We start from the raw sequence: 64,063 nt of genomic DNA, 5'->3' as shown, positions 1-64,063 counted from the left end.
GCCCAGGTCCCTCCCTCTCCACTCCCCTCCTCCAAGGACACTAGGGGAATGATTAAGAACTGGTTCAGAGGCAAGCAATAGCGCCCTGAACCTACCCCAGAGAAGAGAAAGCGCGAGACCCAGCAGAACAGTACCGGCAATTTGCCACAATATATACACTACATTACATAGAAGCACATGAACCTTAAAGGAATGCTGTGTAATTTACCCAAAATTCTGTGGGCATGAACAGCTTTCACCCTTTGACCTTCAGCTCTCTTGCTACCTATAAGAGGCCTGATTCTCCTCTTTCTACACCAGTTTTACAGCAATTTAACACTACTGGTCTAAGTGAAAGGAGAAAAGCTCAATGGACTCCATATCACCAATGTGTTTATGTTCCAAAATTCATCTTTTAGTAGCTGATGTCAATATTGTGCAAAGTACATACACCATAATCAGGGCCAGCTCTAGCCATTTTGCCGCCCCAAGCACGGCGGCACGCCACGGGGGGCGCTCTGCCGCTCGCCGGTCCCACAGCTCTGGTGGACCTCCCACAGACGTGCCTGCAGATACTCCACCAGAGCAGTGGGACCAGCGGACCCTCTGCAAGCACACCTGCTGGAGATCCACCGGAGCTGCCTGCCGCCCTCCCGGCAACCAGCAGAGTGCCCCCTGTGGCATGCCGCCCCAAGCACGCGCTTGGTGTGTTGGGGCCTGGAGTCGGCCCTGGTCATAATCCCATCCATTTTTTCCACTTAGAATAGCACAAGTCCATGGCCCTTCAAAACATCAGGAGAAGGGGAGGGAAGCAGCGATGATTTATATACCAGTCATCTTGCTAAATGCTACTTCACAGGGGTGAAGAACGGAAAGAGAGATCACAGCTCTGATGTTCCCTGCAAGCAGAGAGAGATTTCTACACTAGCACTTTTGTCGATAAAACTTCAGTTGGTCAGGGGTGTGAAAAACTCACCCCACACCGACAAAAGTACCAGTGTGGACAGCTCTATGTCGGGGGAAGAGCATTTCCTGCTGACATAGCTACTGCTACTCGTTGGAGGTGGTTTAATTATGCTGGCAGGAGAACTCTCCCACCAGCATAGAGAGGCTAAACAGGAAACCTTACAGCAACACAGCTGCAGCAACATGCTGTGCTGCTGTAAGGTCTGTAGTGTAGACATAGATTGGGGAGTGGGGGAGGTCCTAGTGGTCAATTTCACTATAGGGCTCAGTCTTGCAAGGTACTCAACACTCTGGGTCCCATTCTAGCAAAGTACTTTAGCACATGCTTAACTTTAAAGAGATCAGTAATCCATTTGATGTCAATGAGACTCTGCACACCAGAGTGCTTGACAACTTGCAGGATCAAGCCCATCATGGCTAGCTGCAACTTAAACGACCTGTCCTTGAGAAATGAGGGCACTCAAGCTTAAGTAGCAAGACTAAGAAGATCAGCTTCTCCCTGATCTTCTTGTTAACAAAGGGTTTTTTAAAAGGGATTTATTCAGAGATTTGGCCATTGTCAGCCCACTGTGCAAACCCCAGACATTGGCATACATGGTCTGTTTGGGGTACATTATTATTATGATTATGCCGTTAGTGTGACTGGAGCTATACAGGCAAAAAAGACTTGTCCCTGTCCTGAAGAGCTTACTTAAAACAAAAATGGCAAGAGGAGGGAATAAAACTAAATAAAAAATAAAATGGCAAGAGGAGGGAACGTAAAGTCGGGGACAACAAGAACAACATCATATAGTAGATTAGATGAGTAATATGCTTGTCCTGAGGGGCTTGTGATTCCTTCCCTCCCCCCCCCCGTGTAATTTTTTAAAACCCTGTCTTTTTTAAAAAGTCTGTGTGCAGGACAATTCTGAAGTAGAAGGGGTAAGAAAGTAGTAGGAATCTGACCAAGTCATGGTGCATAATGATGGTGCATTTGTATGCTACCCTTCTTCCTCTACCATCCTATGCAATTTTTGGGGGGTCTATTTCGTTTTTACAGATACTTTTGTTCTTTATAATTTAGTACAAAAGGTAAATTATACTAATACTACAGGTAGAACATATTTCCTTCATTTAAACCATGAATAATTCATTTCATGTTCTCAGACAGCCACTGTGAGCATCTGTGACCTTGTGATGGAAAAAGCAACCCATATGGCTGTCTGAGTACTTCTTTATGAGCTAAATTCATTTGCCCAGTCAATCTTTATTTTTCTTTAGTTTCTTATCTAAATACACTCTTCTAGCTTAGATATATAAAGGCTTTCTTCTTTTTTTTATGGAATTTTAGCAAAGGAAAGTGTTAACGAGCCACTCCATCTTGAATGGTCCCTTGAAATATGTGTTAGCACAAGTAGTTAACCAATCTGTTCCACCTTGTATTTAGCAGTGTTGCTGAGGCTACATCTAAATATACTACAGCACTTGCAGCAGCACAGCTGCACGGATGCAGCTTCACTGCTGTAGGGCTTGCGGCGGAGATGCTCTAAGCCAGTGGTCCCGAATGCGGTGCCTGCGGGCACTATGGCACCTGCCAGGGCATTCACGTGCGCCCACCTAGTGCCCAGCAGGGGAGAGAAGCCACGGCCCCGCACTTATACCGGGGACTGAGAACTCCAGGGCTGCAGGCTGCGGGTACCGGCGTTCTCTGTCCCTGGCAGGGGCGGGGCCATGGCTTCTCTCTGGCTTCAAAGCTGGAGAGAAGCCACGGCCCCGCCCCTGCCAGGGACAGGGAACTCTGGGGCTGCAGGCTTCATTCTATGTTAAAGTAAGAATAATAAATATATTTGGACCAGCAGTTCAACAATGTTTTACTTTTTAAAAAAAAATAAGATGAAAACTGTTTATGATATTTATTTTGTAAAAACTCCCTAATTTTTCTTCCAGGTAGATAAAAAAGAGCAAATTCACATGGTAAGGTGAAAGAGTAATTGCCAAATAATTTAATTAATACCTTTTACATGTAAAATTACTCTTTATCTTATGGATTCATATATTATGTAATATTAAATATTATGTTTTTCGTATTATGTAATGTACAAATACAAAATAAGCCTTGAAAAATTGTTGGCGCCCGCCACACTCTTCTGAAAACATGAATGTGCTACTGGCCACAAAAAGGTTGGGGCCTACTGCTCTAAGCCAACAGGAAAGCTCTCCTGTCAGTTTAATTACTCCATCTCCCACATTTGGCGGTAGCTACTGTATATCAGCAGGAGAAGCTCTCCCGCCAACATAGTGCTATCCACACTGGGGCTTAGGTCAGTATAACTTATGTCACACAGGGGGTGTGAATTATTCACATCCCCTCAGTCACATAAGTAAGTTGTACTGTAGACAAGGTCTGAGTTAGTTTCCCTGACCTGAAGAAGAGCTCTGTGTAAGCTCAAAAGCTTGTCTCTCCTCAACAGAATTTGGTCCAATAAAAGATATTATCCAACTTGTCTATCTAATAACAGCAGCTATAGCTAAGCATTACGTAATAAGGCCCTATAAGTTAGTGATCCTTATGCAATCAGCTGCCTCAAAATCTTTCCAGTAAATTGTGACTTACAACATCCTTACTTCTGCCTTTACTAGGTAGTCTGACAGCCATGATGAATTATGCCAAATGATATAGTTTTCTCATGATGGGAACAAAAGTCTGCTCAACATCAGACAAAAATCATTTTCATGTGTGACTTAAGCCAAACTTGAACCAGGGTATCCAGAATAAAAAGGTAACGTACCTGTTAGCCTCAATTCCGTTTAACCTCATTTTTCTTTTTCTACTGCCTGCATTGGGTGGAACTCCACTGTGGGCTGTCATATGCACAGTCAAGAGTTTGGATCCCCTAACCACATATCAAATACTGTTGTTTAATATTTGTAATATGTTAGCATCGAGGAGCCTCAATACAGGTCCCATTGTGGTAGCCACTGTACAAGCGCATAGTAAGAGGCAGCTCCAGACCTAAAGAATTCACAATCTCAAACAAAAGGCAGATAAAGCGCTTGCCTTAAGCCATTTTTCTCTACACTTATACCTTTTTGCACTGGTTATTTTTGGAGTAAAAGTACATCATTTGCCATTGCATATGAAGACTAAGACAGACAGTGCATGAGGTTAGAAATCCATTAGTTAGGGCTATGGCTCACTGCCTTCTGAATTTAGGGAGCTAATCCATTGTGTTACAGCTATCAGTGGTGCAAGACAGGGAGTCTTAGATGAGAAGGGTTGCTACTTGGTAAATGAACACTAGAGCTGCCAGCACATGGCCGGAAGTGGAGAGAGTGGCAGTTAGGACAGGGGTACAAGATCAAAAACTGGAATGCAATTGAAGAGGGTTGATGAAGAGAGAAGGAGCAAATATGCTAATAGTAGGGCTGTCAAGTGAGTAAATAAATTAATCATGACTAATCACACTGTTAAACAATAATAGAATACCTTTTATTTAAATATTTTTGGATATTTTCTACATTTTCTAATATATTGATTTCAGTTACAACACAGAATACAAAGTGTACAGTGCTCATTTTCTATTTATTTTTAATACAAATATTTGCACTGTAAGAAACAAAAGAAACAGTATTTTTCAATTCACCTAACACAAATACTGTAGTGCAATCTTTTTTTCATGAAAGTTGAACTTACGAATGTCAAATTATGTACAAAAAATAACTGCATTCAAAAATAAAACAATGCAAAACTTTAGATCTTACAAGTCCACTGAGTCCTACTTAAGCCAAAAGAACAAGGAGTACTTGTGGCACCTTAAAGACTAAAACTCTGAAACCTACTTCAGCCAGTTGTTCAAACAAACAAGTTTGGTTATATTTCCAGGAGATAATGATGCCTGCTTCTTGTTTACAATGTCCCTGAAAGTGAGAACAGGCGTTTGCGTGGCACTGTTGTAACCGGTAAAGATATTTATGTGCAAGATGTGCTAAAGATTCATATGTCCCTTCATGCTTCAACCACCATTCCAGAGGACATGCAACCATGCTGATGATGGGTTCTGCTTGATAACGATCCAAAGCAGAGCAGACCAATGCATGTTCATTTTCATCATCTGAGTCAGATGCCACCAGCAGAAGGTTGCTTTTTTTTTTTTATTTGGTGGTTCGGGTTCTGTAATTTCTGCTTTGGAGTCTTGCTCTTTTAAGACTTCTGAAAGCATGCTCCACACGTCGTCCCTCTCAGATTTTGGATGGCATGTCAGATTCTTAAACCTTGGGTCGAGTGCTGTTGCTATTTTTAGAAATCTCATATCGATACCTTCTTTGCGTTTTGTCAAATCTGCAGTGACCATGTTCATAAATCAAACAAGATGTGCTGGGTCATCATCCGAGACTGCTATAACATGAAATATATGGCAGAATGCGTGTAAAATAGAGCAGGGAACATACAATTCTCCCCAAGGAGTTCAGTCACAACTTTAATTAACAGATTATTTTTTTAACAAACATCATTAGTATGGAAGTATGTCCTCCAGAAGGGTGGCTGAAGCATGAAGAGGCACACAAATGTTTAGCATATCTGGCATGTAAGTACCTTGCAACGCCATCTACAAAAGTGCCATGCGAATGTCTGTTCTCACTTTCAGATGACATTGTAAATAAGAAGTAGGCAGCAATATCTCCCGTAAACATAAACAAACTTGTTTGTCTTAGCGATTGGCTGAACGAGAAGAAGGACTGAGTGGACTTGTAGGCTCTAAAGTTTTTGAGTGCAGTTATGTAACAAAAAAAAAATCTACATTTGTAAATTACAGTTTCATGATAGAGATTGCACTACAGTATTTGTATAAGTGATTGAAAAATATGATTTCTTATCATTTTTACAGTGCAAATATTTGTAATAAAAAATATTATAAAGTGAGCACTGTACACTTTGTATTCTGTGTTGTAATAAAAATCAATATATTTGAAAATGTAGAAAAACATGCAAAAAATTAATAAATTTCAATTGGTATTCTATTGTTTAACAATGCAATTAATCACGATTAATTTTTTTAATCACAGTTAAATTTTTTTAGTTGATCACATGAGTTAACTGCAATTAAATCAACAGCCCTAGGTAATGGGAAGTAAAGAAGTAAGGGGGAAAGATAACGGCAGAAAAGAACAAATGGAAGTAATTATTTAAAGGGCCAGACTTTGGAAACTAGGATCCAGAGGTAATTGTGAAATATTAATAACTGTTTGCGCTTATATGAGCCTTCCATCTGAGGGTCTTAAGTGCTTCAAACGTTAATCCTTACCTGACTCCATGTGACTGGTAGGTAGGCGGGAGTGAGGGAAAGAGGAGAGAGAAAACTATGCAAGATTCCTCTGTACTGAAGAGTTTTATGGGTTGTTGTTTTTTCTTATTTACAGTAGAAAATTGTACCGCTTTGACTACGTCAGTTTTAGTTACATTGCTGAAGTCCCCTTGTGTGACACTCTTATTTTGGTTTCAGAATACCTTGCCTCAGTTTACTTTAACTGATTTAACTAAATGAGTTTCTAAACTCATTTAATTCCAGCACCACAATTTTCTCCCGTAGATAAGGCCTCAGTCACGAGAAAAGCTTTGTCCCTGTGTAATGTACTGTGGGTGTGGGTGTGAGTGAAATTGGATCAGCCATTAGATCAGGGGTCTCAAACACATGGCCAGGAGCCTGCTCTGGCCCCAATGTGCGCTGCTGCCACCCTGGAGCTGCTCTAGGTAAGCGGCACTGGGCCGGAGCTCACAACCCGCACCCCTCCTGCACCCCAACTCCCTGCCCTGAGCCCCCTGCCACACCCCACACTCCTCCTGCACTCCTCGCCCTGAGCCACCTGCTGCACCCTCCACCCCGACCCCCTGCTGCACCCCTCATCCCTTTTGCACCCCACACACCAACTCCCTGCCCTGAGCCCCCTGCTGCACCCTGCACACCTCCTGTACCTCAACTCACGGCTCTCAGCACCTGCCACACTCTGCACCCCTCCTGCACCCTCTGGTGACAGGGAAGGGGCAGCATGGGGGTGGAGACTTTGGGGAAGGGGATGGAAAGGGGCAGGGAAGGGGTGGGAAGAGGCGGGGCAGGGGCAGAGTGGGGATGGGGACAGTGAGGGTGGGAGTGTCAGTGATGCGGCCCTCGGGCCAATGCACTAGACCACCTCAGGAGCGTTGATGGGGGGGAGCAGGGAGAGCAATCGCTCCCCCACTGAGCACATTACCCAAAAGTGGAGACTTTTTAATTTTTACACTCGCACGGGGACGACTTTGCAGGGTGAGACCTTGGAAGCACCTCTTTGCTTGCTGCTGTCAGCTTGCGGCGCAGAGGAAGCGCCTGTCCCTTTAAACCGGGCAGAAGGGGGCGTTTCCATGGTGCCTAGCAGTGGACGGCTTGGATTTTAAATCCTCGCAACCAATGGGGAGCGTGCTGGGGGCTCGTAATGCTCTGGCTCGAGGTTTGAATGTCAGAGCGGCTGGCGGCGAGAGCGGGGCCTGGAGCCAGCAGGGAGCAGTGCAGGGTAAGGTCAGCGCAGGGCCGGGCAGGAGCCGTGCGGGGAGCAGGGCAGGGTTCGGGAGCCACAGGCAGGGGCAGGATGATGAGCGTGGTGGCTCGGAAGGGGGTGAAGAGGCTGGGCACGGCGGAGCCCGGAAAGGCGGCCAGGGTCAGGGCCGGGGCTGGGGCGGCAGCCAAGGAGACCCTGAAGGTGCTGGTGGATCCCCACACCCACCAGAGCTGCATGTGCGGGCAGGGCCGGTGCAACCACTTAGGCAAACTAGGCAGCCGTATAGGGCGCCTAGTGGTTAAGGGCGCCTAAAAGCCCGCTCAGGCGAGGAGGTGGAGTGGAGGAGAGCTGGGGCGGGCTCCCCGGGTGGGGTTAGCTGCCATGGAGGGGAGGCTTGCACGGGGGGGTAGCTGCTGCAAGGGGGGGGGGCTCCCGGGGTGGGGGTTAACTGTCACGGCAGGGGGGGTTAGCTGCCACGGGGGGGGGGCTTCAGGTGGGAGGGGTGGGTGGCCATGGTTAGCTGCCACGGGAGGGCAGTGGGGGGGGTTAGCTGGGGGGGTGGCGGTACAAGGTTGAAGTTTCGCCTAGGGCGCCAAACTTCCTTGCACCAGCCCTGTGTGTGGGTGGGTGGGAGGCTGAGCCCCGACTCTGTGAGCGCTTGGCTGAGTCCGTCCTGCTCCTGTTCTCGGGGGGAGGGAGATGGTGGCTCTGTGGGCCTCTGCAGGCTCAAACCTGCCCAGGGCGCTGCTGAGTCCCTGTCCTGTGAAGGTTGGTGAATAGCCTTAGCGAACTTGGGGTTGTTTTTGTTCAGAAACAGTTGAATGTTTCTTGTTGTGAGGAGTTGTTTATTTTCTTTATTGAAAAAGAATAATTGGAATCTGACCAGATTTATGATCTCTGTGGAGGCAAAGTCATGTCTGGTACAGACAAATGTGAATCTTGCCTGTTTGACCATAAGCCTCTGTTATTCATGGAGGAGCTACAGGTGCTTGGGGAGCTCTGAGCTGTGACTTGCAGACCTGATCCGTGTCCTGCCAGGCTGGTACGATCAAGTAGAGAAGTAGTGAATCTGTTTTTTTAGGAGATTGTCAATCCCTTCCTTTGGTTGGCTCTTGTTGAAGAAACCTTGATTCTCAGAATTCAGCCCATTGTCTTCTGTCTCTAATCTCCCTTTTCTTGGGAATATAATTGGAAAGGTTATGTGGAAAGGACAACTCCAGACAAATCCAGAGTCCAAAGATTTCCTTGGTCACTGTCAATTTGTTTTAAAGCTTGGATGTGACACACAGGCTACATTGGTGTGAATGTTTGATGTCCTTCTAAGAATGGCTTAAAATAATGGGCCAAATACTCATCTGGTGTAAATCAGTGTAGCTACACTGAAGTCAATAGAGCTACACCAATTCACATCATCTGAGGATCTGGCCTCAGATGCCCATTCTAATTCTTTTATCTATGTTACCGGCTTTAGACACCATTTGCTGACAGTTGAGGACCAGAGCAGGGACATAAGGAGTGTCTCTGGAGTAGCTCCACTCTAGCCTGTCAAAGAGACAGCTTTGGGGCAAACATTCATCTACACTGAAGGAATTCTTATGCTGGGTACGAGGTGATTCTATTCTCTCACCCCTCTAGTTCAATGTATATATCACCATTAGTGGGCTGCTGAGCCTTTTATATGCAGATGATACACAGTTCTGCATCTCCATTTTATGTGACTTATGCAGTACATGAGGTGAGCCTTCTCAGTCTCTAACAGAGATGGGTACTTAGATGTGATTTAGCTGTCTTATTCTTAATTTGAATAAGAAATAATAGTGGTAGTCTGGGGGAATCAACCAGAAGAAGCGGCGAGATTTACAGCAGTTCTTTTACTCGAAGCACTATGCCTATCTTTTGTTACTCATGTTTACAACTTGGGGATCTTGATCTAGATATTTAGATAGCAGCAGTGGCCAAGAATAATGTTAATCTCTGTTTAGAAAGGAGGTTGTTAACTTTTTTGCCAGTTACATATCTTGACATGGTCCATGCCTGATGGGAGTCTTACAATGCACTGTGGTGGCTCAGTCACACAGAGAGACTGTGGTACATGATGGTAGATACAGTATAGCAGGGCCGCCTGGGGGGGGGCAAGTGGGGCAATTTGCCCCAGGCCCCGGGTTCCGCAGGGGCCCCCAAGAGAACGGACGAGGCTCCCGCCTCCGTCCCTTTCCTGGAGCCTCAGCGCATCCAGAAGCTTTGCTCGACAGCAGCAGCGTGGCTCCGGCGGGGCCCCTGAGCTTTGCCCCACTCAGAGCCGTGTGGTAAGGGAGCGGGGCTGCGAGCTCCAGGCTGAGCGTAGGGAGCTCAGGCTCCACTGGAGCTCGCAGCCCCGCCCCCAGACCACGCAGCTCTGAGCAGGGCGGAGCTCAGGAGGCCCACTGGAGACATGCTGCAGCTGTTCAGGGACGCGCTGAGTTCTGGGTGAGGAGGGATCCGGGGGCAAGAGGCTGGGGTCAGGGGGGTTGGCTAAGGGGCAGGGAGTCTTGGGGACAGTCAAGACACAGGGAAGGGGCAGAGGTTGGGGAGGGGCAGTCAGGGGACAGGGAATGGGGGGTTGGATTATGGGTGTTCTGGGGGTCTGTCAGGACTCAGTGGCGGGGTGGATAGGGGTCAGAGCTGTCGGGGACAGGGAGCAGGGGTGGGGTACTGGGGTGGTGCTTGGGTGGGGTCTCTGGGGGACAGTGAGGGGACAAGGAGCAGGATGGGTTGGGGATTCTGAGGGGCGGCAGTCAGAGGGCAGGAAGTGGGTGGGGGTTGGATAGGGGGCAGGGCCAGGCTGTTTGGGAGGCACAGTCTTCCCTACCCTAAAGCTCATTCAGCAGTTTGAGGTTTGCAGAAGAGCCAAGCTGTTAGTTTTTCCATTAGGGCTGCCATCCCTTTCACTTCTCAAATGCAAAATTATAGTCTTTATTTAATTTCAGTGCCATAGGGAGATCATGCAGGGGGGGTAGCTTCACTTAATTAGCCACTGGGGGAGGGATCACAATGAGAAGAGCAATATCCTTCCAACCCTACTATTGGGAGACCACACACACTCCGCCCCCAATGCATGCCCTGATTGCTTCAAGAGGGGTTAATTCAGTGGTTTCTACTCAAACTTTTGTCCTGGTGACCCGTTCACATAGCAAACCTCTGAGCAGGTGACCCCTCCCTCCTTATACAAAAAGGTTTTCAATTTATACATTTAACACTATTATAAATCTGGAGGCAAAGGGGGTCAGAAGGTGGAGGCTGACAGCTCGCCGACCTCCAGTAATACCTCGTGACCCCCTGAGGAGTCCCGACCTAAACAGTTTGAGACCCCTGCGGTTTAATTTAATTTTTAGCAACCCTGTATCCATTCACATGCATGTGCTAGTTTTGAGCATTTCAGTTCACAACCATAGGCTCATCCCAGATTTCTGGAACAAGCTTCAAAATGCGTCAGTTTGTGAAGTATGTACATAAGCTATACTAAAGACAAACCTACAGTAACTGTCTTAGTTTGTAACGTCCCCATGGAGCCAGTCTCTAGAACAGATAAATGCATGAGGTTAGTCCATTTAATGGCTTTTGGCCAGGATGGTGTAAGAAAGGTGTGCCCAGCCTTCTGTTTGTCAGAGAGTGGGGTGGATGCGCAGGAGAGAGACATAACTTGATCATCACCTGTTAGGTTCCACTCCCTCTGGACTCGGCATTGGGCATTGTCCGTAGACAGATAATTGGCTGGATGAACCTTTGGTTGACGCGCAATATGGCTGTTCTATGTTCCTAACCAGGGGCAGGCAAACCTATTGCAACGTGTGGACGAGTGGCACGTAGCTGATTTTCAGTTGGCCACTCAGCCTGCCTGGTCCTGGCGCACTTGGTCTGAGGGCTCTGCCATTTAATTTAATTTTAAATGAAACTTCTTAAAATTTTAAAAACCTTATTTACTTTAATACAACAATAGTTTATTATATATTCTCAGACTTTAGAATAAGACCTTCTAAAAAGGTTAAAATGTAATTACTGGCATGCGAAACCTTAAATCTAGGAGGAATAAATGAAGACTTGCACACCACTTCTGCAAACGGTTGCCGCCCCTGTCTAACCTAAGTGAAACCCAAAGTTATGAAGACAGATATGAGACAAGGAAGCAGCAGAGTATAGAAACCTGGAAAATCTCTGACTGAATGCGGCTCAGGGCGTTTGGTCACAAACTTGACTGGTTCAAAAGTTTTTGGATTTTTTTTTAAGCAGAATTTTTTTTTTTGTTTCTTTAAACAATCAAACACAGCAAGCAGCAAATATTTGGACACACATTTCTGAAACCTCAAACCATGTTCAGGTTTTGGGAGACTAATTTCAGCTTTTCAATTTAAAAAAACACAACAAATTTTGATGGAAAGCGGACATTGTCCATGATTTTTTTCTGCTTTTTAAAAACCCCTAGTTTTTGATCCAAAAAAAGTTTTGATGGAAAATATTTGTCCAACCCTTTTAATGAGCTTTAGTGCCTTTTAGTACTAGATGATGCTGAGAACCAGTGATACCTTGTAAAGAAGTTTTCTCAAAACTGGGTTTGTGCTGAGATGCGGAAGGTTTATTTTTCCCAGGGCAGCCCGTGGGGGGAGCAAGTGGGGCAATTTGCCCTGGGCCCCACAGGGGCCCCCACGAGAATATAGTATTGCAATTTTTTTTTAATGGAAGGGGCCCCCGAAATTGCTTTGCCCCAGACACCTTGAATCCTCTGGGCAGTCCTGCAGTGTAGCTACGGAATAAGGCACGTAAAGGAGAAAGGCAGCGTGAGGGAACTGGAATTATAACTTCCTTGAGGCGCGATGGCTCCTCAGTTGGACACACAGATCAATGTTGACTGAAAATAAAATATTTCATTTTGACTACACAAACCAAAATTAAATGTTTCTGTTCAATGAAAAGAGGCCCAAGCAAAATATTGGGATGTTTCTGAATAGAGATTTTTTGGGGAATTTATTTTTCTATTAAGAATTTCACCTGGAGCTGGTGAAAATTTCAAAATTTCCAGAAATTCTGACATTTTGAATTTTGTTTTCAAAAAGGCCATGGCTGCCGTGTGGACAGTTTTTTTAATTAATCACATCCGGGGCATTTTATCCTTCCAAAATGGGTGGCACTTTTTTTATGCTCCCCCTGATGTTAGAACGTGGCTACGCCACTGCTGGCCCTTGTGGTCATTTGAATTTGAGACCCCTGCACCAGAGAGAGTGGCATAGATATGAGAAGGGACCCACTTAAGGGACACCTTTTAAAATCTTTCAATTCTATGTCCAAGTTTATAAATGGCTGGTGTATGCCGACTTTGGCTACACAGAGTTCTGGACTGCAGAAGCTACTCTATGGAGATCATGCAGGGGGGAAAACACAGTTGGGTAATTCCTTCTTAAAATTTGGTTGCTGCTGCTTTCTGCTATCGTGTGGCATCACTTTCAGTGAAAGATGGGTACCAGGAAACTTAACAAGGAGTCAGGTTTCAGAGTGGTAGCCATGTTAGTCTGTATCAACAAAAACAACAAGAAGTTCTTGTGGCACCTTAGAGACTAACAAATTTATTTGGGCATAAGCTTTGGTGGGCTAGAATCCACTTGATCAGATGCTTCTGATTAGATGCTTCTGTTTTAGCCCACAAAAGCTTATGCCCAAATACATTTGTTAGTCCCTAAGGTGCCACAAGGACTCCTCGTTTTAACAAGGAGTGTTCCTGCTAGTCCTCACCACTACTGTGCAGATTGCCTGAGAACTCTGATTTACACACATGCATGCACACACACACATTGATATCTGAACATCCATAGGCCCCGATCCTTTTAACTGTGATCATGTGTTAATACTGATGTAAAGTAAAAGATGGGTATTATTATTAGTGAAGGTCTCACACTCTCTCTCTCTTTTGTTATATCCGTCTAATTTTGGCTTGCCAAATCAGGAGACAGAAAATTAAATTTTCTGAAAGCTAACAGTTTTCATAGTGGCGCTGTAGATTTTTTCCATCCTTCTGGCAAAATTCCATCATTTTAACTGGAATAAGTGTGTCTATCTTGGTTTTAAGTGGGTACCTTAACAAAACCTGGAGGAGAAGCTAGATGCTTCCTAGATAGGTGATCCTATAAAGAATTATTTTTCCAAGAATTTTTTATTTTTATTATTATTAGGAGGATGGCAGGTCACGGAATGAAATTATCTGAGTGAATAAAATGTTGCTTTTCCTGTGGCCCACGTAATTTATTATATATTATCTTTAATTATCAGACATTGAATTTGTGATATTTCTCTAACATAAATTATCTGACAATACACATATGCTCCACCACCTTCAATTATGCTCCTTCTCAGTTAGTCTGTCAGAGTGTGAATACTAGCCAAAAACAAAACAAAAGACAAACAGAGGTTCAGCTGCTGAGAACTTGGGAGAGTCAGACCCAGGGCATGACTTGATGGGAAATCATCTACCAATCAACATCTGATAGCTGACTGAGGAGTTGTGGAAGCAGAGAAAAGGGGCAGCTAGAGGCAGTGTGGGAGCTAGAGGCAGTGTTTAACTTGTAATGAAAGAGGTGCCAGGGTTCAAGCAATGATTTAATTTTAAATGTTAAACTTGTTATGACTTTGAATGTGCAGCAGTATTATTGTCATTACTTAAGATTCTGTCACGGGTATTTTTAGTAAAAGTCAGGAACAGGTCACAGGCAATAAACAAAAATTCAGGCAAGCCCACAACCTGTCCCTGACTTTTACTAAAAATACCCTAGGGGGAGGGACAAACAGAGCTCTGCTGGGGCTTACAACTGTTCCAGGGGCTGCTGCTCCAGGGCTGGCCACTGGCTCCAGCAGCCCTGGGGCTGACTGCCAGTCATCTGTTCCCTGGCTTGGAGCTGGTTGCTGATCAGCTGTTTTGGCAGCCACTGCTCCCTCAGCCCAAGGGCTGACAGCTACTCCCGCCCTGCCCCAGAAGAAATCCTGGAGGTCCCAGAAAGTCAAGGAACCTGTGACTACCATGACAGAATCGTATCCTTAGTTGTTACCAATTACTATAATACTGCTGCACATTCAGTCCTAACGAGTTTATTTTAAAAGAGTAGCCTATTGTACGTACAGTTGTACGTACTTAATGTACATACCAGTGATATTTACAACCACGTATTCTATATCATTTATATAGTAGTAATTTGTGTAGAAAAATAAATTTAGAGCAACTGCAGCAAAAAATTTAAAAATATATGTCTGAATATATTCTCTAGCTGCAGACCTATCCACCTTTGCTCTGGCTTTCTCCCAAGTGTTATTATAGAATATTATTCTCACACCTCCCTCATTCCCTGCCCTCCTGTAACATGCCTCCCCCAACACACACACACATTCTCTACAACCATTCTTAGTTTCAGTCAAAATAACAATAACTGCAGTATTATATTGTACTAATACTTAGCAACGAGGTATGGCACATTGCAATAACAACTTTTAAATAAAGCAATAAAAGTCATTAATTATGTCTACTTTGTCTTCTATATTATTAAGGAACGCTGTTAATAGAAATCAACAAATTATATTTTAGTATGAAATGAACAAATGTAACGAAACTTTGAAGAAAAAGATGTTTCCTTACCCTAATCCTGCAGTGATTGGGAGACGTACTGAATACAGCTCTGTGGTTTACATCTCCAGAAAAGTCCATTAAATAGTCATATTTCACTGGCTATCCTCCTATTTTCTCTCCTTGCTTCTTGTGTTGTCAACTCCTTTGCACCCTTTGTGTCATCCAGGCACCCAGCTCTGAAGGCAGTGCAGAAGGAATGGTGCCACGGTATGGCTCTGGGGCTGGAGCAACCATTGTGAAAAATTAGTGGGTGCTCTGAACCCACTTGCAGCCAAGCTCCCGTCACCCCCTGCCCCATGTCCTTCCCCCCACCCCCGAGCCCACCACATCCCCGCTTCTCCGCCTCCCTCCCAGTGCTTCCCCCCAGCTGGGGGGTTGGGAGGAGCAGGAACGTGATGTGCTCAGAGGAGGAGGTGGGGAAAAAGCAGGGCCGGGATTTGGGGAAGGGGTTGGAAAAGGGGGAGGGAGGGGGCAGAGTTGGGGCAGGGACTTTGGGGAAGTGGTTGGAATTCATCACCTATGTTGCCACCCTTACTTCTATGCTGCTGCTGGCAGTGGCACTGCCTTCAAAACTGGGTGGCTGGAAAATGGCAGCTGCTGGATGGGTGCCAACAGCAGTGCAGAAGTAAGGGTGGTATGGTAACGGGACCCGCAGGACAACAGGGAGTTACTTTTTACCCTATTGTATATGAACTCTGGTTACTAGAGATGGGACCTGAGCTGAAATCCCACATCCAAAGACCGAACAGAACAGGATCAGCCCTTTACAACAGGGGTTCTCAACCTTCTTCTTTCTGAGCCCCCCACAAATGTGGCCAGTAACTCGGCCACCCGTGAAGCCTAATCCCCAGCCCCTCCCCTTGGGCCTGAGGCCTCTCCCCTCCCCCTCTTCTGCCTCCCCCTCCTCCACAGGAGCCAAAAGCACTCCCACCACAGTGGGAGTGCCAGCTGGCCAGGGGCAGATGGGTGAGGCCCCAGCAGTCCTGGTGCTCTGCAGCCTCAGAGCCCCCAGCCTGGGGGCTCTGGGTGTCTGGGCAGCACGGTTGCACAACCTCCAGCCCTAGAGCTCTGAGCAGGCAGCACAGCCCAGCACTAGCCATCCTGGTGGCCTCAAGTCCCTGTAGGAGGCATGCTGGCCTGAGGGCATGGCCACAGTAGGCTGTTTGGGGAGACACACAGCCTCCCCTTGCCTATGACAGCAGCTGCCCATGGGTCCCCCAACATGTTATAAAAACTCCACGTGCCTCCTTTGTCATAATAGTGGGTTTTCTGCATATAAAAGCTGGGGCCAGCATTAGGAAGTAGCAAGCAGGGCAGTTGCCTGGGGCATCATGCCACAGGAGCCCCCGCAATGCTACATTGCTCAGGCTTCAGCTTCAGCCTTGGGTGGCAGGGCACAGAGCACGAGCTTCAACCCCATGCGACAGGGCTTTGGCTTTCTGCCCTGGGCCACAGTGAGTCTAATGCTGGCCCTGCTTGGTGGCCCCCTTGAAACCTGCTCATAGCCCCCCAGCGGGCCTCAGATCCTTGATTGAGAATCATCACTTTACAATACACCACATAGATCCAAATCTTGCTGCACAGACCTATCTCTGTGCCTTTTTATGTGTGTGTGTGTTAGCATCTCTTATGTTACATGGAGAGTCCCGATCTGTGCACTGTGCACTCACTGTAACTTTGTGAGGTGCCACCATATCAGGAATGCACACTGCTTACAAATAGATGTTGGAAGAAGAAACCCCAGCAGCGTGTAGCCTGAGCATAGATGCACTGCAGCTCTGACAAACGCTTGAGGGTTCTGGCTTTAAAAAAAACCAAACACTTTCACAACACTTGTATAGCTTGTCATGCCAACAAAGTCTCATTGAAATGAATCATTGACTGTTGATCTAGAAGTAGCAGTTTTTCAGGATAGTTGGCCGGTACATTTGATGATTGAGCCTGGATAGAAAGAAAGGGAGAAGCTGGAGGCAACTGAAGAGAGGGGGCAGCATGTGCCTGTGTGTGTGGTGGGAGGGGAGAGGAGGGCAGTGCATGTGTGGTGGAGAAGAGAGGAGTGTGTAGCTGGGAAGTGGGAAGGGGCTGTTTGTGTGTGGCAGAAGAAGAGGGCAATGTGGAGAAAGGAGTGGACAAAGGCATTGTGTGTATGGGAGGGGAGAGGACAGGAAGGCAAGGCAAGGGGAAGCAGTGGGAGGGCTGTTGTGTGTCTGTAATGGGGGAGACTGATGGGGTATGGAGGGCAAGGCAGTGGGGGCAGCAATGGGAAGGTGTACAGGGTGTGTGAGGCGGGGAGGACAATGTGAGGGAAGCAGTGGGAAGGGGCAATGTGTGTATGGGATGGAAGGGGAAGGGCAGTGTGAGGGAAGCAGAGGGAAGGGGCAGTGTGTGTATGGGCTGGAAGGGGAAGGGCGGGCAGGGCAGTGTGAGGGAAGCAGAGGGAAGGGGCTGTGTGTGTAGGGGATGGAAGGGAAAGGGCAGTGTGAGGGAAGCAGAGGGAAGGGGTTGTATATGTATGGGCTGGGAAGGGCGGGCAGGACAGTGTGAGGGAAGGGGGCTATGTGTGTATGTGTAGCAGGGGAGGGGGTGTACGTGGAAGGGCGCAGGGCAGTAAGGAACAATGTGAAGAGGGGTAGGGTGTGTGTGTGTGTGTGTGTGTGTGTGTGGGCAAAGCCCCGCCCCTTTTGGGCCCCGGCGCTGGCTGTTCCCGGGCGCGGGCCGCGGGACGTGCAGTTGCTCGGGCGGCCATGGAGGAAGCGCGGCGATGGCTGGCGCTGTGCTGGGCGCTGGCGCTGGCGGGGCCCGGGGCGGCCCAGGAGCAGGCGCGCGCGGAGGAAAAGTGCCATTACTACGCGGGGGGCCAGGTCTACCCCGGGGAGGCGGCGCGCGTGCCCGTGTCCGACCACTCCCTGCACCTCAGCCAGGCCAAGAGTAGGTAGCGGCGCGGGCGGGTGAGGGATGTTGCTGAACAATTTCCCGTCTCCCCACCGCAGCCCCGTCCCCTCCCGCTGCAGGGCTGCAATCAGTGGCGCTCAGTGCCCGCCCCTCCTGCCCTGTCCCCCCTTACCCCGCCGTCCTCCCGGGTGCAGGGTGACTGTGGCCACAGGCTAACACCGCTCCCCAGTAAAAGGGTCCAGAGAGTGGGGTTCCTGTGTGGGCTCGTCAGGAGCAGAGGAGATCCCAGCTGTGGGGCCGGGTGTCTCTGCTGCTTCCCCTCGGCCTCAGTTTCCCCCCACTTGTGCAGTGGAGGCGGCGATCCCTCCATCGCAAGGCAGGTAGCATCCAGCTGCATGAACGCTTGTAAAGGGGGTTGTCTGGCGCCCCCCAGCACAGGCCTTTGCGCAGCATCTCATCAAAGCGGCCTTCCAGGGAGCCCTTTTTGCGATGAGGATAAAAGTGGCCCAGGCGGCCTAACCCACAGCTATTGCTTATAGTGCACCTTGTTTGGGTTAGTGGCAGCCTGTGTGTGCAGAAGGGGAGGGAGGATTATTGCAGTCTTAAACTGTGGTCACTTCATTTTGCTCCCACTGTTTGCTGTTCTGAGCCAGATGCACAGTTCACTGCTGCTGGGGGAGAAGGCCACGTCAGACAAATCCTGTTGGTTTAAAGTGTGCAGAGAGCCCTAAGCAGCTCCCTCACTGCCAAGTTTAAATAATCTGAAAATCAGAATTTATCCTCCTTGAGGATTTTCTTGGGGTTGGGGGAGGTATTTAGTACCATGGCCCAAGTTTCTGCCTTTTCTCCTCGTTGTAAATATAACAGTCATAAGTTAACATTTCTTCCAAAATATAGTTTGTCAAAGCCTGTTTAGAGAATCAAAAACCATGCCAATGGACAGCTACTAGCAATGAGGAATATGCCACTCCTTAACCCCCCTCTATAGAACTAGATAGTGTACACCCGATTAAACTCCTTTTTTAAAATAAAGGGAGGTTCTCTAAATAGGAGTAAATTACAGTTTTAGTCCTAGATTCCAATATGTTGGAATCCTTCTGGATATTTTGGTTACTCGTGATGCACATTAGACTATTGGAATTTGTGCCTACCCCAGGTTGTGTTATGGAAGTTCTAAACCTCTGCTTCTGTAGCTTGCTGTGTGCAGCTACACTCTTATAGTCACACACAGACTAAATGAACTCACTGGAGCTCCACAGCAGCCACCCTATCCAAAGCCAGTGGCATCATTGGAGTGCAACTCTAGATCACTTTTCAATTTATCACTGAATAAATAGAAAAGTATATTTACTCAGTTACTTATTTTGTTACAGACTCAGTTTTGTTCAGAGGAGGTACTTCAGTTATCAAGCAATACGATGGATGAACATACACAGATTTCTGTCTAATGGAGGGCCTCTGCAGAACAAAACTTAATAGGGTTTTAAACTGGGTCAGACATGCTGTTTTTCAAGATTTAATTTTGAACTTTGTATAGTGTTTTGTTAGATAATTGTGAATATTAAATAAAAATCTTCATCTGTTTTTGCATTTCTCCCCCTCCTTCCCCAATGAAAGTCTCTTCAGTTTGTGGTAACAATCATTTGTCATGGTTGTCATTTGTACTACCATGGAGAGCTTGGGAAGGGAATCAGTAGCAGAGTAACAGATGAACTCTTTAACAAAAGGTGCTGTTTTCATTGAAGGGATAGTAGTAAAGAATGAGGGAAGAGAAGTAATGTAAATAATATACAGAATACTTTGGGGTTCTAATTAAGATTTAAAATATTTTATGAACTAAAAGGTCACACTGACTAGTGACCTACATGCACTACTTTGGCTTCTGTAAGTGTTCTGTGTACAAAAGAATGGTAGGATATGACCAAAAAGTTAGCTGCAGCAAAAGTCTTCTGAAATTAGGCGTAACAGTCTTGTTTGTGAGTCTGATTTTTTTTTCTTTTTCGTTAGCTACGTTCAGAGAGCTCTAATGTGAATTGATTACATTGGAGATTCAGGGGCAGATAATTTTAATTGTTACAGTTAAGGGGTTTTCTGACCCTGTTTAAAATGGTCACCTGTTCTTAGAAATTGTCAACAGTTTTGTAGTCAAGTGAGATTCCCAGTTACATTAACCTACAGTAGAACACTGGGCAGGAAAGGTTTTTCTGTTCCACAAAAATTTGAGATTGCCATTTTTTCCATGCTAACTCTGGATAAAAAGTTAATCTCAAAAGTTCATAAATAAGGAATCAAAAAACTTTTAATTTGATCAATCAAAGCCTTGTGTTTAGATTTCAACCTTTAACTTTTGGAATAAGTTAACAAAAAATTCATATAGTCATTTCAAACTGAAATTTCTTTCTGGAAGCATCAAAAATTTCTAAGTTTTCAGAAAAAAAATTGAATCAGGAGATTTACTGAAACCAACCCTTTCCCACAGACAGTTTTGTTTTCCACAAATCAGCATTTTGACAAAAAATGTTTTGTCAGAAAATTCCCAGCCAGCTCTAAATAGAAACATAGAGCTTGCCCACACTTGGAAATAGATAGTCTTCCCTCTTATCTCCAGAGATTCAGTAGAAGAATATTACTGAGAAGTCTCAAGGTTTCATAGTGAAGAATTTTACAAAATACTGACAGCAAAGTGCTACCGTAAATAAAATAAACTAGACTTGTCAAATGAAACATCTTGTGATGGTTGGTGTGTATGGGTAATTTTTAAAAAATTGTACAGTATAAGTTACTAGAGAAAGACTTCGGTATGTGTACCAAAATTTGTGGGCTGTGCTAATAAAAATAAAAAGACAATGCAAGTTTTTAATGCCATTATTCATGTACTTATCTTGGTATCTTGTAACTAGGCTAGTAAGGATTTGATTTTTAATTGGTAAATGTCGGTAAAAGTCAATTTCACCATACACACAAACTGACAAAAATTTCTATCAATAATTATCAAAATTTAGATAAGCAGAGTAAGAAGAATGCTGCTTGAGAACTTAGGGTTTGATTTAAGGATATTAACTTAGTATATTTTGATCTGATGTTGACAAAAGCTTTAACTTTTTGAATTTCAACATCTGCTGTCAAATAGTTCTGTGACATCCTCACCCATAATTTCCTGTAACTGTGAAAGTTTAAAATCAATTAAAAAAATCTAAAAATATGCTTAAGCAGATATCAAAATTATAAACAATAAAAATCAAACTCTGCCAAGCCTACTTATTAGCAAAACAAGGTGGATGAGGTAGTATCTTTTATTGGACCAACTTCTTTTGGTGAGAGAGACAAGCTTTTGAGCTTGCACAGAGCTCTTCAGGACTGGGAAACTAACTCTGTGTCCCTGAGGACAAGGTGGAACAGATTAACTACTTATGCTAAACACACTTTTCAAGGGACCACTCAAGGTGAAGTGGCTCGTTACCACCTCTCCAGTCAGAGGGAGGAAATGAGGACATGGAGAAAGCAGCTAGGGGGATTGTAAGTGCTTATAGATTATTGTAATGAGCTATAAATCCAGGGTCTGTATTCAGTCCATGTCTAGCAAAGTTATGAATTTAAGGTCCCAGGCTCATCTTTTGAAAGTGTTGTGCAGGTTTCCTTTGTGGATGAGGACTGATAGGTCAGCAGTCACTCTATCAGTCCTCATCCTCCAAGGAAAACCGCACAACATTTCAAAAGACAAGCCTGGGACCTTAAATTCCTAAAACTTTGCCAGACAAGCTTGGTCTACACTGCAGAGTTAGTTCGAGATAAGGCAGCTTACATCAACCTAATTACAACAGTGTCTACGCTACAGTCTTGCTCCCACAATGTAAGTGCTCTACTACACTGACCTAACTCCACTTCCATGAGAGGTGTGGGGTTTATGTTGGTGTATTTAGGGTGATGCAGTGACCCTGTAGACATTGCGGGTTACTTACGTTGGCTGCCATTCTTGTCAATTTCATGACTCCATGCTCTCAGCCCCGCTCATTGCCCCTCTTAAGTTGGTGGAAGCACTCCTGGTGAGGACATGCACCACCAACAGAAGCAGTGGTTAATGTCCACACTACCCTCCAATAATTATTGCAGTGGTTGTAAGTCAACCTATATTAGGTCAACTTAAGTTTGTAGTGTAGACATGCCTAAAACTCATGGACTGAATATAGACACTGGATTTATGGCTCATTACAACATTCTCTCCCTCCCCCTTGTATTTAGCAGTGACACTTGGAGGCTTGGTATTCACTACATACATACTTGAATATAACTACATCCCCTGAGGTGTGAAAAATCCACACCCCTGAGCAATGTTGTTATACTGACCTTAACCGTATGTAGCAGTGGTGGGTAACCTGCGGCTTGTCAGGGTAATCCACTGGCAGGCCACCAGACAGTTTGTGTACATTTGGGGCTGCCCGCAGCTCCCGTTGTCTGCAGTTCAACGTTCCCAGCCAATGGGAGCTGTGGGAAGTGGCACAAGCCGCAGGGACATGCTGGCTGCTGCTTCCCGCAGCTTCTATTGGCCAGGAACAGCGAACAGCAGCCACTGGAAGCTCCAGGCAGCCATGCAAATGTAAACAAACTGGTGGCTTGCCAGTGGATTACCTTGATGGACCGCAGGTTGCCCACCACTGCCATGTAGACAGCTTTTTGTTGGCAGGAGAGCTCTCTCCCATCCTCTTAGAGCACGGGTTTCAAACTCAAAATGACCATGAGGGCCACATGAGGACTAGTACATTGGCCCAAGGGCCGCATGACTGACACCTCCCCCCTCACTCCACTCCTTCCATGAGGCCCCGCCTTTTCCCACCCCTTCCCTGCCTCCATTCCAACCCCTTCCCCGAAATCCCCCCCAACTCCACCCCCCCCACCCCCAGGGGGTGCAGGAGGGGTGTGGCAGGGGCTCAGGGCATGGAGTTGGGGTGTGGGGTGCAGGAGGGGTGTGGCAGGAGGTCAGGTACAGGGTGCAGCAGACAGTTCAAGGAAGGGGTTTGGGGTGCAGGAGAGGTGCGGGGTGCGGCAGGGGGCTCAGGGCAGTGGGTTGGGGTGCAGGAGGGGTGTGGCAGGGGTGCAGGGTGCGGCAAGGGGCTCAGGGCAGGGGGTTCGACTGCAGGAGGAATTGGGGGGGCAGGCTCTGGCCCAGTGCACATTGGGGGCAGGGCAGGCTCCCTGCCTGCCTGTCCTGCCCCCGCGCTGCTCTGGGAAGTGGCTGGATGCTTCAGGCACCGCCCCCAGCATCTCCCTTTGGCCAGGAACGAGGAACTGCGGCCAATGGGAGCTGCTGGGGGCGGTGCCTGAAGCAACAGTCACACAGACCCCTGCGCCTCTCCTCCCCCACGTTCCAGCCGCTTCCCGGAGCGGTGCGGGGGCAGGACAGGCAGGGAGCCTACCCTGCCCCCGGTGCGCATCGAGCTGGAGCCTCTCTAGGTAAACTCTGGGGGAGGGAAGGGGGGGCCATGCGGCCCGCGTGTTTGAGACCCCTGTCTTACAGCATCTTTCTGAGATGTGCGGCATTGGTGCAGCTGCACTAATGTAAATTTGTAGCGTAGACCTGCCCTGAGTTAGTTTCCCAGACCTGAAGAAGAGCTCTGTGTAAGATCTAAAGCTTGTCTTCCAACAGAAGTTTGTCCAGTAAAACATATTACCTCACCCACTTTGTTTCTCTAATATCCTGGGATCACAACACGGCTACAACACTGCATGTAAGCCTATTTATAACAGATTCTGTGCTGTTGACAATAATTGTCTAATATTAATCAGCATGCTATCATTCTCCTTTAAATCAGTTCCAAACATTGCTTTGAGCAGCACAGTAATTTACTCAGCAATGTACGCTTGACATTTCAGTCATGTTTAAATCCCTTCAGTTTGATACTGGATCACCAACACACTGCCCTTAGGCATGGAATGCTCAGCGTTATGTGCTTTGATATTGAGAAATGTTACCTCACTGTACTTACAATTTGAAAACCTCCAGCATTCCAGATTAGTCTGTGGTAGAGTAGTAAGTGTTATATCTCCTGTAAGCATGTCCATAGTGCAATTCACTAATGTTGTTTTAGGCCCTGTCTAGACTATCAAGTTTACATCAGCGCAGCTGTGCTGCTGTAAGATCACTTGTGTAGCTGCTCTATGCTGATGGAAGAGAGCTCTCCCATCAACATAACTAAATCATCTCAAATGAGCGGTGGTAGCTATGCCATCAGGTGAGTCTTTCCCCAGACATAGTGCTGTCCTCACTGGCGTTTCTGTTGGTATAACTTGTATCGCTCTCAGAGGAGTTTTTTTTTCACACCCCTGAGCAACATAAGTTATACCGACAAAAGTGCTTCTGTAGACATATCCTTAATCTTTTTCTGCTGCGTAGTCCAAATATTTTTGTGCAGTAACCACTGAGTTAGTTTATAAATGGGTTGCAGTAACAGACAACCTACGTATTTTAAGCATTTGTGCCCTGAACACATCTTCTGTCATGTGTTTCCTGCAGAATTAAATTTTAGAAAATGTTTTTTGCTAAGGAGTAAACATAATGTGAAATTGAACCACTCTTTACTTGTGACACGTAAATTATTTATAGCAAAATATAATTTACTGAAATCTATAACTCAGTAGCCATACATCATTCAGTGCAAATCAGCATCCTAATTTATGAGCTGTCATCAGCCAGTAGTAATCTTGTAATGTGTTAAGGGGGTCCAAGTAAGTGTGTGCAGCATTTTCTCTCATGCAGCCTTATCCTTGGCAATATTTCAAATGGTTCAGAAATTTGTTAACACAAATCTATTGAGTTATGTATGCATCTTGAAATGTACTTTTTTTTTTAAACATAGCATGACCCCAACGTGTGGTGTGCTTTCCTCCTGTGAAAGGTTAAAATTAATAAAGTTTGATTGTGTAAGTCATGCGTCCTACAAAGTGTTTTTTTACTTTAAGGAACCACAGACATCCATCCAGAGAGGAAAATTGGCCTTGGACATACGTTACCTGCTGAACAGCCTTGTTTATGTACACATGCTTCACTTTATTCTTATACTTCAATTTGGATCTGTATTTTATGTTTCTAGTTTCCAAGCCGGCACCTTATTGGGAAGGAACAGCAGTAATCAATGGAGAGTTTAAAGAGCTGAAATTAACAGACTATCAAGGAAGATATCTTGTCTTCTTCTTCTACCCCCTTGACTTGTAAGTAAAACTGATGCAGACATACCAGAATATATACTCCCCTCCTCCCCCCCTCCACCTTCCGAATTTGAAATTTGGAAGCATGTTTAGAGTCAAAGAACAGTTAAGATGTTGATTGCAACTGCACTTGACATTTTGTAATTCTGTAGCATCTTACTGGGGAATGTTTACATTCCTTGCTACCATACAACTCATTGCTGCAAATGGAAAATGCATACAGGAAAAAGTATCTCTTATCTCTTCACTTCATATGCTCTGGAAGACATTTTTCGGGAGACTGATTTCCTCATACAGCATTTCAAGGATGTTATGGGATACATTTAACTTAAATTATTGGATGGACTTTCCTTTCATTACACTATTGTAACTCCGCTGCAGTCAATGGAGTTACTCCTGATACATACCAATGTAATGAGAGGAGAATCAAGCCCTGTGTTTTCCTGAAATGAACAAAACAGACAATAAACTAGTAATATTAATAATATTCATGTAGCACTTTCACTAGTAGAACTCAAAGCACTTTACAAAGAACGGGTAAGTAGTAGAGACAGTTAGCTGCTCTGATAGTGAAAATAACTGGAATCATAGCTTATTTTCCTCCTAGCCTCAAAGCTTGAACAATTGTGATCTAAAGTTTAATTTTGTGCCTAGAAGAAGCAGGAAGAGGTCAAATGCAAAATAGCTACAACTTGCATCGCTATTTTCCAGGAAATCATGACATCTGTTTCTCTACAATTTGGTGTATCATACTTTAATCCAGTAATTCCTATACAGTTTTAAAATCAGTGAATAATTGTGCGTGTAGCTAAACTGTAAGTTGTAATATTACTAAGTCAACGCAGATTGCATTTTCAATCTTATTATTCACAAACCACTTGCACAGGGTTTGACGATAGGTAATCCATCTGTGAATGTGTTTATTAATGCTGTTAGGAACGCAGTTACTTGTAAAATGTAAATTATTTTAAATTGTGTATATTGGATTCCATCTAAATAAAAATAATAGTTGTGCTAAGTAATTCACAATTTATCTATTTTATATACTGCAAACAATATTTATCTTCTCTGTAGAAACTAATTTAGCTATGTATTGAGCTGACTGAGAAGTCACTCCTGGATATTCTGAGAATTCTGAATTTATTTTGTTTTCAATTTTTTAGCACATTTGTGTGTCCAACTGAAATTATCGCCTTCAGTGACAGAATTGAAGAATTCAGAGCAATAAACACTGAAGTGGTAGCATGTTCTGTTGACTCACAGTTCACTCACTTAGCATGGTATGTAGCCTACCCATGTGTCTTTTATAGGAAAGTATTGGATACATACGAGATTATGGGTTGCTTCTCCAAATTCACATACTCCATCTGATGCACTACTATAGTCAAGTAAATATTGAATGATAAGGTATGAGGCGTGTTGCTATGTTGCATAAAAATTAGTAAGTAATAAAACTAACGGTAAGATTCAAAAATTAAGTTTATTGTTGAAGGTGTCAAAGTAAAAGTGATGACTTTAGTGTTACCATTAGAATAAATTGTTCATTACAAATTATTCATCAAACTGTCTATGGTGGATTAATGCCAAAAAAATCTTCACTGGGGTTTTGTTGTTGTTTTTAATTGTGGAGTTTGAAAGAAAGACAATAGTTTGCAGGTGGATAAAAATCAATGATAAAAAAAATTTAAATCAGATTTTTTTGACAAAATGCTTTGAGGAAAAAAACTTATCTAAAAGATAGTTTCAATTAAGATACATTATAGCTCAAAGATATCTCATCATGAAATAGGGATTATAACTTCTAATTCTATAGTATGAGACAGTATATTCATGTAATGTTTAAGAAAGGTTTTGTACATGAGTTCCAATAGTTCATGGATTAGAGATCCAATTTTATGGGGTTCCACAGGCTTCTGTATAGATTTAGATTAATCTTTCTATCTACCCAATGGGATGCAGTGCTCAGTCTAGAAGATACCATCAGAGATGCTTAGTTTTGCAGTTCTCAAACTATGGATTTGTGTCTCCAGAGGCAATATGCTTGTTAACAGCAAAAATGTTTTTAAAATAAATAAATAATATATAGAGGTGAGAAACAACAGACCTCAACTCTATTGTCCCTCTGCAAATTTGTACACACAGAGTCAATCCCTTACCTCTCTCTAAAAGTGCAAAGTTTCAAAAAGTTCAGTGAATAGAAGATTGTTGGGGGTGGAATAGATCTGGACAAGGAGAAGTCTAGAGATAAATGTGAGAAGGGAGGGACATATGCTTGTTTTGTTAAAATATTGTATGTTTGCTCTTGAAGAAAAAAATCCAGAATACTTAACGTTGTTGTTTTAGTTAAATAAAACAATTTAAATGTCTGTCTGGTGATGTTCTCCTTCTAATGCAGCATGTCAAGAAAACCCTCCAATTATTAATGATTAACCTGTTGAATTGGAGATAGTTCACCTCCCAATGACTTCATAAATATCGGCTTCAATTACGTTTGGTAAATGAAATAACCAAACAATCGTTCGTTTTCTGATATAGCTGTAAAAACTAATCTGAAAAGTTTTCAAAATAAGTCACTATTTAAAAATGTATAGTGTATACCTTCTAAAAGTGAAACCTACATCTGTCTCTGAGTTGTAAAGAATATGTATTAAGGTTATAACAACCACCAAGAATGCACTTTTATGTAGAAAACCCATGATTAAATTGTGTCTTCCTGACTAGTGATTTATTTAAATCAATTTGATTTAAATCAAATCCACCCTGGTAATTTGGCCATACAGAGAGAAGGGGGATGTTTCAAATGTAAATTAAGCATGGAAGGAGGCACGAAGAGGAGATTAAGGCAACTGTAAATGGACACATTGAAGGAGTGTAGGAAGCGGGTTGGAGCAAATGTGTAGGAAAAAGAAAAACAGAAATATAAATATTCCTTCTGCAAAAAAGCTACATGCAAAAGTTAACTTGTATGTGCAATAAAAATCTCTCGGAAGAATAAATGTGTATCTCTTTTGTTTGTCAAAGGATTAATACTCCACGAAAACAAGGAGGACTTGGACCAATGAAGATCCCACTTCTGTCAGATTTGACACACCAGATTTCAAAGGATTATGGTGTATATCTAGAGGACCAAGGGCACACACTTAGGTACTACAAACCATTATGGTGCATTTTATCTTGTTATAGCAGTGCATTCTACCAGTTCCATTTAAAGGGACACTCGGTATTGGCACTTTTCTCTTATACCATTGAAGTTATATACTATGTTCATCTCAGTAGTTAATATCTGAACATATACTGGGTCTATTTACATGGATAAATATAGGCATTTTTTCCACCGACTGTTGATAACTTAGCTGAAATTGTATATTAAAGCTCTTAGTCCACAAGGAAATGTTTCTTAATTTAAAAAAAAAAAAATTCAGAAATTAACTCACAATGATCTATTGTATGCAAAACTCAGAGGTTTAAAGGTGAACGGAAATCCTTTATCCTGCCAGAATCTGAATTCCCAGTTCTGGCCTTTTCTTTCATTACCTACAGTGTTTTATTAGGAGAAATTGACCCATGAACTCAAGATCTGGCAAAGAACTGTCAGATGTTTTGTATTGACCATCTTGCTGCTGACCTTGTGTAAATCTTGTCTAGTGGTAGTTGTGGCATTGTTTGATAGAGTAGTATTTCTTGCCCATTCATTTTCAGTGTTCTTTGTTAATACTACAGATACTCATACTTGAAACAGATCTGTCTCCCTTACACTGCAGTTACCTGAGCCTGTAGTGAAAACATGTTTTGTGACATTAGATCTCCTATCTGGACAATGTTGCAAATTCAGAATTTCATCTTTGCTGCAGTAAATAGGTACAGAAGGTGGACTTGGAAGGAACAGGGTCCTACTTAAATATTTATATCTGATTAGCTAATGCATAGAACATGGATGTGCTAGCTGCTGCTTCCCACAGCTCCCATTAGCTGGGAACAGCAAATCATGGGTACAGGGAGCTCCGGGGGGCCATGCCTGCAGATGGATAAAGTACACAAAATGTCTTGTGGCCCGCTAATGGATTACCCTGACAGGCCACGTGCCGAAAGTTGCCAACCCCTGGTGCAGAAGAAAGTGAAACTTAAGTGGATGTATGTTCACATTTTGAAAGTCTAACTTTGAAGTGCTCTTACTATAGCTGCAGAAACTAGGATTAAATAGCCAGTTTTCATTATAGCAAACAGATTAGCTGTGCGGTTCTTTATGGTTTTATATTTGGTCTGCCATTTTTTAAATGCTCTGTAAAGGTAGCAGAATTTTCAAGTGATAGTTATTTAGGTTTGTCAGATTCAGAGAGGGATGTGAGGAGATTGAGAGTCCTAACCAAGCTAGGTGGATGGCCAACGCAATGGCAAGTGAAATTCAGTGTCAATAAATGCTAAGTAACTATTCATACACCTTACTAAGGCTCTAAATCAACTGTAACAACTCAGGAAAGAGCCCTGGGCATCATTGTGACCTCTGTTCACTTTACAACTGCATTCAAAAAAGTAACCAAGATATTAGGATTCATAAGGGATAGGAAGGAGAATAATATGCCATTATATAAATAAATGGTGCAGGCTCAGCTGGAGTACTGTGTGCAGAACTGATCACCCCCATCTCAAAGAGGAAATTGCTGAATTAGAGGGGCTTCAGCAAAGGAAGATAGGAATGAGAAACAGCACAGGAAACATCTGCTTTGAAGAGAGACTGAAAAGATTGGCATTATTTACTTCAGACAGGAGAAGAATAAGAGGAGATGCATTCAGAGTATATAAAGTAATTAATGGTAGAGAGAGGGTGGGTCAGGAACTTTCTCCTTGCCTCATAAAAAGACAGGGGGAACATTCAGTGAAATCAGAAGGTAGCAAATTCAAAAATTGACATAAGGCAATACTTTTTCACACCACACCTGTCTGGAAATCATTGCCAGAGGAAGTCATTTGCAACATTTAAAAAGGGATTCGATACTTCTATGAATGTCAAGAATATCCAGCATTGTTATAGTTAGTACTAAAAAATTTGGAGGGATACTGCACCTCATGCTTCACGGTTTAAAATTAGTCTTTAAATATTATAGGAATTAATGTAGGGGACAAATTATCCCACATCTGCCTACTGTGAGACAAACCTCCCGCCGAAGCCTCTGCTTCTGACCATTGTCAGAGACAGGAAACTGGACTAGATGGACTGAGTCTGTACATTCCTATAATATCATGCTGTTAACCCTGAGCGGGCATTATCTCACCAGGTCTAGATATTTAAGTGTAACAAGTGCTTTTGGTTTATCATTGTAATTTTTTTTTACTAAGGACTGTGTAAATAGCTTCTGTCACATCGATTCTAAAGGCTCTTAGGTTCTTATTTTCACAGTTCTGCGTTTTATAATATCAGTGATCTACTTATCAAGCAGTATAGTTAAGGGTAAATAGTGTTCAGGACTTCCATATGAAGTCTAAAATCTCAAAGTGCATATAAAAAAATTCTTAAGCATCATCATATCACTAAAGAAAGATGTTACCTTATGTACTTGGACTTTCAGAAAGCCTTTGACAAGATCTCTCAAAGGCTCTTAAACAAAGTAAGCAGCTATGGGATAAGAGGGAAGGAGGTCATCTCATGGTTAAAAAACAAAAAAACAAAGGGTAGGAATAAATGGTCAGTTCTCAGAAAGGAGAGAGAGGTAAATAGTGGGGTCCCCCAGTGATATGTACTGGGACCAGTGCTCTTCAGCATATTCATACATGATCTGGAAAAAGAGGTAAACAGTGAGGTGCAGAATTTGCCAGACGATTCAGAATTACTCAAGTATCAAGAGGGTAGTCGTATTAGTCTGGATCTGTAAAAGCAGCAGAGAATCCTGTGGCACCTTATAGACTAACAGACGTTTTGGAGCATGAGCTTTTGTGGGTGAATACCCACTTTGTCAGATGCATGTAGTGGAAATTTCCAGGGGCAGCTTATAATGCTAGCAAGCAAGCTAGAGATAATGAGGTTAGTTCATCAGGGAGGATGAGGCCCTGTTCTAGCAGTTGAGGTGTGAAAACCAAGAGAGGAGAAACTGGTTCTGTAGTTGGCAAGCCATTCACAGTCTTTGTTCAATCCTGAGCTGATGGTGTCAAATTTGCAGATGAACTGAAGCTCAGCAGTTTCTCTCTGAAGTCTGGTCCTGAAGTTGTTTTGCTGCAGGATGGCCACTTTAAGGTCTGCTATAGTGTGGCCAGGAGGTTGAAGTGCTCTCCTACAGGTTTTTGTGTATTGCCATTCCTAATGTCTGATTTGTGTCCATTTAATCCTTTTTCCAATAGAGACTGTCCAGTTTAGCCAATGTACATAGCAGAGGGGCATTGCTGGCATATGATGGCATATATTACATTGGTGGATATGGAGGTGAATGAACCAGTGATGGTGTGGCTGAACTGGTTAGGTCCTGTGATGGTGTCGCTGGTGTAGATATGTGGGCAGAGTTGGCATCGAGGTTTGTTGCATGGATTTGTTCCTGAGCTGGAGTAACTGTGGTGTGATGTGCAGTTGCTGGTGAGAATACATTTCAGGTTGGCAGGTTGGCTTGTACTGAAGGACTCCAGAGGTGGGGGAGGTTAGATCCTTCAATTCTGGGTGCATTATGAATGAGAAAGTAAATGTGAAGGGAGTTACAAAGGAAATTAAAAGTTAACACAGAACCTGTACTTAACTTGATTGTGTAGTGCTTGGAGAGATCCAGCCGCTGCTGATGTAATGTAGGTGTACTGCAATATCTGGACACCACAATGTGCATAATAGAGATCAATATTATTAGGTTTATATCTAAAAGAAAAATTTCATGTTTTTGCAGAGGCCTTTTCATTATTGATGATAAGAGGATCCTTCGACAGATAACAATGAATGATCTTCCCGTTGGCAGATCAGTGGATGAAACACTTCGTCTAGTACAAGCATTCCAGTACACTGACAAACATGGAGAAGGTGCCTGTTTTCAATATTTTGGCAATGGGAATTATATTGAGGTCTTATTTAGTTTGGAAGGTGTATTTTTAGCTGTTAGGAAGCAAGGCATACTGCAACATTTGATAGCTTCATGATTGTTACTGAGCAAAGTTTTCTGTTCCCCTCATTCAAGATTCAGTGGACCTGATCCTCCCCTGCCTTGTACCCAGTGTAGTGTGTAAAGTGAATGCAAAGTGGTTAGAACACTACCAAATCAAAACAGTAGTATTTACACACATTTTCCACTCATTAGCATAAATGATTGCGCAATGTATGAGGCAGCAAAGAATCAAGCTCAGTATTTTAATAAATTTAAGACAAGCTGCAGCTGATCCAAGAGGCACTGCCCGTGTAATCTTAATGTTTGGGGGCGGGGGTGAGGAGGGGAATAGAGCTGGTATCCCAAGACAAAATAGATACAGTACTTTGAATCGGTGAAAAGCATCTCCCAAAATGAGGTTGGGTTCGGTGCCCAATAATAATAATAGGAGATATACCAATCTCCTAGAACTGGAAGGGATCTTGAAAGGTCATTGAGTCCAGCCCCCTGCCTTCACTATCAGGACCAATTTTTGCCCCAGATCCCTAAGTGGCCCCCTCAAGGATTGAAACCCTGGTTTAGCAGGCTAATGCTCAGACACTGAAGTTAGCCCTCCCCTTCTGTCCCGTCCCCCCCCCCCCCCAAAATTTTTAATAATTGGAGATATACCAATCTCCTAGAACTGGAAGGGACCTTGAAATGTCATCAACTCCAGCCTCCACTAGCAGGACCAAGTACTGAATTTTTGCCCCAAATTCCTAAGTGGCCTCCTCGAGGATTGAACTCACAATGCTGGGTTTAGCAGGCCAATGCTCAAACCACTGAGCTATCCCTGCCCTCATAAGGGTGTGCTTTCTGAAGCACACTAATGTGTGGCACATCAACTGGTCTGCATAGATCCTGATGGTGCACACACCAGGTTCCCTAGCATGCTTTAATGTAGTGCAGTTTGAAACATGTTAACATATAATGTAACATTATCTGTATAAACAACTCTATTTTGCAATTCAGAATTGAAAAGAACAAATTCTGATACTTAAAGGCAATAAGCGTTTTGATTAAGGAGATAAAGTCCTTTTTGTTCAGCTTCAAATAAAGCTGTGTCTCAGCTTACGCAGTACTGGATTGTCCCTGTGAGGCATGTGGAATCTGTTGGGTTTTGCTGAATTTCTGTGGCAATGCATATCTATTTCATTGGACTCCGTGCAAAGGCTAGGAAGAAGAATCCTCCAAGGTTTTTATTATGTTCACCACATTTCAGCTGGCAGCACTGTCTGCAGGGGATAAAATGCTTGTGCTCCAGTTGTGTAATCCCAGCTGTGCAGGCAGATCCTTGAGCCTTTGCAAAGCCTTATCGAAGCCAATGAAACTCTGCCTGGGCACAAGGTCTGCCTACCCATATGCAGTTGCAGGATCAGCTCCGTGGTCTTACCTAGGTTGTACATGAACAACTGAGCAATTGCAAGAATGGTAAATATTTATTTTTATCATCCTAATCCTTTTACATCCTAAGCAGGATATCAAACAAAAACAGTCACATTCTAGAGAGAGAGATTTAAATTTTTCTTCATTGCTACTGTAATACTTGCCTTCTGGCATTAGTTTTAAAGAAAGTTATACCTGTCTCCATTTCCACCTGATGGAATTGCTGGCACCATATCTTGGCACCATATGTCCTCTTGGAATGGAGATTCATCTGCAGAATGGGAGGTACTATTACTTTGCCAGTAAGTTGACTAATAGACTGAAAACAGTGAAAATCAAACCCAACATATATTCAACCAGGCAAAGATTTCCCATTTTTTGTTAATGGAACAATCCAACCTGCCCAACAAATAGTATCAATATGAATGTCTTAGGGATACTGGCTGATGAATAAGCATGTTACATATTTGCAGATGTTTACATGTGGCACCTTCTTGCTATATTACTTAAAATTCAAAGATTTAGTTTTTTATGAGGGATGGTTAGAAAACCAAATAAATTAGAAAAATAATTTCTTTTCTACTAAGCCAACTTCCATTTTTTCGTGGGTTGTTTTTTTTTTTTCAGTTTGCCCTGCTGGTTGGAAACCTGGCAGTGAGACAGTAAGTCTGTATTTATATTCAGCATACATTCATTATTTTGCATGATTAAATAAAATTAGGGACCCAATCCTATCTCCATTGAAGGCAAAAGTAAAATTCTCATTAACTTGAATGGAAACACAATATCAGGCCCTGTGCATTGTGATATTTTTATAAGTTCTTAATCTGTTATCATTGGAATTTTATTGACTGATTTATTACAGTATATCATGTTTGCAGTATTTCATGCAGGAAAAAAGTTAATCTCTTCACATCAGGAGTTTCCTTCTCCCTCAACTTTACAATGTATGATCAAAACCTGAAGCACCAGAGAGTTAACTTGAGGGAGAATTTCCTTCCCATCCTGCAACGCAGGTCAAAAGCGAGTTGGAAGTTCTCTGTCTTAACTGTACAGTGCCTAGCATAATGGAGACTTGATCCTTGATTAGGGTTCCTAAGCAGTTCCTTAGTATAAATCATCTCATTGCCCATGCCTTTGTGTAATTGCCCACAATCTGGCAAAGCACACTACCACTGTTAGAATTGTAAAATGGAATGCATTTTGCAGCATAGTATCGCTTCTTTTGTTTCTTCACACTAACATGATTGTGAGCCAAAGAGCAAGGGCCCAGTTCAATGCCCACTGAAGCAACTGAATTAAGTGGGTGTTGAATCAGGCCCCAATGGAACAACGAAAATATTTTTTCTAAGGCTATGTCTACACACACATCTTATGTTGGCATAACATGCATCACTCAAGGGTGTGAATCAGCCACCCCCCTGAGTGACATAAGCACTCGCCTGCACAGCACTTTGTTGGCAGGAGAGGTTATGCCGTTCAAGGGGTGGTTTTATTATTCCAATGGGAGAGCTCTTTCCCGTCGTCTTAGAGCATCTTCACCAGACGTACCGGTACAGCAGTGCAACTACTACGGTGTACATTGGCATTTATTGGAAGCTGCTCTTTTTTATTCTGCTGCTTGTTTCAGCTGTTGGCACAAACAGCATTATGTAAAAAAAATTAAAATGAAAATAAATAAAAGGTGCCTTGAAAGAAATTCTGTAAGGTTTCAGTAGCAGCAAAAAATTGAAGTGGTCTCTGCACCTTTCGCTGAGTTAGTAATACACGACAGCATCAAATACCACATTTTGGCAGGGCCATGAAATGTGTTCATTCATATAGACAGTGGGCTTATCTATAAACAATAACATTTTCATAATGTCAATAGGATGCTAATGATATAAACCGATACAGCATTATTAATAAACTGTATTCTAGTAGCTTCTGGAGTTTCCAGCCAAGATCAAGGTCCCATTGTGCTAGTTACTATACTGACACGCATTAAAAGACAGTCCCTAAATTGTATCTACATACAAGATCTCAAACAGTGCGTGCAGAGAGCCAGAGCGTCTGTATAGCCTCTAGTAAACATTGCAACTGGCAACATTTAAGTGGCTAGCGCAGACCTCTGCATTACATTGTGAAACAAGCAGATGCTGGGAATTATATTCATGGACTAGTTAAGATTTGTCTTAGTGGGGAAAACTGGCTCTTTAGATTTCATGGTGAAAGTGGGTTATAGGATGGCATATGTATGGCATTGGAAATCATGCATTCCACTACCTTGCCTAAACTGAATAATCTGTCCATTAGCAGCTGACAAGTGAGTGGTTTCCCATTCTTAGAAGGGTCAAGCCTATGAATACACATAATGAAAGGGAGACCGGTTGATAGCAGTAATAGATTACTACTTTATAGCATCTGCTGTTTCTGTACACCTGTTGCTGACAACTGACTCATTGCTGAGAATATCAGCCCACAATAAATGTATAGCGCTGACGTAAAAACAAATAAGATGTTCTCTTTACTTTCTGTGCAAAAGCTGTAGTGCACTTAAACAGCAGAATAGTTCTGCAAAACACTCTTCAGAATACATTAACATCTGTAGCCATGCCTTCTAAATGTATTTGATTTAATTAGATCAAACCTGAAGATGCCATGAGAGCGTGGTGGCCAAGTCAAGAGCTGTAAGTAAACTCTGAGGCACTTGAGTACAGATGTTAATTTATGGAAATAATTTCAAGTTCACTTACAGGGAAAATCAGACTGGAGTACATTCTTTCAACAAGGTAGATTCTATTTCTTTCTTGAACTCCACTTCCTCCTCCATCGCCCCTACTGCCCTCCATTGATTAGTGTTCATTAGAGACAAGCACTAACCGTAGATGTGAACAGGTGAAAGGTAATTTCTGAATGTAGTGTGTGACCATTAATGCCAGAATATGAGGTAGATAATATTTGTTCCTTTTGTTTTTAGACCAACACTTTCACTTTCTTTCTCACACAGATAATCCCAGATCCAGCTGGAAAACTGAAGTATTTTGATAAACTAAACTGAAACTTGCTTCTTCTGAGCTACACAAGTCACATGCAACTTCAAGTTGTCAATAAAATTCCAGTCATTTTGTTATTTCCATGCATTTGGCTGATTTATAGTGGCTACCAACTGTAGTTGCTTTCTCAAAATACAGATATTCACTGTGCAGAGACTACCACTAGCAGAAAGAGTTGACACAATTGATCTAGGGCCTCCTGAAAGGAGGCTAAGAATTTGAGCTTGAGTTTATTCCATTCCATCTCGTCAAGAGTTCATATGTTGAGTGCATAATGCTCTGCTATCATACTATGTAGGCAGGGAAATTGCACTTTAATCTTTAGTTACTTGCATCCTCTTAAAAATACATATATCTATATAGATAATGTATATCATTTCCTTAGCTATACGTACTTAGCTTTAGGAATCTCATTTTGGATAGATCGCTTAATTTCCACAAAAGCTTAATCTGTAAAATCCTTTATGCCTTTGCTGCTTTTTCAAAAAGATATGAGAAATTTCCCTCCCAGTGGTTTTCTATAAAGCCTTACCTCTCTATTTTTGATGACATGTTAGAAACTGCAGCTGAAAAATTGCTACCTGCCAGTTGTTCACTATGAGTCTGAGACCATATTCCACAAATTAATGCAGTGATCTGTAATGAATTCTGAAGCCAGGAATACAGTTTAAAGGAGTTAAACTAAAATTCATCTTTGTCTAAAGTTGGAAAACATTTTAGTTTTTTTTCAGTCGAACATTAAAAACCAGATTCTCAGCAAGTGTAAGTCAGCATAGTTCTACTGGAATAAATGGAGTTACACCATTTTGTATTAACAAAGGATCTAGTTTTATCTGTTTATCCTTTTTAACACTTAAAACTTCTGGGATACATGCTAATATAAAAGGAAGATTCTAGTGTATTTAAAATTCACATAGTCTGGAGATGATCCTACTTTCACACTATGACCTGAAACTTTTTCCTATTCCCCTCCAACTGTTTTCATAGCTCTTAATTTAGAACAGGGGAATTGTAGAGTCTTTGGGTTCATGTGCACACATTGTTCAAGAGACAAAAATATCACCCCTAAAACATGCTTGATCACCACCAGAACTTGAAATTCCTCCTAAATGCGCATCCTATGCATGGGTGCTCTTCCTCCCACTTTGATTTCTTTAACATAAGGTCATGCATAAACCAAAACAAAACCCACATAGCATTGTGTACAGTCAGCAAAAAGCATCTGATATTATGAATAATGTCCACCTCTCTTCCTGAAAATCATAGTGTGATCCTTGAAAGAGTACAAAGTGACATTGCCACTAAAACTTATTATTCTTATACTGTGTCATGTTAGAATTTGCTTTTTTCATATATACAGAATGATGATGAGGCAGCATCCCAGGCCCTGGAGATCCGGATGGAATTTAATTTCACCAAACTATACAATAGATTGCTCTCACCAGTGAGAATTTCTTAGATTAGGTGAACTTTTCTGGGCAGTGAACAGGTATTCGTGCAGCACCTAGTACAATAGGGACTCCATCCTGTGCAAGGCCTCTGGGTGCTGTTGCAATATAAATAAATACACACTGGCAGATAAAACAACCCCACAGCAAACAAAACTTCTTCGAGTGATTGCTCATATCCGTTCCAGTTAGGTGTGCGCGCCGTGCGTGCACGTTCGTCAGAAGATTTTTACCCTAGCAACTCCGGCGGGCCGGCAGGTCGCCCCCTAGAGTGGCGCCGCCATGGCGGCTGATATATACCCCTGCCAGCCCGTCCACTCCTCAGTTCCTTCTTTCCGCCGTGTTGGTCGTTGGAACTGTGGAGCGCGGCATAGCTGTCCTCCACTTCCCTAGCTTCTCCTTGTTCTACTAGTTGTATATAGTTATAGTTAGAGTATAGAATATTAGTTTTATAGTTGTTGTTTACTTGTTGTACATAGTTAGCAGGCTTGGGCTTTAGCCCTCCCCCGCACCCGGCGCCGGGCTCCTGCCCGGTTGACTGGGGTTCAAACCGTGCTCAGCCTGCAAAAAGCCGATGCCCATGAGCGATCCCGACGACTCCTGCCTGAAGTGCCTCGGGGAATCGCACATTTCCGACAAGTGCCGCATTTGCAAGGCCTTTAAGCCGCGGACCAAGAAAGAGAGAGACCAGCGCTTAAAGACTCTCCTCATGGAGGCGGCACTTCACCTTTCGTCCTCGGCACCGAGTGCCAACTCCGCTCCGGCACTGGACCGCGCCGGTCCCGTGAAAACACCTCGGCACTGGCCTTCCCCGGCACCGGGGCCCGACAAAAGACCTTCGGCGTCTTCCACTCCGGCCAAGCAGACTCGAACGGAGCGCCTGGCACTGACTTCTGCCGTGGCACCGATACTGGTGATTCCGTCGACTCCGGGCCCAAGAGGTCTGTTGAGTCCAGTCCCTCACAGCTCCCCAATAAGATCTGGGGTCGAGCTGACGGTCCCATCTACGCCAGAGACATTCTCCTCAGCTAGGGACCTCATCGCACTGACCGAGTCTGCTTTGCCTCAACCCCTGGTGCCTCCGGTGCGGGTTCTGCAGTCTAAGGGCAAGCCTGTAGCCATGAGAGCACCGTCTCTGGATTCACCGAGCCGGCACGGATCTCCATCGCAGTCCCGGCACCGTTCCCGGTCCCGTGGGAGGTCTCGATCCAGGCGCCACTCGCAGTCCCGGCACCGCTCACCGTGGCGGTACCGGTCATACTCGCGGCGCAGGTCCACCTCACGCCGGTCCTGATACTCCCGGCACCGCTCTGGCTCGAGCCATCGCTACCAGCACCGGGACTCAAGAAGCCGTTCCCACCGTCGGTGTTCCAGATCCTGGTTGACCTCCTGGCACCGAGCTGGTGGTAGGTCCCGGTCTCGATCGTGGCGCCGTTATGACTCCCGGCACCGGTCTCCGGCACCGAGGAGGTCTCCGCCATCAGGATCGAGGGACCCATATCAGTCCCGTTTGGCCCCTCCCTGGCCATCCCACCAGCCGTCTGTCTCCTCGCAGGCGGATAGCGCGTACGCCCTGGACACCGACGGGCCTGCTGCTCTTTTCCATGAACCCCAACCTCAGGAACATGGACCGCAGCAGCGGAGATTCTGGACACCTTGGGTGTACCATCAAACCCAAGGCCCTCAGCAGATTCCCCAGCATTCCACTGCCTCCGAGCACAGGGCTCTGGAGGCCACGGTTTCCTGTCCTCCTCCTCCCTCTATGGAGGAGAGGTTGTCTCAGCCTCAGGAACCTGAACTCCCTCCCGAGTCGGACGCAGTGCTCCAGGCAGAGCCTCCTGCAGATCCACTCCTGCTGGGTCTCTCCTCATCATCCTCCCCGGATGAAGCAGTGGCTGGAACAACCTCCACCAGCCCCCCTCCGCTTGACCTCAGGGCGCATCAGGACCTCCTCAGGTGCGTGGCACAAAACATGGACCTACAGGCCGAGGAGTTGTCAGAAATTGAGGATCCGGTAGTGAGCATACTGTGTGCAGACACACCCACTCGAGTCGCCCTTCCTTTTATCCGGACCATTCAGGCTAATGCCACTACCATCTGGCAGTCTCTGGCGTCCGTTCCCCCCGCTGCACGCAGAGTGGAACGCAAGTACATGGTACCCTCGAAGGGGTATGAGTATCTATATGTTCATCCTCCCCTGTGTTCCCTCATTGTCCAATCCGTAAACGAGAGGGAGCGTCATGGTCAGCAGGCCCCGGCCCCAAAGTCAAAGGAAGTGAGGCGCATGGACCTGCTTGGCCGAAAGGTCTACTCTGCGGGCGCCCTCCAGCTTCAGGTGTCCAATCAGCAGGCTCTCCTTAGCTGCTACAGTTATAACACCTGGGCGGTAGCAGACAAATTTAGGGAGTTGCTTCCACAAGATGCGCGTCAGGAATTCTCTGCGATCCTTGATGAGGGGAAGAAGGTCGCGAGAACTTCCCTGCAGGCCTCTCTGGACGCCGCAGATTCGGCCGCCTGGACTCTAGCTTCTGGCGTTACCATGCGCCGCATTTCCTGGCTACAGGTCTCTGGCCTTCCTCCAGAGTTCCAATATACCATCCAGGATCTCCCATTTGAAGGCCAGGGCCTGTTTTCTGACAAGACTGACCCTAGGCTGCAAAGCCTAAAAGACAATAGGGTCATTATGCGCACATTGGGGATGCATACGCCCGTCACCCAGCGCAAGCCCTTCCGGCCTCAGCAACAACACCGGCCCTACCCCCAACCCCGGCAGAGGCAGGACTTCGCCAGGCGGCGAAACAGAAATGGCTGCCGTAGACAATCAGGCAACCATGGAGGACAGAACCAGAGCTCCTCCAAGCCTTCCTCGGGCCCGAAACCTTCATTTTGAAGGTGCGCCCAAGGGCGATGTACCAGTTTCTCTCGCAGATCCGTCCCCTCCCTTTTCCAACCGTCTTTCGTTTTTCCTCCCTGCGTGGTCCTGGCTAACATCGGACCGCTGGGTCTTACGCACGTTGGAACTTGGATACCATCTGCAATTTGTTTCACCCCCTCCCTCCCTCGTCCCTCTTCAGGGACCCCTCTCATGAGCAACTCCTCCTGCAGGAGGTACAAGCGCTCCTCGTCAAAGGAGCCATAGAGGAGGTTCCCGAGACCGAGCAGGGCAAGGGGTTTTATTCCCGCTATTTCCTGATCCCCAAAGCCAAGGGAGGCCTCAGGCCTATCGTCGACCTGCGGGAACTCAACAGATACCTGGTAAAGCTGAAGTTCCGTATGGTGTCTTTGGGGACCATTATTCCATCCCTGGATCCTGGAGACTGGTACGCCGCCCTCGACATGCAAGATGCCTACTTCCATATAGCCATGTTCCCGCCCCACAGGAGGTTTCTTCGGTTCGTGGTCAACCACCGACAATTTCAATTTGCGGTCCTCCCGTTCGGCCTCTCCACGGCCCCGAGAGTGTTCACCAAGTGTATGGCTGTGGTCGTCGCCTACCTCCGCCACAGTTGCATACACGTATTTCCATACCTCGACGACTGGCTGATCCGGGGATCCTCAGAGACACAAGTCCTCAGCCACGTCGACATGGTCAAAAGCCTTTTCATGAGCCTAGGCCTAATGCTCAATGTGGAAAAGTCAACACTAATCCCCACTCAGAGGATAGAGTTCATCGGCGCCATCCTGGACTCCACTCTGGCCAGAGCCGTTCTTCCCCTATCGAGGTTCCAAACCATGACGGCCATCATACGAAGGCTGCAGGCAGCACCCTTGACCTCAGTACGCACTTGCCTGACTCTCTTGGGCCACATGGCGGCCTGCACGTTTGTCACGGGCTAAGCACGGCTCCGCCTAAGGCCCCTCCAGTCCTGGCTCATTGCACAGTACCGTCCGGCCAGACATCCTTTGGACATGATTGTCACCATTCCCCAAGACGTCTTGGGCTCCCTACAGTGGTGGCTGGATCAGTCCGTGGTGTGTGCGGGGCTCCCGTTCCATCCGCCCCAGCCCTCGGTGTCCTTGACAACGGATGCCTCGGACCTGGGCTGGGGGGCCCATCTTGGGGCCCTGCAGACCCAAGGCCAGTGGTCCCCTCACGAGCTAGCCCTCCACATCAACGTCCGGGAGTTGAGGGCGGTCCGCCTTGCTTGTCAAATGTTCCGTCATCACCTTCAAGGCCGCTGTGTTTCGGTATTCACCGACAACACAATGACCATGTATTATATAAACAAGCAGGCAGCACGAGGTCTTCTCCCCTGTGTCAGGAGACCTTGAGACTCTGGGACTTCTGCATAGCCCACTCCTTTTTCCCGGGGGCTTGGAACACGCTGGCGGATCATCTGAGCAGATCCTTCCTTTGCCACGAGTGGTCCCTTTGCCCGGACGTAGCTCTTTCGCTCTTCCGGAGGTAGGGATGTCCCCGGATGGATCTCTTCGCGTCCTGCGGGAACAGGAAATGCCAGATGTTCTGCTCCTTTCAAGGTCTCGAACTGGGTTCAGTAGCGGACGCCTTCCTTATCCTGTAGACGACGCACCTGTTCTACGTCTTCCCACTGTTCCCGCTCGTCCACAAGGTCGTTCTGAAGGTGCGCAGGGACAGGGCATGCTTGATCATGATAGCTCCGATGTGGCCCCGACAACATTGGTACTCCATGTTGCTGGACTTGTCCGTGGCCGACCCTGTCCCCCTCCCTCTTCACCTGGACCTGATCACTCAGGACCATGGCAGGCTCCGTCACCCAGACCCTTCAGTCGCTGCACCTCACGGCGTGGCTCCTGAGTGGCTGACCCGGTCTGAAATGCGTTGCTCTACCCCAGTGCGGCAGGTGCTCCTGGGGAGCAGGAAGCCTTCAACTAGAGCGACGTATTCGGCCAAATGGAAGCGTTTTACGTGCTGGTGCACGGAACGGAACTTCCTTCCCACCGAGGTCTCCATCTCTAATATCCTTGACTACCTCTGGTCCCTCAAGCAGCAGGGCCTGGCGGTGTCATCTCTAAGGGTTCATTTGGCGGCCATCTCCACCTTCCACCCAGGAGGGGATGGCCGCTTGGTGTTTTCTCACCCAATGGTGAGTAGGTTCCTTAAGGGTCTGGAGCGTCTCTACCCCCAGATTCGCCGCCCCACCCCCACCTGGGACCTGAACCTGGTTCTGGCCCGACTCATGTCCCCTCCATTCGAACCATTGGCAACTTGCTCCCTTCTCTATCTCTCCTGGAAGACCGCTTTCCTGGTGGCCATCACCTCCTCAAGAGGGGTGTCGGAGCTCCAGGCCCTCACGGTGGATCCCCCATATATGGTGTTCCACAGGGACAAAGTAAGCTGAGACCGCACCCGGCCTTTCTTCCCAAAATCCCATTCGTCTCGCAGGGAGAAGCAGCTACACTCATTGGACGTCCATAGGGCGCTCGCCTTTTATATTGAGCGAGCCAAGCTGTTCCGCAAAACCCCCCAACTCTTTGCTGCGGTCGCTGAACGTGTTAAGGGGTTGCCCGTCTCATCTCAGAGAATCTCCTCGTGGGTGACGTCCTGCATCCGGGCCTGTTATGACTTGGCACAGGCCCCTCCGGGCCATGTGACTGCGCACTCTATCAGGGCTCAAGCCTCATCGACGGCTTTCCTTGCCCACGTGCCCATCCAGGAAATCTGTCGGGCAGCGACCTGGTCCTCCGTCCATACCTTCGCTTCCCACTATGCCCTGGTCCAGCAGTCCAGAGATGACGCAGTCTTCGGCTCTGCCGTGCTACACGCTGCGACTTTTCGCTCCGACCCCACCGCCTAGGTAAGGCTTGGGAATCACCTAACTGGAATGGATATGAGCAATCACTTGAAGAAGAAAAGACGGTTACTCACCTTTGTAACTGTTGTTCTTCGAGATGTGTTGCTCATATCCATTCCACACCCGCCCTCCTTCCCCACTGTCGGAGTAGCCGGCAAGAAGGAACTGAGGAGCGGAAGGGCCGGCAGGGGTATATATCAGGCGCCATGGTGGCGCCACTCTAGGGGGCGTCCTGCCGGCCCGCCGGAGTTGCTAGGGTAAAAATCTTCCGACGAACGTGCACGCACGGTGCGCACACCTAACTGGAATGGATATGAGCAACACATCTCGAAGAACAACAGTTACAAAGGTGAGTAACCGTCTTTTTTCCAATTCTCAACTCAGTTTCTCCCCAGATGTCTGGAAGAGGAGCCTTGTGCCATTGCTAAAGGCTAACAGCGCCAAGATATGGCGTACAAGATGGAAGGGAATTCAAAAGCTGAGAATGTCTTGCTCATTTATAACAAGGGAGCTCCAGCACATTGCTGACATCAAATGCGGCTGAATTGCAGAGAGGGAGAAACTCGCACACACGATTTCTCAGATGTATTAGCCTTTGCCTATAGGAGAAATTGGGTTGAGGACTGGTAAGGTTTTGTTTGCAGAGGATTTGTTTTATCTGCCTGTATCTGTTATTTATTAGTTAGCCATTGCAGATGCTGGAGCACCATGTGATGTATTCCCAGTCTGAAGCCTCTCTTCATAAAGAAACCACAACATTTTGTATGTTTCTAACTTCCCTATGCTCCGTGTGGGCAGTCCCCTGCAGAGTGCATTATAAAAAAACAAACTAAACAACATAGGCATGCCTGATACTGATAAGGGTTACATCAGAGGGAAAAGGTCACACTTTTCCATCAGCCCAAAATGAAAAAGTGGGCAGTTAACCATGGCAGCTCCTGGCATCCACCAGCAGCCCAGAATTCAAAATGGATCTAACTTGTGATCATATGTTACAAAATAGTGGCTTCCTTCCTTCACTCAGAAGATATATTTATACCAGTATAAGTTCTGCAACTCTTCTGTTGGCTTCTCCCAACTCTCAACACTCTGTTACATCTAACTCAGACCACAGTCAGACCCCAAAGCTCTCCTGACACTGGGATACTTGTTCTTCTTGGAGTGCTTGCTCATATCTATTCCAATTAGGTATGCGCGCGCCACGTGCACGTTCGTCGGAAGATTTTTACCCTAACAACACTCAGTGGGTCGGCTGGGCGCTCCCTGGCGTGGCACCGCTGTGGCACCGAATATATACCCCTGCCGACCCATCCGCTCCTCAGTTCCTTCTTACCGCCCGTGTTGGTCGTTGGAACTGGAGCGCGGCTTAGCTGATCTCCACCTCCCTAGCTATTCACTCATTCTAATACTTATTGTGTATATAGTTTATTCTCTATAGTTCTAGTTAATACTTTTAATAATTTTTCGTAAACGTAGTTAGTGTATATAGTTCAGAGGGTTGGGGATTAGCCCTTTCCCTCACCCGGTGCCCAGGCCTGGCTCACCGGGTTTCAAACTGTGCTCGGCTTGCCGCAGGCCGATGCCCAGAGGAGACCCTCACGACTCCTGTCTCAAGTGCTTGGGGGAATCCCACCTCGCAGACAAGTGCCGGATCTGCAAATCCTTCAAGCCATGGACGAAAAAGGAGCAGGACTTTCACCTCAAGCAGCTCCTAATGGAGGCAGCCCTCACTCCTCCACCTTTGGCACCGGGTGTCGATCAGTCCACACCGGGAAGAAGTGTCTCATTGGCACCGGAGTGCACCGGCACCACGAAGACATCTCGGCACCAGCCCAGCACCGGCCCAGAAACCTGCCCGGCACCGCTCCCTCTCCCCACGAGCCAAGAAGCTCAAAGCTCGTGCGACTTCACTATCAGCACTGCAGTCTGAGCAGCAGCCTAAGTCGAGCTGCCCGGCACCAATAGCTGCCGCGGCACTGACAATCTCAGCACCGTTGATTCTGGCCTTGCAAGGGCCGTCGAGTCCGGTGCCTGACACCTCCCCGGTGCATGCCTCGGTAGAGCTCGTCATTCCCATCACGCCAGAGACATTTTCTACAGCGAGGGAACTGATTGCATTAACGGAGCCCACCCTGCCTCAACCCCCGGCACCGCCGGTGCGGGTTATTCAATCAACAGGCAAGCCTGCCATGGTAAGACCGTCCTCGATCGGCACTGCCAAAAGGCACCACTCAAGATCGAGGTCCCACCAGCGTTCTCGATCTTGGCACCGATCCCATTCCCGACGCCGCTCGCAGTCCCGATACTGATCTCCTTCTCGGTACTGGTCGTACTCGCGGCACCGCTCGAGATCCTGCTCACTGGCCCGATAGTCCAGACGCCGGTCCAGCTCCCGGCACCGTTCGCACCGCAGCTGCTCTCATCATAGAGCTTCAAGATCCCGGTCGACCTCCCGGCACCGCGCCGGTCGCAGGTCCCGGTCCTACTCCCAGTACTGGTATGGAACCCGATACCACTTTCCGGTGCGGCACGAAGAACAGTTCTCTGGATGCAGGGCTCCTCCCCAAGTGGTCTCTGCTCCGCCATGGCCATCGCGGCATGCGTCTGTCTCATCGCACGCCGATAGTGCCTCCTACTGGGATTCGGACATACACAGCCAAGTTCTGCATGAGGCCCAAGGTCCAGACCAAGGTCCTCAACAGTGGTCCTTTTGGACACCTTGGGCCGTGAACCCACGGTACCATCACGTTCCACCCCGTCGGAACATCGCGCACCGAAGGCCACTGTTAGCCACCCCCCTCCAGCGGGTACAGACGGATCTCCTTTGGCACCAGACCCTCAGGTCCTCCCAGACCCTGACGTGCCTCCTGACCACGAGTCCATACATGAGCCACTCATCACCGGTCTGTCGTCTTCCTCTTCCCCAGATGAAGCAGTAGCTGGGACATCCTCATCGGGTCCGCCCCCTATTGACCTCCGAGCTCACCAGGACCTTCTGAGGTGAGTCACCTTAAATATCAGTCTACAGGTAGAAGTAGTCCCGGAGGTTGAAGACCCTGTGATAGACATACTGTCGGCAGATGCGCCAACTTTTGTGGCTTTACCATTCATCTGCTCCATACAAGTCAAAGCGGACACCATCTGGCAATCCCTGGCGTCTATCCCTCCCACGGCCAAAGGGGTGGAACGAAAGTACATGGTGCCCTCCAAGGGGTACAAGTACTTATATACCCACCCTCCTCCATGCTCTCTGGTGGTCCAATCCGTGAATGAGCAGGAACGCCATGGCCAGCAAGCCCCAGCCCCAAAATCAAGGGAGGCTAGATGTATGGACCTGTTGGGACGTAAAGTCTACTCTGCGGGGGGCCTCCAACTCAGGGTGGCAAACCAACAGGCCCTGCTTAGCAGATATAATTATAATACCTGGCAGGCGATGGGCAAGTTCACTGAACTGGTCCCACAGGACTCCTGCCGGGAATTTCAGGCCCTTCTGGAGAAAGGAAAGAAAGTTGTACGGACCTCCCTCCAGGCCTTACTTGATGCTGCCAATTCGGCAGCCAGAAGTGTGGCCTCCAGAATCACGGACGAGATGGATATCATGGCTGCAAGTGTCAGGCCTACCTCCTGAACTGCAGCACACCATCCAAGACCTGCCATTTGAAGGCCAGGGCCTCTTCTCTCAGAAAACGGACCCTAGGCTGAAGAGTCTCAAGGACAATCGGGTGATTATGTGTTCCCTCGTGATGCATACCCCACAGACCTAGCGAAGGTCCTTCCATAGCCAGTCTCAGCACCCTTACCCCCCACCTAGGCTACGACAAGACTTTGGCAGAAGCCGCGATCGTGGTAACCGCAGACGGCAGTCTGGACCCCAAGGGGGCCGCAATAACGGTCCTGCCAAACCAATGATGGGCCCCAAACTGAACTTTTGAAGGTGCGCCCGAGAGCAGAGCACCCGTCCTTCCCCAGGATCCTTTTCAGTTTTGCAACCGCCTTTCCTCCTTTCTCCCTGCGTGGACCCAATTAACTTCGGATCGTTGGGTCCTACGCACGATAGAATTTGAATACCACCTCCAATTCATTTCGCCCTCTCCTTCCCAGCCCCCTCCCCCGTCCCTCTTCAGGGACCCCTCTCATGAGCAATTCCTCTGGCAAGAGGTTCGAACGCTCCTCTTGATCGGGGCTATAGAGAAGGTACTGAGGAATTAAGGGGCAAGGGATTTTATTCCCGATATTTCCTAATCCCCAAGGCAAAAGGAGGCCTACGGCCTATCCTGGACCTGCGAGGACTCAACATGTTCATGAAAAAGTTGAAGTTCCACATGGTATCCCTGGGGACCATCATTCCATCCCTGGATCCCGGAGACTGGTACACTGCTCTCGACATGAAGGACGCATATTTCCACATCGCCATTTACCCTCCACGCAGACGGTACCTATGGTTTATGGTGAACCGCCAACATTTTCAATTTGCGGTCCTTCCGTTTGGCCTCTCTACAGCCCGTCGCATGTTCACGAAGTGTATGGCTGTAGTGGCCGCCTCCCTCCGTTGTCGTCGAATAAATGTCTTTCCTTACCTAGATGACTGGCTTATTCGAGGAACCTCCGAGGCCCAAGTCGCCAGGCACGTGGGCATCGTCAAGGACCTATTCAGCCGATTAGGCCTGATGATCAATCTAGAAAAATCTACTCTAGTGCCCACACAAGAATAGAGTTTATGGGGCCATTCTAGACTCCAAACTCGCAAGAGCCTGCTTACCACTACCCCGATTTCAGGCAATAGTTTCAATTATAAAAAGCCTCCAAGGCTTTCCGACGACCTCGGCTCGCAACTGTCTCAGCCTCCTCGATCACATGGCCACATGCACCTTTGTAACCAAACATGCCAAACTACGCCTGCGTCCTCTTCAAACCTGGCTCACCTCAGTTTACCGCCCAGGCAGAGATGCCATAGACATGGTGGTCACCATTCCTCAGAGCATTCTACACTCCCTCGACTGGTGGCTAACACCCTCCCCAGTGTGTGCAGGACTGCCATTCCATCCGATGCAGCCCTCAGTGTCCCTAATGACGGACGCGTCATCTCTCGGCTGGGGGGGCTCACCTAGGCCATCTTCACACACAAGGCCTCTGCTCATCTCAAGAGCTGGCGTTGCACATAAACGTCCGAGAACTGAGAGCAGTCCGCCTGGTGTGCCAAGCATTCCAGCAACATCTGCAGGGTCGCTGTGTTTCAGTGCTTACGGACAACACAACGGCAATGCACTACATAAACAAGCAGGAAGGACTCGATCCTCCCCCCTTTGTCAGGAGGCAATCCAACTGTGGGAATTTTGCATAGCCCACTCAATAGACCTTGTAGCATCTTTTCTCCCAGGGGTTCGGAACACTCTGGCAGATCAACTCAGCCGATCTTTTCTGTCTCACGAGTGATCAATTTGTCCGGACATTACACATTCTGTTTTCCAGAAGTGGGGCTTTCCCCACGTAGACCTCTTTGCTTCTTGCGAGAACAGGAAATGCCAGAGGTTCTGCTCCTTCCAAGGTCTCGCCCCGGGCTCGATATCGGACGCCTTTCCAATCCCATGGAAGAGCCAGCTGCTTTACACCTTTCCACCCTTCCCACTGGTGCACAAGGTTCTTCTAAAGCTCCGCAGGGACAGGGCTCGTCTGATCCTGATTGCCCCTGCGTGGCCCCGACAACACTGGTACACTACGTTACTCGACCTCTCGATAGCCGACCCAATCTCCCTGCCTCTCCATCAAGATCTTCTAACTCAGGACCACGGCAGGCTTCACCACCCAGACCTGCAATCCCTTCATCTCAGAGTGTGGTTCCTGCATGCTTAACCCAGTCGGAGTTACGCTGCTCTGCCCCAGTGCAAGAAGTACTCCTGGGTAGCAGAAAATCTTCCACTCGGTCTACATACTTGGCCAAATGGAAGCGATTTTCCTGCTGGTGTCAAACACTGAATGCCACACCCATGGAGGTTCCCATCCCCACTATACTGGACTACCTCTGGTATCTTAAACAGCAGGGCCTCGCTAGCTCTTCATTGCGAGTGCACTTGGCGGCGATTTCTACTTTCCACCCAGGAAAAGGTAGTCACTCTGTCTTCTCCCACCCTATGGTTTTGAGGTTCCTCAAGGGTTTGGAGCGTCTATACCCCCTAGTACGCCGCCCCGCCCCTTCCTGGGACCTCAACCTGGTCCTGACAAGGCTTACATCTCCTCCATTCGAGCCATTGGCAACCTGCTCGCTCCTATATCTGTCATGGAAAACAGCCTTCCTTGTAGCCATCACGTCAGCTAGAAGAGTCTCTGAGCTTCGGGCTCTGATGGTGGACCCACCGTATATGGTGTTCCACAAAGAGAAGGTGCAGTTGCGACCACATCCAGCGTTCCTCCCCAAAATAGTTTCGGCCTTCCATCTCAGTCAAGACATATTCCTTCCGGTCTTCTTTCCCAAACCGCATGCATCCCGCCGGGAGCAGCAGTTAAATTTCCTCGACGTACATAGGGCGCTCGCCTTTTATATTGACCGGACGAAGCCCTTCTGCAAAATGCCCCAACTCTTCGTTGCAGTGGCAGACTGGATGAAAGGCCTACCCATCTCTTCTCAGAGGATTTCGTCCTGGGTAACGGTGTGCATCCGTACTTGCTATGATCTAGCTCATATTTCTCCGGGACATATTACCACACATTCTATCATGGCTCAGGCCTCGTCGGCTGCCTTCTTAGCTCGAGTACCTATCCAGGAGATATGTTGAGCAGCTACTTGGTCTTCAGTACACACCTTTGCTTCCCATTGTGCTTTGGTGCAACAATCCAGAAATGATGCAGCCTTCGGCTCAGCGGTTCTGCATTCTGCAGTATCTCACTCCAACCCCACCGCCTAGGTAAGGCTTGGGATTCACCTAATTGGAATCGATATGAACAAGCACTAGAAGAAGAAAAGACGGTTACTCACCTTTGTAACTGTTGTTCTTCGAGATGTGTTGCTCATATCCATTCCAAAACCCGCCCTCCTTCCCCACTGTCGGAGTAGCTGGCAACAAGGAACTGAGGAGCGGATGGGTCGGCAGGGGTATATATTTGGTGCCATAGCGGCGCCACACCAGGGGGCACCCAGCCAACCCACCAAGTGTTGCTAGAGTAAAAATCTTTCGACGAACATGGACGCGGCGCGCACACACCTAATTGGAATGGATATGAGCAACACATCTCGAAGAACAACAATTACAAAGGTGAGTAACCGTCTTTTCCACTGCCCCAGCCAAATGAAACATGACAGAGATGCAGAGTTGGTTGTCATCAACATACTGAAAGCATTTCAGCTTCCAGCCACTCACTAACCCAAGCAGCTTCAGACAAAGTCAAATGACAAACCCCTGTCATGCACCAGAAGGTCAGGGTGTAGGAGACACTGAAGAAATAATAAAATGATGGCAACATAAGAGGCCAGGCAGTGAAAGCATTTCATGTCAGGAGCAAGAAGGGAGATCAAAACAGAAAATACTCAAAGCTTAATTTGTGCTAGGGCTGAGACCCAGCACCCCGAGGTTTGGCAATTCATAGCTCCTGGGCTAACTGCATATGTTATCAATGTAAAACAAATTGGTTAAGCCCCAGCATCTCTTCCATTACAAATTAAGTACTTACTGGATAGAGGAGAAGTAGATACAGCAAGGAGAAGTCACTTGGAAAATGGCAGTTTTAGGCCTGGAGATGGCTGGCTCTGACAAATTTAAAGGGACAGACCCACAAAGGCATGTTTGAAAAATGGGACAGAAGTGCTTATAGAAAAACAATACTACATGAAGAAATTATTCAGGGCTCAGACAGCTAGGCAGAGAGAGTAGCTAAAGATTGCTGCAAAGACTGGAAGAGGCTGAAACAAGCATTGGGTGCATCATTAGGGTTGAAAGAGTCTTGAAGCTATGGGGCTGCTCACAGATTAGAATTGAGGGAATGGAAAGTGATCTATGCACCAGCCCTTCCTCAGCTCTGCCAATTGTAGCTCGGATGAACCAGCAAAAATTAGAATGACCTTAACCCAACCCACCTGATGCATCATTTACAGCCCACAGGCAACAGCTGGGGTCTATCACTGAAACCACTCCTCTCATCACATAACTGTTTTTAAAGTACCTTAGGGTGGCGTGCACTGGTGGCTAACTAATGGGGTGAGAGTTGGACTCATAACACTTAGTACACTGTAATAGTCTTACAAGTGGGTGCAAGCAATAAAGGGCAGTTTCCCTGCCTTCTCCTGGGAAGGATTGACTGGGGAATGGTGGAGACTAGGTTGAGCACACAAGAACAGAAACTGATAACTGAATGCAGAAAATAAGTGGGATACCCCAATCTGAGCTAATGCTTCTACCTCCGAAGTGTTGTCTTCCTGATCCATTAATATCTCAGCATCCCAGTAAAATTACTGATTTGCAACTGAAATGTAGGGTGGCCAGGTATCTCTGAAAGAAATCTTAGATTTGGTGGCAGTCACAAGATGTTTGAGATAGTTGTGTCCTTCATGTGACACTGCACAGTGCTTAGCAATTTGATGAGCTTTTGCAGCAGAATTAATTAGTAGAATATTACAGAATCACACAGTAGTATTTGTCTGGGGCAGAATCACACAGCAGACAAAAGCTGTTTAGGGAGTGTTTTGTGTTGGGCCGTGCCTATGTACTTTTGGTAAATACACAGTTGTAACCTCTTCCTTCTAGAACTGAGCAAATAATTGATTTTTTCTGGTTCACTGGCCTTTTTAAAATTTTGAAAATAAAATGTGGTACCAGTTGAACTAAATTTTAAAATGATGAAACATTTTTGGCAAATCAAAAGAGTCAGTTTCAGGTTGAACAAAACATTTCATTTGACCTAAAACATTTTGTTGCTAAGTATTTTTAAAGCTTCACGAAGTGGGAGGAGCAGCCTCCTTTTGGACCTTTAGTGCAGTGCTTATGCGGTCTCACAAGCCAAGTGGAAGACCCAGTTTCACTCTCTATCTTTCCTATTGCGGAGGATAGATTTGAACTTGGATCCCTCACAAGAAAGTACTCTAGCCACTAGCCTATTTGAATATAAGGTGCTTTTAGCCTCACCTGTTGATGCTGTTTCATTGCGTATCTATAGTAAAATAGCCTTTGGCACAGGGATTTGAATCTCAGTCTCCTACCTCCCACAGGACTACCCTAACCCATAGACTACAGGAGAGGCTTGGGTAGGACTGTCTCAGTCTCTCATTTTGAAGCTATTCCACTTCATATAACTGACTAACTAGTCAGCAAAGCAAACAGAGAAAATGATACTATAGGTGAGTTGTGAGGGTGTGATCCTACCCTATGAGAAGACATGGTTCAAAACTCACTCTCCCCATGCAGCGGGGGAGTTGAACCAGAGTGGCCCAAGTGTGTACTCTAAATGTTGCAAGGGCAGCCTCTCGCTTTTGTGAATAGTACCTCAGTCCCCAAAACTATTTTTTTAGATGAAATTGGCCACTTCATTTCACATTTTCAAATAACGTCAATGCCCCAAAATGCATTTTTCAGTATATTTAATATTAATATATTCTCAGACTTCCGTAATGAAATATTAGCCAGAGGAAACCTCTCTTTCACTTCAAAAGCCCACAGGCAATGGGATTCTCTGCCTTTTGTTCCACACTGTGGTAAGATGACGAGTCTTAATTTTATCTTCACTTTCTACCTCTTCACGTTCAAAGTTGATCAGATCTGGTATGCAAAAGCATGATCAAGGCTCATGTTGCCTCTCCATATGGTGTGACCCATCTTTTTGTTGCAGGACTTCTCTATTCCACCCAAACTGCATCCAGTGGGATAGCCTATTTACTTCCCCATGTACTCAAACCGCTTTGTCTCGCTTCAAGACAGGAATTGTAGGTACTGAGGTAGTCTGGAGGCCAAAGCTGAAAAATGCATTAGCATAAATGGGTGTCACTTAAAATATGATTTCAAAAAGAGTGTGTATGTTACAAATCCTAAGAAAGCAGATAGTTAGTATTGCTAGTGGTCAGAGTATGGGACCTGAAGCAGGACAAGTAGATTCCTCACTATACCTCTGACTCTCATGATCTGGATCAAAGTACTTTTACCTCAATTTTCCCCATCTGTAAAAGAAATTATACGTAACTTCATGAAGCAGCTACACCCTTAGATGAAAGTCAGGAGATGGACACAAACTAACTATGGGGTGGTGGAACACAACCAATGGCTCTTTTGAGTTTAAGTCTGATAAAGCTGAGTCCAGCACAGCAGCAGATGGTGCTACTCATGCATATTATCTGTTCTGGACTGATGGTCTCAGAAACAGTTCAGTCTTCAGCTCATTGCCAATCAGTTGTACTGGGACTTGAGCTCCACTTTCCTGAGATTTTAAAATTAATAGAACAAACTTAGTTTCTAGGCTGCTTGTTAGAACAAACCCACACTGGGTGGATTTAATATTTGAGATTACACACAAGGGGCCACCTTGTGCCCTGTCCTGCCTGCCAGTGCAGTGCTGGAAGGGACCTAGTGCCCCTTTAGTCCTCTTTCACCAATGTGTCATACCTCTGTTTCCAGAGCACCGTGGGATGGCTGGCTCTGTAGCGCAGTGGTTTTCAAACTTTTTTTCTAGCAACCCTGTTGAAGAAAATTGCTGATGCCCGCGACGCAATGGAGTTGGGGATGAGGGATTTGGGGTGTGGGAGAGGCTCAGGGCTGGGGCAGAGGGTTGGGGGCCAGGGATGAGGGGGTTGGGATACAGGAGGGGGCTCTGGGCTGGAGCAGGAGGGTGCCCCCACCCACAGAGGGACATAGTAGCTCTACAGCAGTGGTTTTCAAACTGCGTGTTCACAACCCAGTGCTGGGTCATGGAATGGAAGGCACTGGGTCACAGCAGCTCTCGTCAGCACCGCCGACCAGGCCGTTAAAAGTACTGTCGGCAGTGCTGCCCAGCTAAGGCAGGCTAGTGGCTACCTCTTCTGACACCGTGCTGTGCCCCGGAAGCGACCAGCACAGGTCCAGCTTCTATGTGGGGGCATGCAAGCAGCTCCGCACAGCTCTTGCCCGCAGGCACCACCCCAGCTTCCATTGGCCACTGTTCCTGGCCTATGAGAGTGCAGAGCCGGTGTAGGGGTGGGGGCAGTGCATGGAGGACTGTGGCACAGCAGGGACTTTGACTTGCGACTTGGAAGACCTGGCATCATGTCCTCACCGCTGGCCCAGCCTTCATAGTTACTTTGAGGTAACATCTGATTGGAGTTCATCTCTAAGTGAAAAGCACCATAAACTTGACAGACACACACCACTTCCACTACTACACATTCCACCAATGTGTACAAGTAGTTCAAATTGTTTCTCCCCAGAAGCATTACCTTGCCATTAGCGAATTTCATCTATAATTGTGTTGCCCATTTCCCTGGTGCTGGGTAAATCTTAAGTTATTTGCTCAATTTTGAGCTAACTAAAGCAAACGTGTTATCCACAAATTTTGCAACTTCATCGAATCATTAAATAGCTCCTCCTGGTGCAGAGCCTTAAGACATCTCATTAGTAAACTCCTGTCATGAAAACTTAATATTTATTCTTAGTTTTGTTCTCTCAACTAATTTTTAATCCATGACAAATGCCACCCGTAATGGGTTACCCCACTTTAAGGTGCTCCCTGATATACTGGGATGTCACTGAGCCCGCCTGGGCCTTTCTTACCCTGTCTTGCTGAGCCAGGCTCTTCAGCCTCCTCTGGCACACACACAGGTAGGGCCACGCCCAGTTGCCGAAAGACACAGACACTTAAGATCAGCTCTAGGAAGACTCAGTTTAAGGGACTTGCGCCAGCAGTTATGTGCCCAACTCCCTTGGAGTGCAGACCCAAAGGTATATTGTCTTGCACTCTACAGAAAAATCTGCACAGCGCAAGCTCATAAAAATTCACCCTCTCCCTCAATGTGAAGAGAGATATGGACAACTTCTTGCCCCACCCCATTAGAAACTGCACAAACTGGGTTTAATAATAAACAAAACAAATTTATTAACTATAAAAGGCAGATTTTAAGTGAATATAAGGGATAGTAAACAGAACAAAGCAGATTACTGAGCAACTGAAGCAAAACACATACTAAGCTTAAGATCTTAAAGAGACAGGTTTCAAGAAGTAATTTCTAACACTAAATTATTTTAGGCAAGTTGCAGAATTTCTGTAGCTTAGACTTCCAGTTATTTCTTGTCACAGCCTGGACCCCTCTCAGTCTGGACTCACCCCTGCCTTTCCTCTCAGATTAGTTCCTTTGTCTCTTCAGGTACTTTCAGCAGTCCTTCTCCATTGCCTACCCAAGACGACTCAAGATTAACCCCCTCCCCAGCCTTAAAAAGGCTTTACTTAAGGCAGGAAACCTTTGTTTGATCCCCATCCCCCTACAGAGGGAAAGTACCAGCAGTGTCCAAGATGGTATTTTGTAGCAGGTGATCTTATCACCTGACTTGGGGTATGGCTACACTTGGAGGTGTGCAGCGCTGGGAGTTACAGCTGTCTTCATACAGCTGTGTAGGGAAAGCACTGGAGTGTGGTGATACTGACAGCTACCAGCGCTGCAATGTGGCCACATTTGCAGCACTGTTGGGAGTGGTGCATTGTGTGCAGCTATCCCAGCGTTCAAGTGGCTGCAACCTGCTTTTCAAAAGAGGGTGAAGGGGAGCGTGGGGGGGAGAGAGAGAGAGAGAGAGAGTGGATTTTTGGAGCTGTCAGCTCCCTGCCTTGCAAGTTCTAAGGACTAGAACATACACATCACCAACCTGCAATCATTTCAAAAGTTTTGAGCCCTTCCCCGCCCTCTCTTATTCACTAAATGCAAATTATGCACTCGGAGCTCCAACACGGACTCCTCCCTCCCCCTCTGCCATGTGGCTTCTCTACTCAAGCAAACAGCTGTGAACATTCCAAAGCAATTCCCCTGCCTCTTCTCAAGCAAACAGGAGCTGTATTTGTTTTTCAGATAAGCAGCTCCGGGGAGCCCAGTCTTCCGGTTTGTTGTGAACAGCCATTCTAGGATACCTCCTAATACCCTGGAGGCCAATTACAGCGCTTTTGGTGGCCACACCTGCAGAGCAGTGCTGCATCACCAGTGCTGCAATTGTTATACCTCAAGCAGACCAGGTGTACAGTCAGAGCTGCAGCCAGGGAGTTGCAGCACTGGATGTGCCTTGCAGGTGTGGACAGTTACTAAGTTGCAGTGCTGTAAGCCCACCACCAGTGCTGCAACTCTCCAGTGTAGCCATGGCCTTGGTAGTATCAGAGCTAGGTCTCACGATGCCTCTCAGGAAGGAGAGAGATTAGTATCTTCACAGTCTTATTGTTTCTTCCTAATGGCCTATCTGATGGCTGGTTGTCTGGTGGGTGTCTTGCAAATACAGACCCAGTTTTAATTGTTACATAGTCAACATTCCTAACTTTAAATACAGAAATGATATACGCATACAAAGAGGATAATCACATTCAGTAAATCATAATCTTTCTAATGATACCTTACATGGGCCATCTTGCATAAAATATATCTTAGTTATGCCATATGCATATCATAGCCATATTTCTATTATGAATATGGGGTGTAATGTCACACCACCTACCTCTCACCTGTGACTAGTTATCTTAATATCTATTACAAGAGGCTTTAGAAAGTCAGCTACCTTAAAGCAAAGCCATAAAAAATAATTAAGAAGTTTGTATGTAGTGGTCCCTTGCTATCCAGTGGGGGAGGGAAGCCCCTCCACCTCACTGTGTCAGGCAACAGTAGTTGAGCTCACACCCTACTGATTGGGGCCAAGTAATCAGCAGCCTGTGGCTCTCAGCCTGCTGCCGGGGAACACAACAGTTAACAATCTGGGCTCTGACCACTGGGTAGGGCAGAGCAATAAATAATCATTAATCCTGAGCCTCCTGACTAGGAATGACAGCAAACAACAGTCTATGGCTCTGGGCCTCTGGGTGGGACAGAGCAATGAACAGACTTTAGCCCAAGCTTCCTGGCTAGGGCAGGCAGCAATATAAGTCTAGAGCAAGGCCTTCTGGCCTCAGGTGAGTAGGGCTGGCAGCAGGGGGACCCTGGCCCACACTACTCCACCGGGTCCCAGCCCAGGGCCCTATTAGTGGAATATGGTCACACCACAGTGATTTTCCTGCTGACCCCAAGACACACTACCTCGCTTCCCGGCAGCACAACTGGACTGAAGTCTGGTTCCCGTGGGCTGTTTCCTACCCCGCTTAGTTTGTGTCACTCCATCAAGCAGGGGTTATATCTTGCCACCTCGCAGTCGGGAAGTGGCCGCTTCAGTCATTCCTTGGTGTCCTCTGCCTCTTTGTTCACAGGCTGCTGGTCAGTTCAGCTGTCAGTCTGGGATCCTGCAGGGACTGCAGCTCCCAGACAGAGAGATCTGCTCCCTCTAGTGGTCCAGCAGCAACTGAGCTCCAGAGCACTCCCCATCTTTCCTGTCCCCTCCTGGTACTTCCAGCTGGGGATGGGGCACATTTGGCTCTGCCCATCAGAGGGAGGGGAGTGGGGTCTCACTAGCCAGTCCAGAGGGAGGCCACTCTGTCTTCTACACTGTACTGTACAGTAGCTCTTACTGAACATAGCTTCTACCAAAGGCAATGAAATACAGACAAAATTGAAGGATTGTAATGCTGCAATAAAGAGAAGAATGATAGAGAGTACACAGTAGCATTTAAAAAACAAAAGTTCCTGTAAATATGAATTCATTTTATTGCACAACACACTAATGATTGCATTAAGCTGTGCCCCCAAGAACTATTAGCAGTATATTTGCTCTTACTATCATTAGGCCTGTCTGGTATTGATAGTCATTTTAAAAGTAGGGGTGAGGGCTATATTTTGGTCATTTAATTGGGATAAATATTTCATTATACAAAATAATGTAACATTTCTAACTAATGCAAAATTCCATTCCTGCAACATCAAATATATATTTTACATTATACACCAGATTTATTTAACTCCATATAATTTAATCTCATGTGTACTTGTATATAAACATGTATGTTAACATGACATGCAAATGGTAACAAATTTCTTCTAAGCAGGTAAGCTTCAGCTGGCCTAGAGCCAGAGACAGAAATACATCTCACAGATGAACTCCGAGTACACACTGCCCCACTAATATGTTGAACATGAGCAAGCCTGGAGACACCTATACTTCCTAATTGACAAAACTGAAATAACCAGACCCACAAATAATGTATTTCCATTGGTTTGTTTGTTAATTACAGTATACACATGGTTATTCATACATGTCCATCATTACTCTGGTTGGGGTACATCTCTAAGTCCAAGTCACCAGGAATTTTATAAACACACAGGGCTTCCATACTTATGCATTCCATTTTATTCTGCATTTGCTGGGTTGGCTTTCTGGACTTTGGCCACAGCTATTGAGGGCAATTTTCCATTTTTTGTTTTAAAAAATTACGCTAAAGGTGACATTGGAAAATATAGTGCTTTATGTATCTAGAGTGGCTGCTTTAAAAAAAAAAAGTGGGGACAGGATTGGGTATCCACTCTAACTCATAACTGTTATGCAAGTAACAAATAGGATTACTGTGCCAAATGTTAAAGTGTAAGAAGTAGGGGGCTACTGATAGAGCTGTCTGTATCTGACCGCAGGTCTCAGCAGTGCTACTACTTTTTGGACAGCCACCCATGCTGCCTCGTATGAGGGAGGGAAAAACTGGGAGAGAATTTCAGATAGACTTCTGGATAGATAAAACATATTTAACTTCAAAAGGGTCCATGTATATTTTATTGCCCTGTCTGGAGTGCAAACAGGAAGACAATAGGAAATATGTACAGTATCACAACTGATAACAGGAAGTATTAAATATCACCATATTGTCATAAAGTTTCAACAAAGTTTGGTTGAAAAGTTAGAAGTTCTATATATGCAACAGGTAGCTAACTCTACCCCCAACTTATTCTAGATAGTGTCAGATGGCATCAGTCCCCCCATAACATTTCTGGAAAAATTGTCCAACCCTATCTTTACGTGAAAAATAACAGCTTGGAAGGGAATGACCCAGGGTAACGGTGACAGACTGTACCCCTTTGTTTACCATTTTTATGTAACTATGATAAATTTTATACAAAGTATGCCTTGTGAGGTGGTATTTGAAAACTCATAATTTGCTGAGTATTATTGTCCTGGCAAAATGTGTGTGTCAACACTGTATTAAAGGTATGATTTTCTACTGTAGAACACTGTATTCTAGTAAGACATATTCCAATTCTGGGGAAGCAGTCCATACCAGTTCCTCAGAGATAAAAGGCATATGAATGCCTCAGCCAGGTGTCCACAAAATCAGATGAACAATCACCTGGTTAAGTGGCCATTCTTTGTCAGAAAGAGCTGAGAGAGCAAGAAATGTACATCTTAGCAAACAGACTTGCTGCCACTTGAACCCCAGCTGGAGATGATTCTCAAAGAAGAGAAATGCTATAAGGGAGAACAGAGGACACAAATCCCCTCTCTCTCTGCTCATGGCATCAATGACACATGAAGGAACACTGAACTGGGGGAGCAGTCCTGATTGAAAGAGTTCAGCCAGTAAAAGCATGTGGTGAGAAAAACCTTTGCTTTGAATTAATTTAGCTTATAAAGTTAGGTATTAGTTTGTGTCTTACCCTTTATTTCTTTGTACCCAATTCTGACTTTTATGCCTCATTACTTGTAATCACTTGAGCTATCTTTCTGTAGTTAATAAACTTGTTTTGTTGTTTTATATAAACCAGGGTGCTTGGGTTGAAGTATTTGGGAACTTCATTAAGATGACAGGGTTTGTGCATATCATCTTCTATTAATAAAATGATAGATTTTCTATGAGCTTGTACTGCATAGAAGGAAAGAGCTGGGCAGTGCAAGATGCACATTTCTGGGGACAAGTCTAAAACTGAGAATTTGCTGGTTTCACCTTGCAATATAATTCAGGAGTGACTGGCTACAGCACTCATATCATTCAGCTGCAAGTGATTTTGCATGCTAGAATCTGTGTGTGAACAAACCAGGAGTGGTTGTTTCCACAGCAAAGCAATATGAAAGGCACCCCAGGTTGGAGAACTAGGGAATGTCGCAGTGACACACTGTACAGTTGAATTTTGTTTCCGTTTAATATTAATGGAAATGAGCTATATTAAATTCCTTTTAAAAACAATGGTCTGACTTTGCTACAAGCAGAAGAGTCCACGTCAGGATTCTGAATTTCTCAAATGTTTTTATCCTCAAATAAGATCCTACTATAGTGCTTAGTTCTATCAACGTATTCCCTTTTGGATTGCTGAGTGAGGGACCAAGATTACTTGCTTCTTCTAATGGCTTCTCCATATGGTGATGTAAATTTATACTCCAGCTTGGTGTGCACTAACATCGCTTTGTGAATCAACTTTAGCTAAAATATTTTTCAGAAAGACATCCACTATGGATTTGAAGACATCAAGAGATGAAGAATCCACCACCTCCCTTGGTAGTTTGCTCCAATGGTTAATAACCCTCACTCTTAAAAATCAGTGCCTTTTTCCTAATTTGAATTTGTGTGTATGACTTTCAGCCATTGGTTCTTGTTGTGCATTTCTCCACTAGATTAAAAAGTTCTTTAGTACTCAGTATTTTCTCCCTCATACGCTGTAATCAAGTCATCTCAATCTTTTTGATAAGCTAAACAAATTGAGCTATTTAAGTCTCTCTCTGTAACGCATGCTTTTCGGTTTTCAAAATAATTTTTGTGGCTCTTCTCTGCACCTTTCCAATTTTTGAAAACTGGACATAGTATTTCAGAATTGGTCTCACTACTGCCATACAGAGGTAAAATCACCTCCCTACTCTACTCACTACTTCCCTGTTTATATACCCATGGATTCTTTTAGCCCTTTTTGCTACATCACATTGGGATTTCACATTGAATTGCTTGTCCACTATGAGCCCTAACTACTTTTCAGTCACTACTTCTCAGGATACAGGTCCTCATTCTGCAGGTATGACCTTGCATTTGGCTGTGTTAAAATGCATTTGTTTGTTCAGCTTACCAAGTGATCCAGATTGCTTTGTATAACTGCCCTATCCTCATTAATTACCTCGCCACCAACGTTTGTGGCATCCGCACATTTTATCAGCAGTGATTTTATATTTACTTCTGTATCGTTGATGAGAACACTGAAAAGCATCAGGCCTCGTACTGAGCCCTGCAGATTCCCACCAGAAAACCCCACACCTGATGACGATTCACCACTGACAACTTCATTTTGAGACCCATCAGTTAGCCAGGTCTTAATCCATTTAATATGTGCTTTATTGGGATTGCATAGTGGTAATTTTTAAATCAATGTTGCACAGTACTAATAAAGAGTTTAATAGTACATCTACTATCTTTGGTGGCTCCCTTTCAGTAACTGCCTTTTACTGACTGGATGGGCTGTACGTGTTTTGCCTCTCTTCCTTCTGATCTTCTTCGCTCTGTCTTGTCAAGGGTGTAATGTATATGCCAGTTTCTAGGCTGCATGCTTCCACATGAATTTTCTCTTTTCTTCTTTGGTTCCTATTCAGGAGGTTTTTTAAGGTACTTAAGTGGAGATTGTTCCATCTTCCTCTACAGCTATCCCATCATTGTTCTCAACCAGATCTAGGTCTTTTCTTTGTAATCTATTTTAGAGTGTTTCTATTATTTCTCTGAGACTTCAGCTGGTCCCTCTACAATGAAACACTGCTTTGCACGTCATACATACAAAATAAGTCTTTGGTGTAGTGCTTCATTATTGCCCACCTTAGTACCAACAAAAAAAGCAAACAGTCTGTAGTCCAGTTGAGGATTCTTTCTTCAAGCAATACTCTCTCATCTGGTTGGAATCTTTCCGAGTCTGAGAACACTGCTATCTTTCCATCTCAGGACCCGGCCTGCTCAACAGGGTCACTGGGCCCTGATTTCTGCAAGGCTAATGTAGTGCCCATCTTTTAAAAAGAGGAGGAGGAGGATCTGGGGAACTACAGGCCAGCCAGCCTTAACTCAGTCCCTGGAAAAATCATGGAACAGGTCCTCAAGGAATCCCTTCTAAAGCACTTAGAGGAGAGGAAAGTGATCAGGAACAGTCAGCATGGATTCACCAAGGGCAAGTCATGCCTGACTAACCTAATTGCCTTCTACGATGAGATAACTAGCTCTGTGAATGAGGGGACAGCAGTGGACTTGACTTTAGCAAAGCTTTTGATACATTCTCCCACAGTATTCTTGCCAGCAAGTTAAAGACATATGGGCTGGATGAATGGACTATAAGGTGAATAGAAAGCTGGCTAGATGGTCGGGCTCCACGGGTAGTGATCAATGGCTCCACATCTAGTTGGCAGCCGATAGCAAGCGGAGTGGCCCAAGGGTCGGTCCTGGGACCACTTTTGTCCAATATCTTCATTAATGAACTGCAAGATGGCATGGACTGCACTCTCAGCAAGTTTGCAGATGACACTAAACTGGGAGGAGTGGTAGATATGCTGGAGGGTAGGGATAGGATACAGAGGGACCTAGATAAGTTAGAGAATTGGGCCAAAAGAAATCTGATGAGGTTCAACAAGTGCAGAGGCCTGCACTTAGAACAGAAGAATCCCATGCACTGCCACAGACTAGCGATCGAATGGCTAGGCAGCAGTTCCACAGAAAAAGGACGACCTAAGTCAGTAATGAAAGCGGATATGGATCAGTGTGCCCTTGCTGCCAAGAGGCTAATGGCATTTTTCGGGCTTATAACTGAGTCAAGCATTGCCGAGCGAGAGCGAAGGACACAGTGATCATTACCCCTCTATTGTTGACAGTGAGGCCACTTCGATCTGCAGTACGTTGTGTGTCCAGTTGGGCCCACACTAGTCAAGGAGCGATGTGTCGTTAATGACCCCAAACTCGGAAAGCAGTCCCAGCAGAGGCAACAAAAATGATAGAGAGCTGTGCCGCAAATCGATGGACTAGTGAGCGAAAGCTGAAGTTTGGAATGGGAATTGGTTAGTCTGGCAGTAAAAAGAATGAGGGGGAATTTGTATAGCTAGCTTTCTCCTAAACTGAACCATGACATAGGGGTCCAGAAGAGAATGGATCTGTAGACCAC

At 45.8% G+C, this 64,063-nt stretch overlaps 2 protein-coding genes across 5 annotated transcripts in view; one reads left to right on the top strand and one right to left on the bottom strand.

Annotated features, from left to right (window-relative positions):
• Positions 1 to 17,795: 17,795 nt before the first annotated feature.
• On the top strand, positions 17,796 to 36,769 carry PRDX4 (peroxiredoxin 4). Of its 2 annotated transcripts, XM_075059956.1 has the most exons (8): positions 17,796 to 18,019; positions 25,069 to 25,186; positions 26,347 to 26,463; positions 28,205 to 28,327; positions 32,041 to 32,171; positions 34,285 to 34,319; positions 36,280 to 36,326; positions 36,647 to 36,769. In XM_075059956.1, exons 1-8 carry the CDS (start codon positions 17,836 to 17,838, stop codon positions 36,648 to 36,650), a joined length of 759 nt encoding a protein of 252 aa, XP_074916057.1. In that variant the 5' UTR covers positions 17,796 to 17,835; the 3' UTR covers positions 36,651 to 36,769. The 2 variants fall into 2 exon arrangements, with proteins under 2 accessions (XP_074916057.1, XP_032658975.1); XM_032803084.2 differs by lacking the exon at positions 36,280 to 36,326 and having other exon boundaries at positions 17,800 to 18,019.
• A 21,889-nt stretch (positions 36,770 to 58,658) lies between these two features.
• Positions 58,659 to 64,063, bottom strand: part of ACOT9 (acyl-CoA thioesterase 9) — a 41,912-nt gene continuing 36,507 nt past the window's right edge. For 2 of the 3 annotated variants that reach the window (XM_032803082.2, XM_032803081.2), the window contains one exon: positions 58,795 to 64,011. The gene's annotated coding sequence lies outside the window, so the exon portion shown is untranslated. Of the gene's footprint in view, positions 64,012 to 64,063 lie in introns of all 3 variants that reach the window. The other variant, XM_032803079.2, reaches the window with a different exon arrangement.

This window comes from Chelonoidis abingdonii, chromosome 1 (genome assembly GCF_003597395.2).
Source record: "Chelonoidis abingdonii isolate Lonesome George chromosome 1, CheloAbing_2.0, whole genome shotgun sequence".
Lineage (NCBI taxonomy): Eukaryota > Metazoa > Chordata > Testudines > Testudinidae > Chelonoidis > Chelonoidis abingdonii.
This window is presented reverse-complemented; position numbering and strand designations above follow the sequence as displayed.

Coding starts and splice junctions, on each gene's coding strand:
- PRDX4 (XM_075059956.1), top strand. CDS start 17,836: ATGGAGGAAGCGCGGCGATGGCTGGCGCTGTGCTGGGCGCTGGCGCTG. Junction 28,328..32,040: donor GACCAAGGGCACACACTTAG/GTACTACAAACC, acceptor ATGTTTTTGCAG/AGGCCTTTTCATTATTGATG. Junction 32,172..34,284: donor CACTGACAAACATGGAGAAG/GTGCCTGTTTTC, acceptor TTTTTTTTTCAG/TTTGCCCTGCTGGTTGGAAA.